This window comes from Pristiophorus japonicus, chromosome 2 (assembly GCF_044704955.1).
Source record: "Pristiophorus japonicus isolate sPriJap1 chromosome 2, sPriJap1.hap1, whole genome shotgun sequence".
In the NCBI taxonomy this organism is placed as follows: Eukaryota; Metazoa; Chordata; class Chondrichthyes; family Pristiophoridae; genus Pristiophorus; species Pristiophorus japonicus.
The window spans coordinates 371,350,065-371,422,153 of record NC_091978.1 but is presented as its reverse complement, the minus strand read 5'-3'; the positions used below and the strand labels follow the sequence as shown (position 1 = coordinate 371,422,153).

Below are 72,089 nucleotides of genomic sequence, written 5' to 3'. Positions count from 1 at the left end.
GTGGCAAGGGTTAACCAGGACAACTGGAGACCAGCTGGCAATCTATACTTTATCTCCCTCAAAATCGCTTGGTCTGCCCCAGTTATTCACAATGACCTGGATGAGGGAACCAAATGTACTATATCCAACTTTGCCGATGATACAAAGCTTGGTGGGAATGTAAGTTGTGAGGAGGATGCAAAGAGGCTTCAAGGGGATATAGACAGGCTAAGTGAGTGGGCAAGAACATGGTAAATGGAATATAATGTGGAGAAATGTGAAGTTATCCACTTTGGTGGGGACAATAGAAAAGCAGAGTATTTTTTAAATGGTGAGTGATTGGGAAATGTTGGTGTTCAGAGGGACCTGGGTGACCTTGTACACAAATCACTGAAAGTTAACATGCAGGTACAGCAAGTGATTAAAGCAAATGGTATGTTGGCCTTTATTACAAGAGGATTTGAGTATTAGAGTGAAGATGTATTACTGCGATTATATCGGGCCCTGGTGAGACCACACCTGGAGTATTGTGTACAGTGTTGGTCTCCTTACCTAAGGAAGGATATACTTACCATAGAGGGAGTGCAACGAAGGTTCACCAGACTGATTCCTGGGATGGGGGGATTGTCCTATGAGGAGAGATTGAGCATACTAGGCCGATATTCTCTAGAGTTTAGAAGAATGAGAGGTGATCTCATTGAAACATACAAAACTCTTACAGGGCTTGACAGGGTAGATGCAGGGAGGGTGTTTCCCCCGGGCTGGGGAGTCTAGAACCAGGGGTCACAGTCTCAGGATAAGAGGTCGGCCATTTAGGACTGAGATGAGGAGGAATTTCTTCACTCAGAGGGTGGTGAATCTTTGGAATTCTCTGCCCCAGAGGGCTGTGGAGGCTCAGTCGTTGACTATATTCAAGGCTGAGATCGATAGAGTTTTGGATATTAAGGGAATCGAGGGATATGGGGATCGGGTGGGAAAGTGGAGTTGAGGTCGAAGATCAGCCATGATCTTATTGAATGGCGGAGCAGGTTCGAGGAGCCGAATGGCCAACTCCTGCTCCCAATTCTTGTTATATTTATCATTCTCCATTTTACAATGTTCCTCCATCCTTATTTCTCGTGAAGTATTTCCCCAAGCCCTCCACTACTGAATTTTAATGGCTGAGTCAGTAACTATTTTTGCCGCCAAGTGTTGCTGCGGGAATTGAGCACACAGTCTACTTTTGTGAGGTTTATTGAGTTCTGACATCAATCAGTGAGCCAGCAAGTGCCAGCGCAATGCTTACACTTTCCAGTGGTTCGAATCGGCCATTGTTGATGGTCACTAAGGCCCGTAGCCTAGCAACTGAGTAATTGTGGAGTAACTATGTTATCCATTCCAGTAAGAACTGAAGGGAATATAGCTGCTTTCAGGAAGGCAAGCACCGTCTGATTTTACAGCAAGCGTTTAGGTTTCTGAGCAGAACGGTCATCGTTTAGCAGCCCATCTTCCCAAGGACATCGTTACTTTATATTGCATCGAGTGTACGACCCAGGAACAGGCCATTGGGCCCCACCGCTCCGTGCCGGGATTTATACCCCACCGCTCCGTGCCGGGGTTTATGCCCCACCGCTCCGTGCCGGGGTTTATGCCCCACCGCTCCGTGCCGGGGTTTATGCCCCACCGCTCCGTGCCGGGGTTTATGCCCCACCGCTCCGTGCCGGGGTTTATGCCCCACCGCTCCGTGCCGGGGTTTATGCCCCACCGCTCCGTGCCGGGGTTTATGCCCCACCGCTCCGTGCCGGGGTTTATGCCCCACCGCTCCGTGCCGGGGTTTATGCCCCACCGCTCCGTGCCAGGGTTTATGCTCCACACCAGCCCCCTCCCACCCCTCTCCATCTCACCCCATCACCATAACCCTCTATTCCTTTCTCCCTCGTGTGTTTATCCAGCTTCCCCTTAAATAGATCGATACTATTCACCTCAACCCCTCCCTGTGGCAGCGAGTTCCACATTCTCACCGCTCTCTGGGTCAAGAAGTTTCTCCTGAATTCCCCATTGGATTTATTAGTGACTGTCTGATATTTATGTCCACAAGTGGAAACATCATCTCTGTTTTGGATTACCCCACAAGCAGAAAGATTTTCTCTCTTTTCCCCATCAATCTCTTAATCTACTAGACCTCTATAAGGTCACCTCTTTCCTAGAGTGAAGAGCTCCAATTCTGTTCAATCATTCCTGATGGTTATAACCTCTCAGTTCTGGTGTCATCCTAGTAAATCTTGTTTGTACCTTCTCCAGTGCATCTATATCCTTATTATAATCTGGAGACCAGAACTGTGCACAGTGCTCCAAGTGTTCCACAAAAAAATCTGCAATGGGACATAGACGGGCTTAAGGGAGTGGGCAAAAATTTGGCTGATAACTTTTATTTATATAGCGCCTTTAACGTAGTAAAACATCCCAAGGCACTTCATAACAATTTTACAACACATTAGATATTGACCATCGAGGGAAACGGAGAAAAAATGTGAGGAGGACGTGTAAAAAGAGATTTAAGACTCTGGTCCGAAGCGGCAGCTAAAAAACTTTAAAAAAAAAAAAAGATTCAAATGACATTGTAAATAATACAATAAGGAGTATACAATAGTAAAATCAGTATAATAAAGATTAATTATCATTAAACAAAATTAAATAATATATACCATAATTATAAATTAGGTTTAAAATGAGAAAATCAGCAATTGAAGTAGATTAAATCAGTTATTAGCTTTCTTTAAGATTCATTCCCTGTCCAGTGATTCAATTAATATGGAAGAACCAATCAACATCCTCCATCCTTGTGATGTCATGTTACTTTTTATTTCTCATTTTGTCCCCTTGACAGGACCTGTAATAGCTCCAGGCTCGAGCTGCCTCCGCTATCGGGGAGACGATGTTTAAAACTCCCTCCAGCTGCACCAGGCTCGAGCTGTCTCCGTTGACGGGAAGGTGCTTTTGGAGTACAATGTGGGAAAATGTGAGATTATCCACTTTGGCAGAAAAAATAGAAAAGCAATTTATAATTTAAATGGAGAAAATTTTCAAAGAGTTGCAGTACAGAGGGACCTGGGGTCCTCACACCTTAAACACAAAAAGTGAGTATGCAGGTACAGCAAGTGATCAGGAAGGCAAATGGAATGTTGGCCTTTATTGCAAGGGGGATGGAGTATAAAAGCAGAGAAGTCCTGCTACAACTGTACAGGGTATTGGTGAGGCCACACCTGGAGTACTGCGTACAGTTTTGGTCTCTGTATTTAAGGAAGGATATACTTGCATTGGAGGCTGTTCAGAGAAGGTTCACTCGGTTGATTCCAGAGATGAGGGGGTTGACTTATGAAGGTAGGTTGGGCCTCTACTCATTGGAGTTCAGAAGAATGAGAGGTGATCTTATCGAAACGTATACGATAATGAGGGGGCTCGACAAGGTGGATACAGAGAGGATATTTCCACTCAGAGAAAACTAAAACTAGGGGACATAGTCTCAGAATAAGGGGCCGCCCATTTAAACCTGAGATGAGGAATTTTTTCTGAGTTTAAATCTGTGGAATTCTCTGCCCCAGAGAGCTGTGGAGGCTGGGTCATTGAATATATTTAAGGCAGATTTTTGAGCGATTTAAGGGAATAAGGGGTTATGGGGATCGGATGGGGAAGTGGACCTGAGTCCATGATCAGATCAGCCATGATCGTATTGAATGGCAGAGCAGGCTAGAGGGGCTGAATGGCTGATTCCTGCTCCTATTTCTTGTGTAATGTAAGTATTGTCTCACCAAGGTTCTATTTTTTTTTAAAGTAATGAAGTGCATTTTCAGAATGCAGAGATTATTTACTGAGCCATTCAATAGAACAAGGGTGAACAGAAAAGGTTGTTACAAAATTGGATTGTGAACATTGGAAGATAATTATTATCCAATATGTGAGGGGAAAGCAATGTTGTCGACTAGGTCTGCCCAACATGCCATCCCAAAACCACATTGAGATCTGTTAATGCAGCCTTGCAAGCCCAGGCAGTTGAGTCTGATTTGTCGTTGTGCTCAAAGTTTGAATTTAGTAAGCTGGAAACATGCAGAGGTTTGTTCGCGTTGTCGCTTCGTTACAGATAACTTCAGCTGGGTGTCAGCCGGGGCTCAGGGGGCAGCTCTCGCCTCTGGGTCAGGAGGTCGTGGGTTCAAGCCCCACTCCAGGGACCCGAGCACAAAATCTAGGCTGACACTCCCAGTGCAGTGCTGTCGGGGGGGGGGCGCTGTGTCGGGGGGGGGGGGGGGGGGGGGGCTGTGTCGGGGGGGGGGGGGGGGGGGCTGTGTCGGAGGGAGGGGGGGGCGCTGTGTCGGAGGTCCTGTATTTCGGATGAGATTTTAAACTGAGGCCCTGTCTTCCCGCTCAAGTGGACAGAAAGATCCCACGTCACTATTTGAAGAGCAGGGGAGTGATTGCCGGCGTCCTGACCAGTATTTATCCCTCGACCCACACACAGCAGATTAACTGCTGATGCTGTTTGGGGGAGCTTGCTGCGTTCCCTGTATTGCAAAAGTAACTACATTTCAAAAAGTACTTCCTTGGCTGTAAAACCCTTTGGGACGTCTTGAGGTCATGAAAGTCGCTGTAGAAATGCAAGTATTTTTTTTCCTTTTGGCTCAAATGTAGCACTTTTACCTCCAAGTCGGGAAATTGTGAATTTCAAGCTCCACTTCAGGATTTGCACACAATCTCGGCTGGCATTTCATTGCAGTATCTAGAGAGAGACTGGTGAATTGTCAGAGTATGGCCGACTCCTGCTCCTAATTCTTATGTTCGTATCTTCAGATCTTATCGGTGTTGTCTTTCACATGAGTTGTTACACTGATGTTCTGTCTGCCTGTTCAGGTGGATGTAAAAGATCCCGTGACTTTATTAGAAGAGGAGCAGGAATTCTCACTCAAGCATCAGTAAGAACGTAAGAAATAGGAGCAGGAGTCGGCCATACGGCCCCTCGAGCCTGCTCCGCCATTCAATAAGATCATGGCTGATCTGATCATGGACTCAGCTCCACTTCCCTGCCCGCTCCCCATAACCCTCGACTCCCTTATCGCTCAAGAATCTGTCTATCTCCACCTTAAATATATTCAATGACCCAGCCTCCACAGCTCTCTGGGGCAGAGAATTCCACAGATTTACAACCCTCTGAGAGAAGAAATCCCTCCTCATCTCAGTTTTAAATGGGCAGCTCCCTCGCCTCTGAGTCAGAACGTTGTGGGTTCAAGTCCCGCTCCAGATTTGAGCACAAAAGTCCAGGCTGAGGGAGCGCCGCACTGTCGGAGGGGCAGTACTGAGGGAGTGCCGCACTGTCGGAGGGGCAGTGCTGAGGGAGTGCTGCATGTCGGAGGTGTCGTCTTTCAGATGAGACATTAAACCGAGGCCCCGTCTGCTCTGAGGTAGACGTAAAAGATCTCAACGCCTCTCTCCTGTAAGACGCTCCTTAAAACCTACCTCTTTTTTTTTGGTCACTTTTCCTAATATCTCCTAATGTGGCTCGGTGTCACATTTTGATTGATGATCGCTCCTGTGAAGCACCTTTACTCCTGTGAAGGATGATTTACTACGTTAAAGGCGCTATATAAATGCAAGTTGTCGATGTCTGTGGGAGATGTGTGCAGCTGGGTGTAGAAATGAATCCGTCGGGAAGAAGATTGGATAAATAGTCAGCATTTTTAAGATGTAATTACCACACAGCAAGAATTGGTATAATGATTTTAACTGATCGGGTTTGAGTCCCTTGCTGTTGTACCATTCCACAACTGTAGGTGGTGTGGTGTGCTTCTGACCTGCTGCGAGATTTAAATATTTTTAAATTACATTAAAGACGAAAGCACTGATTGTAACCTGGAGCAGGCAGGAGTGGCGCTGTTTGTGCGCTGGGAAGGATTGGGTTGCCAACCCCTCCAGGATTGACCTGGAGTCTCCAGGAATTAAAAACAAATCTCCAGGACACTGCGGGAAGCAAAACCCCGGGGAGGGGGGGCGGGCGGGGGGGGGGGAAATCAGCGGGGTGTTTTTAAAAAAAAAAAAAAAAAATTGCTTTTTGTAAAATTCTTTGAACATTTTGTTAATGATTTATAAAAATATTGGCGATGGAGGGGCCAAGGCTCTTTTGATTGCCTTGTGTGGTCGGAGGTTTGAGGTCCTGCGATGAAACCCTCCCGGAATATGTCCTCCCAGAGTTGGCGACCGCTCGGGGAGCGGGATTTGGGGGTCGGGAGGTCGCCGGTGAGAAGGTAAGTCACGGGGAGGGACCCGCGATTGGGAAAGGGTGGGGGGGGGGGAGAAACGGGAGCCCCTGAGGACCCAGAGGAGCGCACTGAGTCACTACCTCATCTAACTCTGCAATCCTTGTTCTGAAATAATAAAACAACTTGTATTTATATCGCGCCTTTAACATAGTAAAACATCCCAAGGTGCTTCACAGGAGACCTCTCTATTCCCAGCTCGGGCCTGGTCTGCCCTCTCGGGTGCACATAAAGATCCCACAGCCACTATTTTGAAGCAGAGCAGGGGAGTTATCCCCGGTGTCCTGGGGCCAATATTTATCCCTCAACTAACATCACTAAAACAGATTATCTGGTCATTATCACACTGCTGTGTGTGGGAGCTTGCTGTGCGCAAATTGTCTGCTGCGTTTCCCACATTACAACAGTGACTACACTCCAAAAGTACTTCATTGGCTGTAAAGCGCTTTGGGACATCCTGAAGTGAAAGGCGCTATAGAAATGCAAGTCTTTTCTTTTAATTGTGACTGGCGAGTGTTGAAACTTCTGTCAGATGTTGATGGTTTCCATTGAAAATTTTAAATAATGATCTACTCTGTGTGTTGTAACGCCAGGTAGACAACATCAGCAACAGTGAAGTACTGCCGATGCGGGAAATCTGAAATATATAAAGAGAAAATGCTGTAAATGCTTAGCATCTGGGGAGAGGAAGAGAAGAGTGATATTTCAGGTCGATGACCTTTCATCAGAGCTGGGATAAAAGATGTTTCTATTGGTAGAAGTCAGAAGTTGCATTTACCTGATTAGAAAATAGAAAAAGATCGACTTGCATCTCTGTAGCGTCTTTCACGTCCACCGGACATTCCAAAGCGCTTTGCAGCCAATGAAATACTTTTGGAGTGTAGTCACTTGTAATGTGGGAAACGCAGCAGCCAGTTTGCGCACAGCAAGCTCCCACACACAGCGATGTGATTATGGCCCAGATAATCTGTTTTTGTTATGTTGATTGAGGAATAGATATTGACCAGAACACCGGGGAGAACTCCCCTGCTCTTGAAATAGTTCCATGGGATCTTTTACGTCCACCTGAGAGGGCAGATGGCCCCTCGGTTTAATGGCTCATCCAACAGAAGACGACAGTGCGGCGCTCCCTCAGCACTGCCCCTCCGACAGTGCGGCGCTCCCTCAGCCCTGCCCCTCCGACAGTGCGGCGCTCCCTCAGCCCTGCCCCTCCGACAGTGCGGCGCTCCCTCAGCCCTGCCCCTCCGACAGTGCGGCGCTCCCTCAGCCCTGCCCCTCCGACAGTGCGGCGCTCCCTCAGCCCTGCCCCTCCGACAGTGCGGCGCTCCCTCAGCCCTGCCCCTCCGACAGTGCGGCGCTCCCTCAGCCCTGCCCCTCCGACAGTGCGGCGCTCCCTCAGCCCTGCCCCTCCGACAGTGCGGCGCTCCCTCAGCCCTGCCCCTCCGACAGTGCGGCGCTCCCTCAGCCCTGCCCCTCCGACAGTGCGGCGCTCCCTCAGCACTCAGTGGGAGTGTCAGCCTGGATTTTTGTGCTGAATTCCGTGGAGTGGAAGGTGGCGGACTTTATAACTCTACCAAATTTTTTTTTTGGAGGGGGTGGGGTGGAGTTTTGCAAACATTTGCAAAGCATGCACTTCACTTTGTGTTTTGTGTGTGATTTTGAAGTGCAGTAGCTCGCAGACCTGCAGTAGCTGACAGTCAGTGGTGCACTGGCGGGTCTCGTTCTCACCTGCCCAGGGTCTCCAGTCTTCGCTGGAAGAAATTTCCAGCATCTGCATGCAGTATCTTTCTATATTGTTTTGTTCAGTTCTGCTGTCCAGCGCAAACTCGGTCAACGTTTTTGGCAAACTTTTTTGTTTTTCTTTTATCTTGATTGTTTTATTTGAAAGAAACAGCCAGTGGCTGGGGGGGATAGGACTATCAGTGTCTGGATCTGCGAGCTGAGCCTGGTGAAACATGTTGTGCAGAGACCTGTTGCTGTTGGTTACCACACACACACACACACACACAGACTCCTCTGTCCTGGTGCTGAAGGAGTCCTGGTATCTACTGCCTGGTCTTTCTCTCCTCGCATTGGGAAGGGGCGCCCAGGCGTTGAGGAGCACTCGACCACCAGCAAAGGTTCAGCACAATCCCAGACTCGGAGAGGGTCTGACTGACACCCCACAAGCTCAGGAGTAGTCCTCTCAGGCGGGCAGAGGGGAGCAGAGCTGGAATTGCGAAGGGCTTGAATCACTGGGAGTTCCACCAGCCCACCCTGGCCGCTGCCGTGGATGCGCTGGGCAGATGGAGGAGTCGAGATTCGCCCGACTTGTGAAGGTACAGTGAGCAACTTCAGGAACAATAACCCAGACACTCCTCGCACTCAAACAGGAGACTGAGGCTTGGGGAGGGTTGAAACTCCAGGCTGGCCAACATCCCTCAACTGCTGAGAGGCACTCGGGGATGTTGCTGGGAACAGTCTGACCTGGAGTTCGGGATACACCCCGTCTTAAGGTGCTGCCTATTTAGGTCATGAGCCGCAGGGGCATTAATATATTCAAGAAACATGTTTGTAGCGTTTTCTGTCCAAATTTATTGAAACAATTTTTTTTACCTGCTTTCAAAACTTTCAAAACTTTGCATGTTTCTGCAACGTTGCAGTTTTAAACTGGTTCCCAAACTTAGTGATGCGTCCATTGTGTCATTGAGTTAAACAGATCAAGACTCGCGGATTCTCGAGCCAAGTTTAAGCCCAGGGAGGATGCAGAGTTAAGATTTAGTCAGTGTGCACAGAGAGGGGAGAACTCGGGTCACTGACTGTCCAGGGAGGAAGTTAATGAAGCTGGAATTGTATGGAAAAAGTTAGCGGGAGAATTGGACAGAGGGTCTAGAGCCAGGGGTCACAGTCCCAGGATAAGGGGTTGGCCATTTAGGACTGAGATGAGGAGGAATTTCTTCACTCAGAGGGTGGTGAATCTTTGGAATTCTCTGCCCCAGAGGGCTGTGGAGCTCAGTCTTTGAGTATGTTCAAGGCTGAGATCGATAGATTTTTGGATATTTAGGGAATCGAGGGATATGGGGACAGTGAGGAAAGTGGAGTTGAGGTCGAAGATCAGCCGTGATCTCATTGAATGGCGGAGCAGGCTCGAGGGGCCGAATGGCCGACTCCTAATTGTCTTTAATCAAGGCTTTCAAATGGGTTTTGATCGAGTAAATGAGAACGTGTTCCAGGGGCAGGAGGGTCGGTAACCCGAGGGACACAGATGGACGATAATCGGCGATGGAACCAGAGGGGGAGATGGGGAGAATGTGTTTACACAGCGAGTTGTTGTGATCGGGAACGCGCTGCCTGAAAGGGCGGTGGGAGCAGATTCAATAGTAACTTTCAAATTGGATAAATACTTGGAAAGGAGACATGTGCCGGTCTGTGGGGAAAGAGCGAGGGGGAGTGGGACTGATTGGATCGCTCTGTCACAGAGCCGGCATAGGATCGATGGGACATGTGATTTTGTAATTTGGGGGAATGAGCTATTGCGATACTTTGATTTTTGGCACCGGCCAGAGGGACTGCAGTAGGTTTTGCAGACTGTACTTTCTTATATTCCCAAATGGTAACGTTACACTAGTACACACACTCACTTACTGCACGGGTGACCATTGATAAGAACTTGCATTCATATAGCAACTTTCACCACCTCAGGATGTCCCAAAATGCTTTACAACCACTGAATTATTCTGAATTGCAGTCAGTGTTGTAATGTAGGCAAACACATCACAGCAAGATCCCACAACCAGCAAGTTAGACCAATGACGAGTTAATCGGGTTTTGCTAGTGGCGGTTGAGGGATAAACGTCCGTTAGGATAACAGAAGAACTCTCTTATGCCTTTTCAAATAGTTGCCAATGGATCCCTTAAGATCCACCTGCAGAGGCAGATGGGGGGCCTTGCTTTAATGTCTTGTCCAAGAGGCGGCGCTCCCTCAGGAATGCAGTGCTCCGGCAGGAAGCTGGATTGGAAGCTCAGATTAGGAGCACGTGATGGAGTGGAGTTGAACCATGAGCAGCTGGCTCGGAGGCAAGAGTGCTTCCACTCTGAGCCAAACTGACACTTCAAGCGAAGGATATTCTCACATCGTTCGTCCTGACTGATGTTGAAAATGCACAAGTGTGATGGGAAAGTGTGTCAGGCATTTCAATGTCAAGAAATTGTCCTTGATTGCAGATGCCCCACAGAGTATACAGAGGCAGTTCAAGCACAAGAAAAATTGCAATGAATCTCTCCAATGTAATAGACACAGGCACCTGCCACAAGACACGAGAACTGGACAGCCATAAATGCTAAATAGACCAAATGTATGTTAGGAACATAGGGACAGGAGGAGGCCATTCAGCCCCTTGAGCCTGCTCCGCCATTCAATGAGATCACAGTGGATCTATATGCCAACTCCGTTTACCCACCTCTTGAAAACTACGATTGACCCCCAGTATGCACAGTGTTTTAGGGCTAAGATTTCCACTACCCTTAGTGTGACAGTGTTTCCCGATTTCACTCCTCTGGCCTAGCTCCAACTTTAAGATTGTGTTCCGTGCCCTGGATTCCCGCACCAGAGGAATTGCTTTCTCTGTATCTACCCTGATCATATTGAATGGTGGTGCAGGCTCGAAGGGCCGAATGGCCTACTCCTGCACCTATTTTCTATGTTTACCCTGTTGTATCCTTTTATCCTTTAAAGTACCACCATTAGATCAACCATTTATCTCCATTCTCCGACCTCTCCTCCTCAGGCAGTCCCTCGGGGTCGAGGATGACTTGCTTCCACACTAATGAGTTCTCAGGTGACTGATGAGTCCAATGTGGGACCCACAGTCTCTGTCACAGGTGGGGCAGGTGGTGGTTGGAGGGACGGGTGGGTGGGTTGCCTGGGTTACCGTGCGCTCCTGTTTGCGCTTGGCTTCTGCGTGCTCCCAGTGAAGAGACTCAACGTGTTCGGCCCCTTACCGGATGCTTCTCCTCCACTTTGACTGCACTTGGGCCAGGGACCCAGGTGTCGGTGGGGATGTTACACTTTATCAAGGAGGCTTTGAGGGTGTCCTTGAAGCGTTTCTTCTGCCCACCTGGGGCTCACTTGCCGTGTCAGAGCTCCGAGTAGAGTGCTTGCTTTGGGAGTCTCGTGTCTGACCTCTAGTTACCGACCCACTTGGCAGAGGAAACCGTTTATCCCTATTTGCTTGAGCAAAACCCCTCATAATTGTGAACACCTCTATTAGGTCTCCCCTTAGGCAAAGACCAGATTAGGAATGGGAAGCCTTGAAAGGAAACTGGTAAAGTGTGGGGAAAGGGAGAAGTTTAAAGCCAGTATAGGCAAGAAAGATACAGCACGGAAGGAGGCCATTGGGCCCATTGTGCCTGTGCCGGCTCTGTGACAGAGCGATCCAATCAATCCCACTCCCCCCGCTCTTTCCCTACAGCCCGGCAAATTAGACTCTTCAACTACATGTCCAATTGCCCTTGGAAAGTCCCTATAGCATCTGATTCCAACGCCCTTGCAGACAGAGTGTTTCAGATCCGCCAAAAACCCTCTGTGTGGGCAAAAGAAACCTCATCCTCCCACCTCCGACTATTCTGGCTCTTTTGCCAATTATTTTAAACCTGTGGCCTCTGGTTATTGTAGGAAACAGTTTCTCCAGATATACTCTATCAAAACCCCTCATGATTTTGAACACCTCGATCAACTCTCCCCTCAACCTTCTCTGCTCCAAGGAGAACAACCCCAGCTTCTCCAGTCTATTCCCGTCACTGAAGTCCCTCATCCTTGGAACCATTCTCGTAAATCTCCCCTGCCCCCTCTCCCAGGTCTTGACATCCTTCCTAAAGTATGGTGCCCAGAATTGGCCACAATACTCCAGCTGAGGCCGAACCAGTGATTTATAAAGGTCTAACATAACTTTGTTTTATTTGCACTCTCTGGCCCTAGTTACAAAGCCAAGTATCCCATATGCTTTCTTAACCGCCGTATCAACGTGCCCTGCCGCCTTCAGAGATTTGAGAATATTTACCCCCGGGTCCCTCTGCTTTTGCAGTTCCTCAAAATAGGACCATTCAGATTATTTCGAGGAGAGTTTTAGCGGGATTGAAGGAGCTGTTTGAGTTGAGGCCACTACCCGTTTCGAGTTATTCCGCCCCCCCCCCCCCCCCCCCCCCGCTCCGTGGTCTGATTCAAGCCCACCTGAAGAGTAAACTTGGAATTTGAGCTGTATGAGGAGCTCTGATTTCACGACAGCTTCAAGCATTATCAGCCTGAGCATAGTGCAAGGACTAAACAAGCAGAGATTTCTTCAGCCTCGGTGGGAGTGTTTTGCCAGTTCGCTGCTTGGCAAGTTGATTTGTAAGTGTCACGGGTTGGTAGAGCTGTTGCATTGTGAGGGGCTTAGCCAGTCATGTGATGTTCACAAGACTCAATAAAACCCCAGCCAGTTGGGTTCGGGGGATCCACGATGGGGCAGGTGGTTGTGAGCTTGGTGGATGAACTGGTAATGTGTCGTGTGATTGTTAAACCTTTGCTAATAAACCAACTAGTTCTTAATAGCAAAGAACCCATGAAGCAAATACATTACAATAGGGTACTCATCTCATCTCATAGGTGGTCCCTCGAAACGAGGATGACTTGCTTCCACGCCAAAAAAGGACGAGTTCACAGATGCTTCGAATGAAGGACCTGAACTACATCCTGAAGGGTGGAAGATGCCTGTGAGTGGATTTTTTTAACGTGGGGTGACCGTTGCACACCAGCCACCACACGGGCTTGACAGAGTGAGGTCTTGGTCCAGGGGCAAGGGTTAACCAGGACGACTGGAGACCAGCTCTGCTGCACGGACCTAGTGCGCTCACATATCACAGTGTGGGCTGGGCTCGTGCTGCCCCTGGCCCCGAACTCTCGCCTCTCCTGGGCCCTGATCACGTCCCTCCACAGTCTCTCATCGCTCCTGCTGTACCTGCCCACGCTCCAATCACCGACCTGGACCTTGATGACGTCACTCTTCGCTGCCGTCGCCCTCGCGCTGTACCTTGCCATGGTACACCGACACACTGCCCCCGGGGCCGCTCGCCACTCCTTTTATGGCCCCGACCTGTCACTGATGATCTCTCGCAGGTTGGGCCTCCACGCTAGTAGGGTACTAAGCGGATATCAGCCCTGGAAAAATCTTCATACCTGGGGAGGAGAGGTTTGGCTTAAATTAACTCTAATTGGCCTGGGTTTTTATCTGGCTTTTGCCTCTCCCAGGAGATCGCATGGCTCCGGTTGGGGTGGAGTGTAGAATGTTTTCAGTGTAAGGGGTGTCGCAGTTGTGTGGGGCGGACTGGTTGGGCTGGGTGCTCTTTACCTTTCCGTCATTGTTCATTGTTCATAGGTTTATGTGTAACCTTCAGGGCTGCTGACCGAGGGCCGTGTGGACACAATGGGCTGGAATGGCCTCCTTCTGCGCTGTAGATTGCTATGTTAATACGTTTCTTCTAATCTCTTCCTGTCTGCCAATTTGTAACAGATTAGAATAGTTTACGATAAGAATGAATTACCTGTTGCTTGCTGCAGGTTCAGCAGCTCGAGCTCGCAGATCCCAATTATAGCATCAAACATGTCTGAACCCTCATCGTTATCATTAGGAGATAATATTGGGTCGTGATGTTGAGCGGTTAATGTATTTGCTTCATGGGTTCTTTGCTTAAGAATTCATAGCAACACATTGCTATTAAGAACTACTTGGTTTATTAGCTAAGGTTTAACAATCACACGACACATTACCAGTTCATCCACCAGGCTCACAACTACATACCTCATTCTTCTAAGTTCCAGGGAATACGGTCCCATTCTGCTCAATCTCTCCTCATAGAACAATTCCCTCATCCTCAGAATCAATCTAGTGAACCTTTGTTGCACTCCAATCTCCTTTTGTCTATCATCCATTCCGTCATTTAGCCTCTCCTGTCTACATCTCCTTCCCACATTACAACAGTGACTACACTTCAAAAAGTACTTCATTGACCGTAAAGAGCTCGCTCTTGCTTTCTCTCTTTCTCTCCCTCAGTACTGCCCCTCCGACAGTGCGCTGCTCCCTCAGTACTGCCCCTCCGACAGTGCGCTGCTCCCTCAGTACTGCCCCGTCGACAGTGCGGCGCTCCCTCAGTACTGCCCCGCCGACAGTGCGGCGCTCCCTCAGTACTGCCCCTCCGACAGTGCGGCGCTCCCTCAGTACTGCCCCTCTGACAGTGCGGTGCTCCCTCAGGGATGTAAGAGTCAGACACCCCCCGAGTGGGAAAATACTGGACTGCGATGGACTGACTGGAAGCAATGTCTGCAAGTGGTTAATTGTTAATGTGGGAGCTTGTCATTATTTCTCCCATTTAGTTATAAACGATTTATCTGCTCTTCCTCCATGTTGGATATCCCACTGGCAACGCACATGTCAGCCTCGGTTTGATGTTGCTGCCATTCCCGCTGACAGGAGTTTGGATTCCGAGAGCTTTGTGAGAGTTATTCGCGGCTCGTTGTGCAGCACCAAAGCTGAGGCCTCACTGTCAGCAATAAAACCATCGTTTGTACTGACCCGTCAGAAAGGTGCTGGGACGTGTGACTGGGCATTGAGTTTCAAGGTGTCAATGTCTGTCATTTCATCAAACCACTTGTGATAATAACTCGGGTTTTCATTCTGAGCGACCTTGGTGATCCACTGACTGACTGGAATATGTTTCACATCAGACAATTTTGTTAATCGTTCCTGGGATGTGAGCGTCGCTGGCAAGGCCGGCATTTATTGCCCATCCCTAATTGCCCCTTGAGAAGGTGGTGGTGAGCCGCCGTTTCAGGGGGCAGTTAAGAGTCAACCGTATTGCTGTGGGTCTGGAGTCACATATCGGCCAGACCGGGTAAGGGCAGCAGATTTCCTTCCCCGAAGGACACACACACATCAATCAATCAATCAATCATAGGCAGTTCCTCGGAATCCTAAAGTGAGGTCTTTGCGAGAACAGTCCAATGCGAGAGCCACGGACCCTGTTACAGGTGGGACAGACGTTCGTCGGGGGAAGGAGGGGTGATTTACCACACACTCCTTCCGCTGCCTGCGCCTGACCTCTTCACGCTCGTAGCATTGAGACTCGAGGTGCTCAGCGCACTCCCGGATGCACTTCCTCCACTTCGGGCGGTCTTTGGCCAGGGACTGCCAGGTGTCGGTGGGGATGTCGCACTTCAACAGGGAGGCTTTGAGGGTGTCCTTGTAACGTTTCCTCTGCCCACCTTTGGCTCGTTTGCCGTGAATCACATGCTCCATATAGAGCAATTACTTAGGGAGTCTCGTGTCTGCCATGCGAACTGATCGAGTGTGGTCAGTGCTTCGATGCTGGGGATATTAGCGTGAATGAGGTCGCTGATGTTGGTGTGTCTGTCCTCCCAGGGGATTATAGGAAACATGAGAACATATTAGGAACCCGTCGCCTTCCATGTTAATGTGTGTGTGCTTACAGCTCACAGGTGGATGCTGACAGGTATGGAGAAGTATGAACACCTAGGCTTGGTGGGAGAAGGCAGCTATGGGATGGTGATAAAATGCAGGAACAAAGAGAATAGAAGGATTGTTGCCATCAAAAAGTTCCTGGAGGGCGATGATGACAAAATGGTGAAAAAAATTGCCATGAGGGAAATAAAATTATTAAAGGTAAGCTGTTCCATTCTTCTTTTATATTTCTTTATAAAAAGAAAGATTTGGATTTCTATAGTGCCTTTCACAACCACCGGACGTCCCAAAGCGCTTTACAGTCAATGAAGTACTTTGAGTGTAGTCACTGTTGTAATGTGGGAAACGTGGCAGCCAATTTGTGCACAGCAAGCTCCCACACACAGCAATGTGATAATGACTAGATAATTTGTTTTAGTGATGTTGATTGTGGGATAAATATTGGCCCCAGGACACCGGGGAGAACTCCCCTGCTCTTCTTTGAAATAATGGCCGTGGGATCTTTTACTTCCACCTGAGAGAGTACTGCCCCTCCGACAGTGCACCGCTCCCTCAGCACTGCATTGGAGTGTCAGCCTAGAATTATGTGCTCAAGTCCCTGGTGTGGGACTTGAACCCACAACCTTCTGACTCAGAGGTGAGGGTGCTGCCCACTGAGCCACAGCTGAGATCTAATTATTCCTGGGATGTGGGCGTCGCTGGCAAGGCCGGCATTTATTGCCCATCCCGAATTGTTCTCGAGAAACCTTCTTGAATCGTTGCAGTCCATGTGGTGAAGGAACGATTTGAAGAAAAGCAGCGAGTTAGTTATTCCAGTTTCTTCGCCAAGATTTTTCCCTAGGCCAGCAGATTTACTGGCTACGAATTCATTTACTGTTTATGGGCCATTCCTGTGTGCAAGTTGCCTGTTGCTTTTGCCCAGATGCAGCGGTTCAGGAAAGCGGCTCACCAGCTTCTCGAGGGCAATTAGGGATGTGCAATAAATGCCGGCCTTGCCAGTGACACTTACATCCCGGAACAAATAAAAAATAAATACTCACTGCACTTCAAAATTAGATGGAAATTATTGAAGATACGATAATGCACGACAGAAATGCAAAACTCTTATTATTTTGGCTCGGATTTTGCGGCTGCTAATGCCGTCGAAACTCAGCGTTTGCTGCCGTTACCCCTCTGAAACTGACCGCAACGTCAGGATTTAGCGCATGCGCAGAGAAAGGTGGGAATCCTGAAGTTGGGGTTAGTCACTGACTGCACTGTGACCTACTCCCACCTCCCCCCATTGCCGGCAATCAGTGAAACGGACAAAAACCTCCACTTTCTGACAGTAATATCACTGTTAAACCCCCCATTAAATGTTAAGTCTTGTTGGATTAGATGTAACTGGCGTATTGACTGCTAAATACCCGTTATAGCCCTAAAAAAAAACTAATTTTTACATTTGTGGAATGTCAAATTATGATAAAATTTCCAGACTTTAAAAACAATATAAAAGTTTGATCATGACATTTCAGCTTCTACCTTAACCCATGTGTGTGCCCCATCTTTATTTTGATCTCTGTACCATTTTTTAAAAGTGAGTTGGTGATCAGTACTTTTTATTTCCTGGTTTGCTGTCCCTAAGAATTTTCCAGTGTGATTGGCTGCTTCGACAGCTTGATGACATCGCGCTGCATCGCCCTGGAAATCCCCTTTTCACAGCACCACAGCCAATTACATGTCGGGAAACCGTAAGGTTTCTGCCACAGAGGCCGCGAGATCCCCGCAGGCAGTGTCCTGTGAGGTCAGTGGTGAGCGTCATCACATTACTGTTGACTGCAAGTTTGGGTCATTATCTTTGTAACACCAAATGTTAATCTAATTACAGGTGAGATGATGGTCTAATTGAAGCAAAGTTTGCTGAACCTGTCATGTGATCCAGACTCAGAGCTGGAATATCAGATAAGAACAAGAAAATTAGGAGCAGGAGTCGGCCATTCGGCCCCTTGAGCCTGCTCCGCCATTTAATAGGATCATGGCTGATCTTCGACCTCAACTCCACTTTCCCACACTATCCCCATATCCCTTACTATCTAGAAATCTACCGATCTCAGCCTTGAATATACTCAAAGACTGAGTCTCCACAGCCCTCTGGGGCAGAGAATTCCAAAGATTCACCACCCTCTGAGTGAAGAAATTCCTCCTCATCTCAGTCCTAAATGGCCGAGCCCTTATCCTGAGACTGTGACCCCTGGTTCTAGACTCCCCAGCCCGGGGGAAACATCCTCCCTGCATCTACCCTGTCAATCCCCCTCAGAATCTGGTATGTTTCAATGAGATCACCTCTCATTCTTCTAAACTCTAGAGAATATCGGCCTAGTCTACTCAATCTCTCATGGGACCATCCCCCCATCCCAGGAATCAATCTGGTGAACCCTCGTTGCACTCCCTCCTTACTTTAGGTAAGGAGACTAAAACTGTATTCAATACTCCAGGTGCGGTCTCGACAGATGTTAAATCCTCTTCTGCAATATTAACTTGATATAATCTGTGCATTCACAGAAGGAAGTGGCCCTTTTACTTACTGCTCTGGCCTGTGTCCACTGTGCATGGTTATGACGGGCAGGCAGATTATAATAATGACCGATATAAAGGATTATTTATCTCACCGTGCGATGTCTATTTTTTGGAATATAAATGATCATTCAGAACACGGTACGGAGATGACCACAGGTGGACAACAGTTACTTGAGGTGAACTTGAGGTCATTCAAAACTCAGCTGCCCCGTGTCCTAACTCGCACCGTGTCCCACTCACCCATCACCCCCTGTGCTCGCTGCCCCGTGTCCTAACTCACACCGAGTCCCGCTCACCCATCACCCCCTGTGCTCGCTGACCAGCAACGTCTCGACTTAAAAATTCTCTGTCCTTGTTTTCAAATCCCTCCATGGCCCTTGTCCCCTCCCTATCTCTGTAATCACCTCCAGCCTCACAACCCTCCCCGAGATCTCTGCGTTCCTCCAATACTGGCCTCTTGAACATCCCTGATTATAATTGCTCCACCATCGGTGGCCGTGTCTTCAACTGCCTAGGCCCCAAGTTCTGGAACTCCCTCCATAAACCTCTCCGCCTCTCTTTCCTCCTTTTAAGACACTCCTTAAAACCGAGCCCAGCTTTTGGTCACCTGTCCCTAATATCTCCTTATGTGGCTCGGTGTCAAATGTTGTTCAGTTTGGGTCTCCTAATCTGAGGAAGGACGTTCTTGCTATTGAGGGAGTGCAGCGAAAGTTCACCAGGCTGATTCCCGGGATGGCAGGACTGACATATGAGGAGAGACTGGATCGACTGGGCTGTAGTCACTGGAGTTTAGAAGGATGAGAGGGGATCGCATAGAAACATATAAAATTCTGATGGGACTGGACAGGTTAGAGGCAGAAAGAATGTTCCCGATGTTGGGGAAGTTTAGAACCAGGGGACACAGTCTAAGGATAAGGGGTAAGCCATTTAGGACTGAGATGAGGAGAAACTTCTTCACTCAGAGAGTTGTTAACCTGTGGAATTCCCTGCCGCAGAGAGTTGTTGATGCCAGTTCATTGGATATATTCAAGAGGGAGTTAGATATGGCCCTTACAGCTAAAGGGATCAAGGGGTATGGAGAGAAAGCAGGAAAGGGGTACTGAGGGAATGATCAGCCATGATCTTATTGAATGGTGGTGCAGGCTCGAAGGCCCGAATGGCCTACTCCTGCACCTATTGTCTATGTTTCTATGATGATCGTTCCTTGGGACATTTTACTACGTTAAAGCCGGGTATAAATGCAAGTTGTCATTGGTAATGAAGGTATTTGTCATTCATTTGCACGGCAGTGATATTTAAGTGATTACTTTCTGAGCTGAGTGCATAAGTGAGACAAAACTCCCGATGCATTTGGTGGGAAGTGTTGGTTGAAAAGGTTATGTACGTTTGTAAGAGAGTAACTGTTACATCCCTTTACCTGAGTATTGGAAAACACAGCCTATTGTTCTATAATTACTGCTGGCATTCAGCCTGTCGGTATCACTGACAGGCAACGACATAACACGCAAAGATGATACGGAACATTATACCGCGGTGCTGTGTTCTGATGTCAGTTGAGCCACGAGTTTGATTTGGCAAGTATTCATTTATCGATCCAGTTCCACAACAACGCTCGTCTCTGGTCCTCAGTGGCGGCTGATGCTGTGTTTACTTCCTGTAGACCCAGCTGCTAAACCGGCCATAGTCAGTTGATGAACATCAGCTTTTTCTCTCACTCTGACACCTCTGTCCTCGGACTCCTACACTGTTCCAACGAAGTTCAACGCAAACTCGAGGAACAGCACCCCATCTTTCGATCAGGCACTTTACAGCCTTCTGGACTCAACAATCCAGTTCAACAATGTCAGACCTTAACCTCTGCCCAGATTTTATTCCTTTTCCTCCATTTTATTTTTACAAGCCCCCTTTCCGGCCTTTTTATTCTTATTTTTCTCTCTGTTTCCCACGGCAGCCGGTAATGATTCCGCCATTCACGCCCTCTCTAGACTCATCTTTAGTTTCCTAACTTGTGCCATTACCATCTCAATTCGGCCCACCATCCCTTTTGTCTCTAATCTCTCCTGCCTCCCACCCTATCACAGACCTTCCCTTTTGTTCTTTCCCCCCTCCCCCTTTCACTGCCCCTGGCACTTGTTTAAGAATCTGTTACATTTCAAACTTTTTCCAGTTCTGACCAAGGGTCATCGACCCGAAACGTTAACTCTGTTTCTCTCTCCACAGACGCTGCCCGACCCGCTGAGATGTCCAGCAATTTCTGTTTTTATTTCAGATTCCAGCATCTGCAGTATTTTGCTTTTGTGTGAGTCTTTTCTTAACGTCATGGAATTTGCAGCAGGTTTAAGATGGCGACCCGTCAGCGATCGCCCTTTGAAACGGATTGCAACCTCAATGTTTAGCGCGTGCGCATCTTAACGTGGAAATCCTGCCGTCATTCACTGCTCCGACACTGGCTGCATGTGCCCCGCCTTCCCCCACCACCTCCCCGCGCCCCTCTCCCCCGTCGTCTCCCCCCGTCCTCCCCGCGCCCCTCCCTCACCCCCCATCTCCCCCCGTTCTCCCCACCTCCCCGCGCCCCTCCCTCACCCCCACCCCCCCCGTCCTCACCCCCCATCTCCCCGCGCCCCTCCCTCACCCCCCATCTCCCCCCGACCTCCCCTCCTCCCCGCCCGCCTCTTTCCTTTCCCCCCCCCCCCACAACGCCCTCCCACCTCTCTCCCCACCATCGTCTCAATTCGGCCCAGGAGGGGCCTGGATAGAGTGGATAGGAAGGACCTGTTTGCCTTGGCAGAGTGGTTAACAACCAAGGGGCATAGATTTAAAGTAATTGGGGGGAGGTTTACGGGGGATTTGAGGGGAAATGTCTTCACCCAGAGGGTGGTGGGGGTCTGGAACTCACTGCCTGAAAGGGTGGTAGAGGCAGAAGCCCTCACCTCATTTTAAAAACTACCTGGATGTGTACTTGAAGTGTCGTAACCTACAGGGCTACGGACCCAGAGCTGGAAAGTGGGATGAGGCTGGGTAGCTCTTTGTCAGCCGGTGCGGACACGATGGGCCGAATGGCCTCCTTCCGTGCTGCAAATTTCTGTGATTCTATAAGCACCGAGCGATATAGATTCACCTGACACGGGGGAAATGTCACATTGGCTTATTTTCCTACCTGGGTATTCACTTTGCTGCGTGTTTTCCAGGGTGACCGTTGTCACGTTTGCAACCAGAGAGTTTCCTGGGACTTCACTAAGCATTTACAAGCTGTGCAGAAATGTGAAGTGCAGGCAAATACAGTAGGTATACTGCAGCGCGCGCCCTCTGTTGCCCACACTCTGGGATTCCACCAGTTACTGCACATGTGATTAACTGCAGCCTGCTGGGCCAGGCCGCTCAGCGGGCCGGGGAGCGGAAGGAGCAGTGTGGCGGTGTACCAGTCCAGGGAGCAGCCCGTGCTGGAGCAGGAGAGCAACGGCAGTGAAGAGGGACATCACCAAGGGTGCAGGTCGGTGATTGGAGCGTGGGCAGGTACAGCAGGAGCGGCGAGGGCCCAGGGGCAGCACGGGCCCAGCCCACACTGCGATATGTGAGCGCACTAGGTCCGTGCAGCAGAGCAGGTCTCCAGTCGTCCTGATTAACCTTTGCCACTGGACCAAGACCTCGCTCTGTCAAGCCCGTGTGGTGGCTGGTGTGCAACGGTCACCCCACGTTAAAACAATCCACCCACAGGCATCTTCCACCCTTCAGGATGTAGAGACATGATGTGGCTGAGTTACACAAACCGTGCATCTAATGTTACACTGCACTAACTGCCTGCTGTAAAGACAATAGCTTAATGTTTTATGGAGCGATGATGTAGGCAGATAGATAAATTGTGCTCTGTGTCGATCTCCCCATGACAGTGAGGACGACCTATTTTCCCGGCACTATACGTAAAACGAAATAAAGAAAGACTTGCATTGAGATAGCGCCTGATCTCAGTCCTATGACTTAACTCCAAACCTGGGTGACATTTGTAATCAGAAAAACTAGAGGTCATCAATATCAGACAGTCACCAAGAAATCCAATGGGGAATTCAGGAGAAACTTCCTTACCCAGAAAGTGGTGAGAATGTGGAACTCGCTGCCACAGGGAGGGGTTGAGGCGAATAGTATCGATGCATTTAAGGGGAGGCTGGATAAACACATGAGGGAGAAGGGAATAGAGGGATATGCTGATAGATTTAAATGAGGAAAGACAGGCGGAGGCTCGAGTGGAGCATAAACGCCGGCATGGACTGGTTGGGCCTTATATCCTGTGCAAGAAAGTTGCCGGTCTGTGGGGAAAGAGCGGGGGGAGTGGGACTGATTGGATCGCTCTGTCACAGAGCCGGCACAGGCTCGATGGGCCCAATGGCCTCCTCCTGTGCTGCATGTGACTCTAAAAATTGCTCATTTGTAAAATAAAAATATTAATTGTTGGGTAGCTAGATATGAATTTGCCTTTAATTCCGTTAATGATTATTATGGTCCAGCTGAATACACTCCGCCAGTTATGCGGTAATACTAATCAATGTGCTGGTTAATATGTTGTTGAAGTTATTTTAATCTCGATGTTTAAAGCATTCTTGGGTAACTGGACAAGCCTAAACAGGTTTTGGAATGCAGTCGGCCTGTTGCTTGGGTTGCGTATCTGTTTTTCACTAACCTAATAAAATAAGGAGTTGGAGGTCTGCTTGAGTTTATTTTATTAGTTTGAATGGTACAGATGAGTGCTTTAATTAAGCGTTTTTTTTAAAGATGGATTTATTGTACATAGACTTTAATAGCACAGGAACAGGCCATTGGGCCCCACTGCTCCGTGCCAGGGTTTATGTCCCACCGCTCCGTGCCGGGGTTTATGTCCCACCGCTCCGTGCCGGGGTTTATGTCCCACCGCTCCGTGCCGGGGTTTATGTCCCACTGCTCCGTGCCGGGGTTTATGCTCCACACCAGCCCCCTCCCACCCCTCTCCATCTCACCCCATCACCATATCCTTCTATTCCTTTCTCCCCCATGTGTTTATCCAGCTTCCCCTTAAATACATCGATACTATTCGCCTCAACACCTCCCTGTGGCAGTGAGTTCCACATGTACACTGACAACACCCAGCGCTCCCTCACCACCACCGGTCTCTAAATTGTCAGACTGCTTGTCCGACATCCAGTACAGGATGAGCAGAAATGTTCTCCAATTGAATATTGGGAAGACAGAAGCCATTGTTTTCGGTCCCAGCCACGGACTCCATCCCTCTCCCCAACTCCTGCCTGAGGCTGAACCAGACTGTTCACAACCTTGGTGTCGTATTTGATCCTGAAATGAGCTTCCGACCACATATCCGCAGCAAAAACATGCCTTAATATTCAGAACTTCACAATCTTACAGCAGAGAAAGAGGCCATTCAGCCCGTTATGCCTAAGCCGATTTAAAAAAAAAAAATTAGTTCCTGGGATGTGGGCGTCGCTGGCAAGGCCGGCGTTTATTGCCCGTCCCTAATTGCCCCTTGAGAAGGTGGTGGTGAGCCGCCTTCTTGAACCGCTGCAGTCCGTGTGGTGAAGGTGCTCCCACAGTGCTGTTAGGGAGGGAGTTCCAGGATTGTGACCCAGCGACGATGAAGGAACGGCCGATATATTTCCAAGTCAGGATGGTGTGTGACTGGGAGGGGAACGTGGAGGTGGTGGTGTTCCCATGCGCCTGCTGCCCTTGTCCTTCTAGGTGGTAGAGGTCGCGGGTTTGGGAGGTGCTGCCGAAGAAGCCTTGGCGAGTTGCTGCAGTGCATCTTGTAGATGGTACACACTGCAGCCAGGGGGCGCCGGTGGTGGAGGGAGTGAGTGTTTAATATTTATGTTTATGTTCACTTCGACATGGCAAAAGTTTGAAATAAGTAATTCTTTCAAAATATCCTTTATACCTCTTGTTAATATTTTGTATTTATTCTTTGGATGTAGGTATAACAGGCAAGGCAGTAGTTATTGTCTATCCTTGAGGTATACAAGTATACTTTTACTTGTTAAAAACTGACTAGTCAGGTGTCAGCTGTTTCTCACTGGGTAGCACACTTGCCTCTGAGTCAGAAGGTTGTGGGTTCATAAACCTAGGCTGACACTCCAGTGCAGTACTGAGGGAGCCCTGCACAGTTAGAGGGGCAGTACTGAGTGAGCGCCGCACTGTCGGAGGGACAGTACTGAGGGAGTGCCGCACTGTTGGAGGGGCACTGCTGAGGGAGTGCCGCACTGTTGGAGGGGCAGTACTGAGGGAGCGCTGCACTGTGGGAGGGGCACGACTGAGGGATTGCTGCAGTGTCGGAGGGGCTGTCTTTCGGATGAGACATTAAACCGAGGTCCTGTCTGCGCTCTCAGGTGGATGTAAAAGATCCCATGGCACTATTTCAAAGAAGAGCAGGGGAGTTATCCCCGGTGTCCTGGGCCAATATTGAACAAAAACAGATTATCCGGTCATTATCACATTGCTGTTTGTGGGAGCTTGCTGTGCCTAAATTGGCTGCCACGTTTCTTACATTACAACAGTGACTACACTTGAAAACAAGTACCCTGTACTTCATTGGCTGTGAAGCGCTTTGAGACGTCCGGTGGTCGTGAAAGGCGCTATGGAAATGCAATTCTTTCTTTCTCTTCGCTGGCTCGGCATTGCGTGCAGCTATGAGAGAATCTCGAAGGTTGCCTGGAGATCTGCAAACTCCTCGGGAGAGACCGTTTCCACTTCTTGTTTCAACAGCAACTGCGGCACGAGAACCTGGTCAACCTGCTGGAGGTGTGCAAGAAGAAGAAACGGTGGTACCTGGTCTTTGAGTTCGTGGACCACACGCTACTCGATGACTTGGAGCAGTTCCCAAACGGGTTGGAGAGCGGCAGAGTTCGAAAGTACCTGATCCAGATCCTGCGAGGAATGGCCTTCTGTCACAGCCACAACGTGAGTGAGGCCCTCCTTGAATCAGCATGTCGTAGAAGCAGGTCCACAGATCCCTGAGGGTAGCGGGACAGGTAGATAAGGTGGTTAAGAAGGCATATGGGGTAGTTGCCTTTATTAGCCGGGGCATAGAATACCAGAGCAGGGAGGTTATGCTTGAACTGTATAAAACACTAGTTAGGCCACAGCTGGAGTACTGTGTGCAGTTCTGGTCACCACATTACAGGAAAGATGTGATTGCACTGGAGAGGGTGCAGAGAAGATTTACGAGGATGTTGGGACTGGAGAATTTTAGGTATGAGGACAGATTGGATCGGCTGGAGTTTTTGGAACAGAGGAGGCTGAGGGGAGACCTGATAGAGGTGTGTAAAATTATGAGGGGCCTGGATAGAGTGGATAGGGAGGGCCTTTGATTAGCATTTGGAACACGCATGGCCCATAGGGCAGTGGATACAGATGCAACAGTAGCCTTCAAAAGGTAATGGGATAAATACTTGATAAAGAAAACAGTTGAGGGATGTGGGGAGAAAGCGGGGGAGTGTGTCTGACTGCATTGCTCCTCGAAGACTCTGGGCCGAATAGCCTCGTTTTGTGCTGTACCATTCTATGTTTCAGTGATTCTATGAGAAAGCAGCTCCCTGTCAGTAGGGAGGGGTAAGAATATTTAGTAAAATAACAAGGTTTGTTTAATCTGCCGTGTATTTCCATGCAGATCATTCACCGTGACATCAAGCCGGAGAACATTCTGGTGTCCCAGTGCGGGGTGGTGAAGCTGTGTGACTTTGGCTTTGCGCGGACACTCGCTGCCCCGGGGGAGATTTACACTGACTATGTCGCCACTCGGTGGTACCGAGCGCCAGAACTCTTGGTCGGAGACACCAAGTACGGGAAGTATGTACCTGTGATATATTCACCGAGCACAAGCACACACCGCTTCCAACATGGCAGGCAGCTCTCTCTCGGAAGTCTCTGCAAACTGCCTGGTTCTGTTTATTATTAACTATGCAGTTGCAGTACACAACACGTCCACATCCACAGTGTGGAGCTGCAAACATTACAAGCTTACAGACATTACACTTCTCCCTCCTTAATGAAGAAACCATCATAGATAACTTTCATGTTTCTACATAACACAGGATATAAACTTATTTTTTTTCCATATTTACAAATTTAACTTTACCACGTGTTTTCTGTTTCGAAGCGGATACCTTCGCTCTCGAACAGAACCTTCCAAACACGGTGTCGAATCTAAACTCATTTGATGCTCATCCTGAGGAACGTTTCCCTCCACGGAATTTCCTTGATTTTCATTTGAACTCGCTCTAACTTCAGGCTCTTTGTTTTCCTGACTCGGACTCAGACTTTCATTCTGATTCTCTCCTGGATTTGTTTCTAGTACATTGGATTTAGGATTTGCTACTGGTGTATCAAAACTATCTGATGAGTCAGAAATAATTGAATCATTCCCACCTTCATCTCCTTCCATGTTTGTAGGTAAAATATGATCAATATGAACAACCCTAACCTGTCCATTATCAAACATCTTTACCAAATATGAGAGGACCACATATCTTCACCACTCTTCCTGGTAACCACTTTAACCATTTATGGTGATGGTTCTTCACTCTCACCTTCTGGTTTAATTTCACACTTCTCTCTTTTACTCTACCTCTATCATGATTCTCTTTCTGTCTTAATTGTGTCTCTTCTACGGACTGTGCCAAATTTGACTTTAACAACGAGAATCTGGTTCGTGGCTGTCGTTTGAGAAACAACTCTACTGGTGTTCCAGCAGTAGTTGTATAAGGAGTATTTCGACATGTAATCAAAAAATTAACCAATTTGTGATCCAATGACAACTGTCGTTTCCTTGGATTTGGATCTAACATTTGTTTTATGAGGGCACGTTTTAACAATTTGCACAGTGCGCTCTGCTGCACCATTCGAAGCAGGATGGTATGGTGGAACCTTGGTATGTTTCACACCATTTTGCTCGTGAATTGTGCAAATTCTTCTGAACGAAATTGTGATCCATTATCCGAAACAATTTCTTCAGGGAGGCCAAATGAAGAAAATAATTTTTGTAAAATGTCCAATGTTTTACTTGTTATTTTCCACATTGGAAATACCTCAACCCACTTCGAATGACTATCAATCACAATGAACAATTGTTGTCCTTCTAACTCAGCAAAATCAATATGTAGCCTTTGCCACAGCCTGGGGTGCCATGTCCATGGCTGTAATGGTACTGGTGGTGGTTGCTTGCTTACCGATTGACATGTCGTACACTGCCTCACGATGTACTCTATATCTTTAACAAGACCTGGCCACCATAAATAACTGTGTGCAAAACTCTTGGTCAAGCACATTCCCAGGTGCTGGTCATGGAGGTCTCCTAATAATTTGGACCTGAATTTATTTGCTATAACCACTCTTGCACCCCACATGATACAATCTTTATCGACTGATAATTAATTCCTACGAATGAAGGAAGAATGGATTTGTATCTTTGTCTGTTACCTGGTTTGGCCATCCATTTGCAATATACTCATACACCTTTGACATCGCTGGGTCACGTTTGGTTGCTCTACCAATCTCTTCAGCTGTGACTGGCAGTTCATCAATGTATGAAAAATAAAACACTTCTTCCCTATCGGGTGTAACTTGTGATGGGGAAGGCAATCTAGACATTGCATCAGCATTACTGTGATCAGCTGATCGTCTGTATTCAATATCATATGTATATGCTGACAAAATCAAAGCCCATCTCTGCATTCGGGCTGCAGCTAATGTTGGAACTGGGGACTTTGGATGGGGGATTGCTGTTAGGGGCTTATGGTCCGTAACGATGGTAAACTTACGACCATACAAGTATTTGTGAAACTTCTTGATCCCAAAAATTAATGCCAAAGCTTCCCTTTCAATTTGCGCATAATTACTCTCACTGGCACTGAGAGTGCGTGAAGCAAAAGCAATTGGTCTCTCCTCCCCACTACTTAATACATGAGAGATTACTGCCCCAACTCCATACGGAGAGGCATCGCATGCTAGCTTAATCTCCTTAGATACGTCATAGTGAACTAACATGGTGCTCTCTACCAATTTGCTTTTACACTCCTTGAATGCTGTATCGCATTCTTTTGACCACTTCCAATGGACCTGTTTTTTCAAAAGTTCATTCAGTGGATGTAATACTGTAGCCAAATTTGGTAGGAACTTCCTATAATAGTTCAAAAGACCCAAGAATGAACAAAGTTCAGTGACATTCCTGGGAGTGAGTGCATTTCTGATCGCATCCAATTTTTCCATGGTTGGATGTAAACCATCTTTGTCTACTCTGTACCCTAAGTACTCCACTGAGTTTTTAAATAACTCACACTTACGAGCAGACACTCGTACTCTGTGCTTCTCTAGCCATTTGAAGACTTCATTCAATATGTTATTATGAATTTGCCTATTTGGTGCTGAAATTAGTATGTCATCCAAGTAACATACTACCCCTTCAATACCTGCAAAATCTGGTTCATCACCCCTTGGAATATGGCAGGGGCGGAAGACACTCCAAACGGTAGCCTATTAAATTGATATAGGCCTAGATGAGTATTTATAATCAAACATGACTTGTACTCCTCATCTAGTTCAAGCTGTAAGTAGGCATTTGTAAGGTCCAGTTTTGATAAGATCTGATCACCTGTCAGTGTTGTGAACAAATCTTCTATATTCGGCAATGTATTGGGGACATTACCCTCTAGAACCTGGTTTACGGTTACTTTATAATCACTACACAATCTTACCTTACCATCAGACTTAGGTGCAACAACAATAGGTGTAGCCCAATTACATCAATCTATCTTACAAACAATGTTCTCAGTCTCTAGTCTTTTGAGTTCTTGCTCAACTTTCTCCTTGAGTGCATATGGTACGGAACGTGGCTTGTAGTAAACCGATCTAGCGTCCTTCTGTACCCTGACACTCGCCTTGAAGCCTTGGATCGGACTGCCCGTTTCACAGGACACCTTCGGGTACTTCTTGATAACCTCATCTGTTGATGAAAATCTCGCTTCCACACAGAAAATCTTACTCCAATCCAGCTTCAGTGAGCTCAACCAATTTCTTCCTAGTAAGGCAGACTTGTCTCCTTTCACTACTATTAGAGGCAAGTTCTGAAATTGATCTTTATATTTCACCGGTACGGTGATACGACCTACCACAGGAATTTTCTCTCCCGAGTAGCCTCACAGCTCTATCTTGGATTTCTCCAGTTGAAAATCACGCAATTTGTCGAGGTACAGAGTAGGAATCGCAGGATAGCTCAGATGAATACGTGGCTTGAGCAATGGTGCAGCAGGGAGGGATTCAAATTCCTGGGGCATTGGAACCGGTTCTGGGGGAGGTGGGACCAGTACAATCCGGACGGTCTGCACCTGGGCAGAATCGGAACCAATGTCCTCGGGGGAGTGTTTGCTAGTGCTGTTGGGGAGGAGTTAAACTAATATGGCAGGGGGATGGGAACCAATGCAGGGAGATAGAGGGAAACAAAAAGGAGGCAAAAACAAAAGACAGAAAGGAGATGAGGAAAAGTGGAGGGCAGAGAAACCCAAGGCAAAGAACAAAAAGGGCCATTGTACAGCAAAATTCTAAAAGGACAGAGGGTGTTAAAAAAACAAGCCTAAAGGCTTTGTGTCTTAATGCAAGGAGTATCCGCAATAAGGTGGATGAATTAACTGTGCAAATAGATGTTAACAAATATGATGTGATTCGGATTACGGAGACGTGGCTCCAGGATGAGCAGGGCTGGGAACTCAACATCCAGGGGTATTCAACATTCAGGAAGGATAGAATAAAAGGAAAAGGAGGTGGGGTAGCATTGCTGGTTAAGGAGGAGATTAAGGCAATAGTTAGGAAGGACATTAGCTTGGATGATGTGGAATCTATATGGGTAGAGCTGCAGAACACCAAAGGGCAAAAAACGTTAGTGGGAGTTGTGTACAGACCTCCAAACAGTAGTAGTGATGTTGGGGAGGGCATCAAACAGGAAATTAGGGGTGCGTGCAATAAAGGTGCAGCAGTTATAATGGGTGACTTTAATATGCACATAGATTGGGCTAACCAAACTGGAAGCAATACGGTGGAGGAGGATTTTCTGGAGTGCATAAGGGATGGTTTTTTAGACCAATATGTCGAGGAACCAACTAGGGGGGAGGCCATCTTAGACTGGGTGTTATGTAATGAGAAAGGATTAATTAGCAATCTCGTTGTGCGAGGCCCCTTGGGGAAGAGTGACCATAATATGGTGGAATTCTGCATTAGGATGGAGAATGAAACAGTTAATTCAGAGACCATGGTCCAGAACTTAAAGAAGGCTAACTTTGAAGGTATGAGGCGTGAATTGGCTGAGATGGATTGGCGAATGATACTTAAGGGGTTGACTGTGGATGGGCAATGGCAGACATTTAGAGACCGCATGGATGAACTACAACAATTGTACATTCCTGTCTGGCATAGAAATAAAAAAGGGAAGGTGGCTCAACCGTGGCTATCAAGGGAAATCAGGGATAGTATTAAAGCCAAGGAAGTGGCATACAAATTGGCCAGAAATAGCAGCGAACCTGGGGACTGGGAGAAATTTAGAACTCAGCAGAGGAGGACAAAGGGTTTGATTAGGGCAGGGAAAATGGAGTATGAGAAGAAGCTTGCAGGGAACATTAAGACGGATTGCAAAAGTTTCTATAGATATGTAAAGAGAAAAAGGTTAGTAAAGACAAATGTAGGTCCCCTGCAGTCCGAATCAGGGGAAGTCATAACGGGGAACAAAGAAATGGCGGACCAATTGAACAAGTACTTTGGTTCGGTATTCACGAAGGAGGACACGAACAACCTTCCGCTTATAAAAGGGGTCGGGGGGTCTAGTAAGGAGGAGGAACTGAGGGAAATCCTTATTAGCCGGGAAATTGTGTTGGGGAAATTGATGGGATTGAAGGCCGATAAATCCCCAGGGCCTGATGGACTGCATCCCAGAGTACTTAAGGAGGTGGCCTTGGAAATAGTGGATGCGTTGACAGTCATTTTCCAACATTCCATTGACTCTGGATCAGTTCCTATGGAGTGGAGGGTAGCCAATGTAACCCCACTTTTTAAAAAAGGAGGGAGAGAGAAAACAGGGAATTATAGACCGGTCAGCCTGACATCGGTAGTGGGTAAAATGATGGAATCAATTATTAAGGATGTCATAGCAGTGCATTTGGAAAGAGGTGACATGATAGGTCCAAGTCAGCATGGATTTGTGAAAGGGAAATCATGCTTGACAAATCTTCTGGAATTTTTTGAGGATTTTTCCAGTAGAGTGGATAAGGGAGAACCAGTTGATGTGGTATATTTGGACTTTCAGAAGGCGTTCGACAAGGTCCCACACAAGAGATTGATGTGCAAAGTTAGAGCACATGGGATTGGGGGTAGTGTACTGACATGGATTGAGAACTGGTTGTCAGACAGGAAGCAAAGAGTAGGAGTAAATGGGTACTTTTCAGAATGGCAGGCAGTGACTAGTGGGGTACCGCAAGGTTCTGTGCTGGGGCCCCAGCTGTTTACACTGTACATTAATGATTTAGATGAGGGGATTAAATGTAGTATCTCCAAATTTGCGGATGACACTAAGTTGGGTGACAGTGTGAGCTGCGAGGAGGATGCTGTGAGGCTGCAGAGCGACTTGGATAGGTTAGGTGAGTGGGCAAATGCATGGCAGATGAAGTATAATGTGGATAAATGTGAGGTTATCCACTTTGGTGGTAAAAACAGAGAGACAGACTATTATCTGAATGGTGACAGATTAGGAAAAGGGGAGGTGCAAAGAGACCTGGGTGTCATGGTACATCAGTCATTGAAGGTTGGCATGCAGGTGCAGCAGGCGGTTAAGAAAGCAAATGGCATGTTGGCCTTCATAGCAAGGGGATTTGAGTACAGGGGCAGGGAGGTGTTGCTACAGTTGTACAGGGCATTGGTGAGGCCACACCTGGAGTATTGTGTACAGTTTTGGTCTCCTAACCTGAGGAAGGACATTCTTGCTATTGAGGGAGTGCAGCGAAGGTTCACCAGACTGATTCCCGGGATGGCGGGACTGACCTATCAAGAAAGACTGGATCAACTGGGCTTGTATTCACTGGAGTTCAGAAGAATGAGAGGGGACCTCATAGAAACATATAAAATTCTGACGGGGTTAGACAGGTTAGATGCAGGAAGAATGTTCCCAATGTTGGGGAAGTCCAGAACCAGGGGTCACAGTCTAAGGATAAGGGGTAAGCCATTTAGGACCGAGATGCGGAGGAACTTCTTCACCCAGAGAGTGGTGAACCTGTGGAATTCTCTACCACAGAAAGTTGTTGAGGCCAATTCACTAAATATATTCAAAAAGGAGTTAGATGAGGTCCTTACTGCTAGGTGGATCAAGGGGTATGGCGAGAAAGCAGGAATGGGGTACTGAAGTTGAATGTTCAGCCATGAACTCATTGAATGGCGGTGCAGGCTAGAAGGGCCGAATGGCCTACTCCTGCACCTATTTTCTATGTTTCTATGACTCTGGTACTACACTCACTGATGCACCCGTGTCAATTTCCATTGGTATCTTGAATCCGGCAACATCTATGTGGATTTTGATGCTTTCCGAATCGCTGTCCGTTAACCTCGTGCTCCTGATGACGTGTAACTCTAACATCTCCTCGTCCTGTTGTTGTTCTTCCATGCTATGTAGTCTCTTTGGATTTCTACTCATAACTTTGAACGCTGGACTCATAGCTTTGGAAGCTGGTTTACCCTTCAGTCAGCATGCCTTTGCAAGATGCCCAGTCTTCCTGCAGAAGAAACACTCTGCCTTCACGTGTGGACAATTTTGAGCAATGTGTTGTCCCAGGCACCTAGAGCATGACTTCGACGCTCTGTTAGAATTTCCAGTTTCTGAGACTTTGGGCCCCCACCGCCTTTTACTTTGAACCTGCAGGTGATTTACCTCGGTTGACTGACGACCGTAATCATTATTTAATTCTCGGGAATATTGTTCGGCCATGCCCATCGACCTCGCTGTCTGACAAGCAATCTCAAAAGTCAAGTCATCCGTCGTCAATAACTTCCTTCTGATCACATCATTTTTCACCCCACAAACAAAACGATCCCGTAATGCTCGGTTTTGAAAGTTTCCAAAATTACAGTGCATCGATAGCTTTTTTAATGCTACGATGTAATCACTGATACTTCCATCAGCCTTTTGATTCCGAATCCTGAAACGATAGCTTTCAGCAATTTCTAACGGTTTGGGGTTATATTGCTGCTCCAGCTTCGTTAAAATCTCTTTAAGCATTGTGTCCTTTGGCTCGTCAGGCACAAGCAGATTTACAAGGGTTTCGCATAATGCCGGACCTGCCTCCGATAAGAAGATCGCTTTCTTACGTTCCAACACAGCCCGGTTCTGGACTGCATTGTCTGGAACTTCGATTATGTTATTTGCAGTGAAATACATTTCTAGCCGATCCACATACGCTTTAAAACGTTCCCGGTCGTGTCTGTATTCCCCCAAATGTCCAATTACACCTGTCATTTTAATCCCTAGCTGTTCACACCGTGTGCTGTATTTTACCTCGGATTTTGTAGCTTTTTTCCAAAGACAGAAACTTCCAAAGTCTCTCTGTCGGCTGGCTGAATCCTTCCCCAACAAAATTTAAGCTTTAAATCATCCGAAAAATCCCATCTCATCGCCAAATGTGATATATTCACAGAACATAGCACACACAGCTTCCAACATGGCAGGCAGCTCTCTCGGATGCCTCCGGAAATCTGCCTGGTTCTGTTTAATTATTAACTCTGCAGTTGCAGTACACAATACATCCACATCCACAGTGTGGCGCTCCAAACATTACAAGCTTACAGACATTACAGTACCTCACACAGGCTCACTCTCCGAGCGATGGGACCATTCTCCAACACCAACCCCTCCACACAACATTCGCTCTTTCTGTCTCTTCCTTCCTTCCCTCCTTTCTCTCTTTCTATTTGCCTCTCTCTCTTTCTCTTTCTTTCTGTCTTTCGATCTTTCTCTCTCTCTCTTTCTCTCTCCCTTTCTCCCTTTCTCTCTTTCTTTCTGTCTCTCTCTTTTTGTCCCTCTCTCTCTCTTTCTGTCTGTCTGTCTCTCTCTGTCTCTCGCTCTATCTGTCTCTATGACTCTGTCTTTCTGTCTGTCTCTCTTTCTCTTTCTTTCTCTCACCCTGTCTCTCTGTCTCTGTCTTTCTCCTGCTCAGTATTAAACTCAAAGGACTGCACTTGGAGGGAGTGAGTGGTGTGGCAAATGAACAAACGACCCGGAGGAGGCCACGGCCCCTCGAGTCTATTACACCACTCAGTGAGATCAAGTCTGAGCTGTACCTCAAATCCATTTACCTGCCTCTGCTCATTATCTCTTACCGAACAAAAATCTGTCGATCTCAGTCTTGAAAGCTCCAATTGACCCCCAACATCCACGGCCTTTTGGGGGAGAGAGTTCCAGATTTACACTGCCCTTTGTGTGAAGAAACGCTTCTCTTCTGAACGACCTGGCTCTAATTTTAAGATTGTGCTGCCTTGTTCTGGACTCCCCCCACCACAGGACAAAGTTTCTCTGAATTTATTTTATCAATTCCTTCGATCACATTTAAATAACTCAATTAGATCACCCCTCAAATAAACACACTGGCCCCGTCACGCCTCGCACACTGATCCTAGGTACTATCCTCGATCTATTGGCTGTAAGGTTTCTACATCTCAAACTAGTGGGTTCTGAAGTCCCTCATCCCTGGGACCATTCTGGTCAATCTCCTCCGCCCCCCACTCCGGCCTTGACATCCTCCCGAAAGTGCGGTGCCCAGAATTGCACGCACTACTCCAGCTGGGGCAGAACCAGTGATTTATAAATTTATAACTTCCTTGCTTTTGTACTCGATGCCTCTATTAATAAAGACCAGGATTACAATATTTCTTTGTTAACAGTTGTAATGTATTTGCTTCATGAGTTCTTTGCTTAAGAATCCATAGCAACACATTGCTATTAAGAACTAGTTGGTTTATTAGTAAAGGTTTAACAATCACACTACACATCACCAGTTCATCCACCAGGCTCACAACCACCTGCCCCATCGTGGATCCCCTGAACCCAACTGGCCGGGGTTTTATTGAGTCTTATGAATATCACGTGACTGGCTAAGCCCCTCCCAACTCAACAGCTCTACAAACCCGTGAGCACCCTCGCAGGTGCATACATTACAACAGTCTTCTCAACCTGCCCTGCCACCTTCAAAGACGTGTGTACATACACCCCCAGGTCTCTCTCTCCCTGCATCCCCTTTAAAAATGGCACCATTTAGTCTATGTTGACTCCTCATCCTGCCTTCCAAAATCTATCACCTCACATGTGTTTAGAAAAGATATTCTGTTCTCCAAATGAGGCCAGTAATGATGATCTGTGTTTATTGTCGTCTCCTGCAGATCGGTGGATGTATGGGCTGTTGGTTGCCTGGTGATGGAGATGCTGACAGGGGAACCACTTTTCCCTGGAGATTCCGATATTGATCAACTGTATCACATAATCAAGTGTTTCGGTGAGTACAGCAGTTTGACTCTCACGGACGGTTCGTGGGGGAGGGCTTTGACTAAGCCCAAAACACCGCTACCCCCGTGTCCTAACTCGCACCAAGTCCCACTCACCCATCACCCCCTGTGCTCACTGCCCTATGTCCTAACTCGCACCAAGTCCCACTCACCCATCACCCCCTGTGCTCACTGCCCTATGTCCTAACTCGCACCAAGTCCCACTCACCCATCACCCCCTGTGCTCACTGCCCCGTGTCCTAACTCGCACCAAGTCCCGCTCACCCATCACCCCCTGTTCTCACTGCCCCATGTCCTAACTCGCACCAAGTCCCGCTCACCCATCACCCCCTGTTCTCACTGCCCCATGTCCTAACTCGCACCGAGTCCCGCTCACCCATCACCCCCTGTGCTCACTGCCCCGTGTCCTAACTCGCACCGAGTCCCGCTCACCCATCACCCACTGTTCTCACTGCCCCGTGTCCTAACTCGCACCAGGCCCCACTCACCCATCACCCCCTGTGCTCACTGACCTACATTGGCTCCCGGTTAAGCAACGCCTCGATTTCAAAATTCTCAACATTGTTTTCAAATCCCTCCATGGCCCTCGCCCCTCCATATCTCTGTAATCTCCTCCAGCCCCACAACCCCCGAGATGTCTGCGCTCCTCTAATTCTGCCCTCTTGAGCAACCCTGATTATAATTGCTCCACCATTGATGGCCGTGCCTTCAGCTGCCTGGGCCCCAAGCTCTGGAACTCCCTCCCTAAACCTCTCTACCTCTCTCTCCTACTTCAAGATGCTCCTTAAAACCTCCCTCTTTGACCTGTCACCTGCGCTAATTTCTCCTTACGTGCCACTGTGTCAAATTTTTAGCTCATAATACTCCTGTGAAGCGCCTTGGGATGTTTCACAGGGTTAAAGGTGCTATATAAATGCAAGTTGTTGTTGTTTGGTTTATATTGAAGGCAATGTTCCCTCTAATTCTGTTTTTTTTGGGACGCGGGGCCCCTTTAACGGGCTGTGTGGCCCATTCACAATTCCGCGCATGCGCAGTTTTCCCCTTTAGGATGCAGTCAGCCGGGAGTGCGGGACCTCCAGACTGTGGCCCGGCCCAGCCCGGGAATGTTGGTGGGACACTACCCTTATGATGCAATTTATAGTTTCCCCCATTCACTTTCTTCTGATTGTGACATTTAACATTCAAAAAAAATTGTTCACACGATGTGGGCGTCACTGGCAAGGCCGGCATTTATTGCCCATCCCTAATTGCCCCTTGAGAAGGTGGTGGTGAGCCGCCTTCTTGAACCGCTGCAGTCCGTGTGGTGAAGGTGCTCCCACAGTGCTGTTAGGGAGGGAGTTCCAGGATTGTGACCCAGCGACGATGGAGGAACGGCCGATATATTTCCAAGTCAGGATGGTGTGTGACTTGAAAAAGAATGACTTGCTTTTCTATAGCGCCTTTCACGACCACCGGAAGTCTCAAAGTACATGTTTGATGTGTAGTCACTGTTGTAATGTAGGAAACGTGGCAGCCAATTTGCGCACAGCAAGCTCCCATACACAGCAATGTGATAATGACCCAGATAATTTTTTTTTGCTGTGTTGATTGAGGGATAAATATTGGCCCCAGGACACCGGGGATAACTCCCCTGCTCCTCTTCGAAATACTACCATGGGATCTTTTACGTCCACCTGAGAGAGCAGACAGGGCCTCGGTTTAACGTCTCATCCGAAAGACGGCAAGGGGAGATGGGAGAGAGCGATACAGCCAGTTGAAGCCATGCGTGGATCGTTGTGGCCAATACTTTGCGTGTGGTCTTTGGAGAGAGAGTGTCGAGAGGCTCGTGTGTCCCTGACACGTATGGCAGAAGGCTGGCTCTTGTTCTAGCCTGGGTATTTTTGATTTATGTACCCCCTCCCCCCCCACCCCTCATGCACGGTTCATCCCGTCAACAGCGAAGATGTGGCTCAACCAGGGTGGATAATTGTTGGATGGCAAGGGTATGTACAGTAGACACCTCAAGTCGCTGGAGAAATACCACCAGCGATGTCTCCGCAAGATCCTGCAAATCCCCCTGGGAGGACAGACGCACCAACGTTAGTGTCCTCGACCAGGCCAACATCCCCAGCATCGAAGCACTGACCACACTCGACCAGCTCCGCTGGGCAGGGCCACATTGTCGGCATGCCCCCAGACACGAGACTCCCAAAGCAAGCGCTCTACTCGGAACTCCTTCACGGCAACCGAGTCAAAGGTGGGCAGAGGAAACGTTACAGAGGAAACCTCCCTGATAAAGTGCAACATCCCCACCGACACCTGGGAGTCCCTGGCCAAAGACCGCCCTAAGTGGAGGAAGTGCATCCGGGAGGGCGCTGAGCACCTCGAGTCTCATCGCCGAGAGCATGCAGAAACCAAGCGCAGGCAGCGGAAGGAGCGTGCGGCAAACCAGTCCCACCCTCCCCTTCCCTCAACCACTGTCTGTCCCACCTGTGACAGAGACTGTGGTTCCCGTATTGGACTGTTCAGTCACCGAAGGACCCATTCTAAGAGTGGAAGCAAGTCTTCCTCGATTCCGGGGGACTGCCTCTGATGGTGATGATGATGTTGGCATGACCGCGGAGAATGCGTCTGAAGTTGGCAGCTGTGCATGGAGTGTGAACAATGAGTGAATGTGGGAGAATGGTTGTCGGACTGTATTAAAATTGCATTCGCTCTTTTATCAGCGGGTGTTGCTATGGACGCCGTCAGACAGGATGTTTATGAACCCGTGCCCCCCCATCCCACCTCATACTTGGCACAACCGATGGTCTCCGGAGCTCGTGTGCAGAGCAGTATAACCCGTCTGAAATGTTACATCCCATCTGTGACAACTTTGTAAGCAAGATCCAAGTACGAGACTTTCCGTTTACAAGTGCGTTCACGATTAAACCCAATACTTTCATCGTCGGCTTTACATTTCCCAAGTGTTTGCGACATTAACATTCCCAACACACTTGATTAATTTTGGTTCCGAACAACAACTGGGGCTGACCTTTCACAGTGAGTGGGGAGATCGCAGCATGCCGTCAATAATTGATGCACTTGGCGATTTGTTTTTCCAAAGCGAGGATGATGTTTCGTATCTCTGCTATTCCTGCGTCCCATCGCACAAATTCATTAAACGCTCACCGATCCCTGGAACCAGTATCCGTGCCGATAACGGCATCTGCCTGCGTTCTGTCATCATTAGCATAACGCTCCAGCTAATCTTCCGTAATGATGACCATTGTTTCTCCTCATTAAAACAAACAAAAACTTGCCTTTACACCTTTATGGAGCCCTTTCACAACCTCAGGGTGTCCCCAAAGCACTTCACAACCAATGAAGTACTTTTGGAGCATGGTCCCTGTTGTAATGTGCGGCAGCCAATTTGTGCACAGCAAGCTCCCACACACCGTGATGTGGTAATGACCAAATCATCTGTTTTCGGATGAAACGTTAAACCAAGGACCCATCTGCTCTCTCAGGTGGACATAAAAGATCCCATGGCCACTATTTGAAGAGCAGGGGAGTTATCCCCGATGTCCTGGGGCCAATATGTATATGTGGACCAAAAAACCCATAGATGTCATTATTTCATTGCTGTGTGTGGGAGCTTGCTGCGCACAAATTGGCTGATGTTCTTATATTACAACAGTGATTGCACTTTTGGATGGCCTGAGGATGTAAAAGGCGCTATATAAATACAAGTTCTTTCATAAATACAACAATCATCTTGAAGTGTCTTTTAATGAACTGCCACGGAAGTCGACATTTGAGGGTACATTCACCAACTTTGATCAAGGAGTGCTCAAAAGCAAGTGTGAGGGGGGATCGGGTTTACAGTGTTGCAGCCCTCCCTCCTGTCAGCCGTGGCTCAATGGGCAGCACGTTCGCCTCTGAGTCAGAAGGTTGTGGGTTCAAGTCCTACTCCAGGCACTTGAGCACATAAATCCAGGAGCGCTGCACTGTCGGAGGGGCAGTACTGAGGGAGTGCCGCACTGTCGGAGGGGCAGTACCGAGGGAGTGCCGCACTGTCGGAGGGGCAGTACTGAGGGAGTGCTGCACTGTCGGAGGGGCAGTACTGAGGGAGTGCTGCACTGTCGGAGGGGCAGTACTGAGGGAGCGCCGCACTGTCGGAGGGGCAGTACTGAGGGAGTGCTGCACTGTCGGAGGGGCAGTACTGAGGGAGTGCTGCACTGTCGGAGGGGCAGTACTGAGGGAGTGCTGCACTGTCGGAGGGGCCGTCTTTCGGATGCGACGTTAAACCGAGGCCCCGTCTGCTCTCTCAGGTGGATGTAAAAGATCCCACGGCACTATTTCGAAGAAGAGCAGGGGAGTTCTCCCCGGTGTCCTGGGGCCAATATTTATCCCTCAATCAACATCACTAAAACAGATTATCTGGTCATTATCACATTGCTGTGTGTGGGAGCTTGCTGTGTGCAAATTGGCTGCTGTGATTCCCACATTACAACAGTGACTACACTTCAAAAAGTATTTCATTGGCTGTAAAGTGCTTTGGGACGTCCAGTGGTCATGAAAGGCGCTATATAAATGCAGGTCTTTTAAATTCTTTTTCCCTTGTGCGCGTGGGATTGGTGAATGTACCTTCTTGTGTAGAACGCCTCCGTTCAATAGATTTAGGGAGAGAATGCTTGGCCCACAGTCCTCCATCTGGCCTCCCGCTGTTGCTGGAGAATGATCTGCAACAGAGAGGGGCAACCTTCAGGAACACATGCACCCAGCCAACTTGGAAAGTCAGACACCGAGATCAGTACGCTGGAGTCCTGCCCATGGACATGAATAACCTCTGCCCCAAACTCCAATATGCGATCCATTCCTGTGAGCGTCTGTCTCGGGCACTAATTCCGACTATTTATACCTATGGTTCCTTCTGATTTGCAGTGTGTAACTTAATGAGCGATTCCTTCTGCGATACTTACAAGGTGTTTGTCTGTGAAGTACCTATGAATGACCCCACGAGGCAATGTGTTGTACTCAAACTATAGTGACCTTGGTCCTTTATTTGTAACTCCAGAGTGAGGCACAAGCATGGTGGGCAGCCTTTTATACTGGGCCCTGCACACCTATGCAGGTGACCCTCAGGTCTCCCACTGCAGTGCCCTCTGGTGGACAGCCTCTGTCACAGGGGCAGGAAACCCTGGTCTCCACCAGTTACACCCTCTAGTGGTGCCAGCATAGTATATACACAGTGTAAACCTTATTGATAGTACATCAGGTAACAAGTCTCCATCTTATGCAACTATACAGTGACTACACAGAGAGTATATCTATAGTCTGCATATATAACAGTGTTTTTCTGCCCCAGGCAATCTCACTCCGAGACACCAGGAGATTTTTTACAAGAATCCCTTATTTGCCGGATTGCATCTGCCTGGAATCAGAGAAACCGAACTTCTTCAAAACCGCTACCCCAAAATCCCCTTCCTGGTCTTAGACTTGGTAAAGGTACGTGACATTATTGGAGTGACGGGAACAGGAGGAAGCCGTTCAGCCCCTCGAGCCTGTTCCACCATTCTATTCCATCATGGCTGCTCACTGCCCTGTCTGCCCCCTCAGGTGGACGTAAAAGATCCCATGGCACTATTACGAAGGGGAGCGGGAGAGTTCTCCCCGGTGTTCTGGGGCTGATATTTATCCCTCAATCAACATCACAAAAAAAAACAGATGATCTGGTCATTTTCACATTGCTGTGTGTGGGAGCTTGCTGTGCGCAAATTGGCTGCCGCGTTTCCCACATTACAACAGTGACTACACTCCAAAAGTACTTCATTGGCTGTAAAGCGCTTTGAGATGTTCAGTGGTTGTGAAAGACGCTTTATAAATGTAAGTCTTTCTTTCTGAGGACTGGGAGAAATTTGGAATTCAGCAGAGGAGGACAAAGAGTTTAATTAGGAGTGCGAAAATAGAGTATGAGAGGAAGCTTACTGGGAACATAAAAACTGACTGCAAAAGCTTCTATAGATATGTGAAGAGAAAAAGATTAGTGAAGACAAACATAGGTCCCTTGTAGTCAGATTCAGGTGAATTTATAATGGGAAACAAAGAAATGGCAGACCAATTGAACAAATACTTTGGTTCTGTCTTCACGAAGGAAGACACAAATAACCTTCCGGAAATACTAGGGGACCGAGGGTCTAGCGAGAAGGAGGTACTGAAGGAAATCCTTATTAGGTGGGAAATTGTGTTCTGGAAATTGATGGGATTGAAAGCCGATGAATCCCCAGGGCCCGATAGTCTGCATCCCAGAGTACTGAAGGAAATGACCCTAGAAATAGTGGATGCATTGGTGGTCATTTTCCAACATTCTATAGATTCTAGATCAGTTCCTATAAGAACATAAGAATTAGGAACAGGAGTAGGCCATCAAGCCCCTCGAGCCTGCTCCGCCATTCAACAAGATCATGGCTGATCTGGCTGTGGACTCAGCTCCACTTACCCGCCCGCTCCCCGTAACCCTTAATTCCCTTATTGATTAAAAATCTATCTATCTGTGACTTGAATACATTCAATGAGCCAGCCTCAACTGCTTCCTTGGGCAGAGAATTCCACAGATTCACAACCCTCTGAGAGAAGAAATTCCTTCTCAACTCGGTTTTAAATTGGCTCCCCCGGAATTTTGAGGCTGTGCCCCCTAGTTCTAGTCTCCCCGACCAGTGGAAACAACCTCTCTGCCTCTATCTTGTCTATCCCTTTCATGATTTTAAAATGTTTCTATAAGATCATCCCTCATCCTTCTGAACTCCAACGAATAAAGACCCAGTCTACTCAATCTATCATCATAAGGTAACCCCCTCATCTCCGGAATCAGCCTCGTGAATCATCTCTGTACCCCCTCCAAAGCCAGTATATCCTTCCTTAAGTAAGGTGACCAAAACTGCACGCAGTACTCCAGATGCGGCCTCACCAATACCCTATACAGTTGCAGTAGGACCTCCCTGCTTTTGTACTACATCCCTCTCGCAATGAAGGCCAACATTCCATTCGCCTTCCTGATTACCTGCTACACCTGCAAACTAACTTTTTGGGATTCATGCACAAGGACCCCCAGGTCCCTCTGCACCGCAGCATGTTGTAATTTCTCCCCATTCAAATAATATTCCCTTTTACTGTTTTTTTTCCAAGGTGGATGACCTCACATTTTCCGACATTGTATTCCATCTGCCAAACCTTAGCCCATTCGCTTAACCTATCTAAATCTCTTTGCAGCATCTCTGTGTCCTCTACACAATCCGCTTTCCCACTAATCTTTGTGTCATCTGCAAATTTTGTTACACTACACTCTGTCCCCTCTTCCAGGTCATCTATGTATATTGTAAACAGTTGTGGTCCCAGCACCGATCCCTATGGCACACCACTAACCACCGATTTCCAACCCGAAAAGGACCCATTTATCCCAACGCTCTGCTTTCTGTTAGCCAGCCAATTCTCTATCCATGCTAATACATTTCCTCTGACTCCGCGTACCTTTATCTTCTGCAGTAACCTTTTGTGTGGCACCTTATCGAATGCCTTTTGGAAATCTAAATAGACCACATCCACCGGTACACCTCTATCCACCATGCTCGTTATATCTTCAAAGAATTCCAGTAAATTAGTTAAACATAATTTCCCCTTCATGAATCCATGTTGCGTCTGCTTGATTGCACTATTCCTATCTCGATGTCCCGCTATTTCTTCCTTAATGATAGCTTCAAGCATTTTCCCCACTACAGATGTTAAACTAACTGGCCTATAGTTACCTGCCTTTTGCCTGCCCCCTTTTTTAAACAGCAGCGTTACATTAGCTGCTTTCCAATCCGCTGGTACCTCCCCAGAGTCCAGAGAATTTTGGTAGATTATAACGAATGCATCTGCTATAATTTCCGCCATCTCTTTTAATACCCTGGATGCATTTCATCAGGACCAGGAACTTGTCTACCTCGAGTCCCATTAGCCTGTCCAGCACTACCCCCCTAGTGATAGTGATTGTCTCAAGGTCCTCCCTTCCCACATTCCCGTGACCAGCAATTTGTGGCATGGTTTTTGTGTCTTCCACTGTGAAGACCGAAGCAAAATAATTGTTTAAGGTCTCAGCTATTTCCACATTTCCCATTATTAAATCCCCCTTCTCATCTTCTAAAGGACCAACATTTACTTTAGTCACTCTCTTCCGTTTTATATATCGGTAAAAGCTTTTACTATCTATTTTTATGTTTTGCGCAAGTTTACTTTCATAATCTATCTTTCCTTTCTTTATTGCTTTCTTAGTCATTCTTTGCTGTCGTTTAAAATTTTCCCAATCTTCTAGTTTCCCACTAACCTTGGCCACCTTATACGCATTAGTTTTTAATTTGATACTCTCCTTTATTTCCTTGGTTATCCCTTCTCTTACCGCCCTTCTTTTTCACTGGAATATATTTTTGTTGAGTGCTATGAAAGAGCTCCTTAAAAGTCCTCCACTGTTTCTCAATTGTGCCACCGTTTAGTCTGTGTTTCCAGTCTACTTTAGCCAACACTGCCCTCATCCCACTGTAGTCCCCTTTGTTTAAGCATAGTACGCTCGTTTGAGACACTACTTCCTCACCCTCAATCTGTATTACAAATTGAACCATACTGTGATCACTCATTCCGAGAGGATCTTTTACTCTGAGATCGTTTATTATTCCTGCCTCATGACACAGGACCAGATCTAAGATAGCTTGCTCCCTTGTAGGTTCTGTAACATACTGTTCTAAAACAATCCCGTATGCATTCTATGAATTCCTCCTCCAGGCTACCCCGTGCGATTTGATTTGACCAATCGATTTTTAGGTTAAAATCGCCCATGATTATTGCCGTACCTTTTTCACATGCCTCTATTATTCCCTTGATTATTGCCCGCCCCACCGTGAAGTTATTATTTGGGGGCCTTTAAACTACGCCCACCAGTGACTTTTTCCCCTTACTATCTCTAATCTCCACCCACAATGATTCAACATTTTGTTCATTAGAGCCAATATCATCTCTCACAACTGCCCTGATATCATCCTTTATTGACAGTGCTACCCACCTCCTTTCCCTTCTTGTCTATCTTTCCGAATTGTCAGATACCCCTGTATGTTTAATTCCCAGTCTTGGCCACCCTGCAACCACATTTCTGTAATGGCCACCAAATCATACCCATTTGTAATGATTTGTGCCGTCAACTCATTTACTTTATTTTGAATGCTGTGTGCGTTTAGGTAGAGTGTTTTAATACTAGTTTTTAAACCATGATTTTTAGTTTTGACCCCTCCTGCAGCCCCTTAATATTCATACATATTGTCCCTTCCTATCACCTTGTGGTTTACTCTTACCCCAGTGCTACTCTGCTCTGTTGCCTCCTGCCTTTTGCGTTCTTTCTTGGGGTCCTGTTCATCTGAGCTCTCACCCACTCTAACTAGCTCAGAGCCCTCTCCTGGGTTCCGAATAATCCTTGCATTGAGGCACCGAGCTTTCAGGCTTGCCTTTTTATTACACTTTGACCCTTTAGAATTCTGCTGTACAGTGGCCCTTTTTGTTTTTTGCCTTGGGTTTCTCTGCCCTCCACTTTTACTCATCTCCTTTCTGTCTTTTGCTTCTGTCTCCATTTTGTTTCCCTCTGTCTCCCTGCATTGGTTCCCATCCCCCTGCCATATCAGTTGAACTCCTCCCCAATTGCACTAGCAAACACTCCCCCTCGGACATTGGTTCCGGTCCTGCCCAGGTGCAGACCGTCCGGTTTGTACTGGTCCCACCTCCCCCAGAACCGGTTCCAATGCCCCAGGAATTTGAATCCCTCCCTGCTGCACCACTGCTCAAGCCACGTATTCATCTGAGCTATCCTGCGATTCCTACTCTGACTAGCACGTGGCACTGGTAGCAATCCCGAGATTACTACTTTTGAGGTCCTACTTTTTAATTTAGCTCCTAGCTCCTTAAATTTGTCTCGTAGGACCTCATCCCTTTTTTTACCTATATGCACCACGACAACTGGCTGTTCACCCTCCCTTTTCAGAATGTCCTGCACCTGCTCCGAGACATCCTTGACCCTTGCACCAGGAAGGCAACATACCATCCTGGAGTCTCGGTTGCGGACACAGAAATGGACTGGAGGGTAGCTAATGTAACTCCACTTTTAAAAAAAAATGAGGGAGAGAGAAAACAGGGAATTATAGCCTGGTTAGCCTGACATCAGTCGTGGGGAAAACGTTGGAATCTATTGTTAAAGATGTAATAGCAGCGCATTTGGAAAGCAGTGACAGGATCAGTCCAAGTCAGCATGGATTCATGAAAGGGAAATCATGCTTGACAAATCTTTTTGAATTTTTTGAGGATGTAACTAGTAGAGTCGACAAGGGAGAACCAGTGTATGTGGTGTATTTGGACTTTCAAAAGGCTTTTGACAAGGTCCCACACAAGAGATTGGTGTGCAAAATTAAAGCACATGGTATTGGGGGTAATGTATTGACCGTGGATAGAGAACTAGTTGGCAGACAGGAAGCAAAGAGTAGGAATAAATGGGTCATTTTCAGAATGGCAGGCAGTGACTTGTGGGGTACTGCAAGGTTCAGTGCTGTGACCCCAGCTATTTACAATATACATTAATGATTTGGACGAAGGAATTGAATGTAATATCTCCAAGTTTGCAGATGGCACTAAGCTGGGTGGCAGTGTGAGCTGTGAGGAGGATGCTAAGAGACTGCAGGGTGACTTGGACAGGTTAGGTGAGTGAGCAAATGCATGGCAGATGCAGTATAATGTGGATAGATGTGAGGTTAACCACTTTGTTGGCAAAAACAGGAAGGCAGAATATTATCTGAATGGTGACAGATTAGGAAAAGGGGAGATGCAACGAGACCTGGGTGTCATGGTATATCAGTCATTGAAAGTTGGCATGCAGGTAAAGCAGGTGGTGAAGGCGGCAAATGGTATGTTGGCCTTCATAGTGAGAGGATTTGAGTATAGGAGCAGGGAGGTCTTACTGCAGTTGTACAAGGCATTGGTGAGGCCCCACCTGGAATATTGTGTACAGTTTTGGTCTCCTAATCTGAGGAAGGACATTCTTGCTATTGAGGGAGTGCAGCGAAGGTTCACCAGACTGATTCCCAGGATGGCAGGACTGACATATGAAGAAAGACTGGATCGACTAGGCTTATATTCACTGGAATTTAGAAGAATGAGAGGGGATCTCATAGAAACATATAAAATTCTGATGGGATTGGACAGATTAGATCCAAGAAGAATGTTCCCGATGTTGGGGAGGTCCAGAACCAGGGGTTTAAGGATAAGGAGTAAGCCATTTAGGACCGAGATGAGGAGAAACTTCTTCACTCAGAGAATTGTGAACCTGTGGAATTCTTTACCACAGAAAGTTATTGAGGCCAGTTCATTAGATATATTCAAAAGGGAGTTAGATGTGGCCCTTACGGCTAAAGGGATCAAGGGGTATGGAGAGAAAACAGGAATGGGGTACTGAGGGAATGATCAGCCATGATCTTATTGAATGGTGTTGCAGGCTCGAAGGGCCGAATGGCCTACTCCTGCACCTATTTTCTATGTTTCTATGTTTCATGGCTGATCTGTATTTTAACTCCGCCTACCCACCTTAGATCCGTAACCCCTAATACCCTCGCCAGCAAAAATATATCAACCTCAGTTTTGAAGCGAATCGATCCAAATGTGGCAGAAGAAGACCTACTGGACAAAATTGCCCCAAAATGGACCAGGTGCCCAGGCCACAATGTGTCTCCTCGCAACCTGACGTACATTAACTGTTGGTCCATGTCAAGCATTGAGACAGAGCTTCAGTGCCAGTTGTGGCTCGGTGGGCAACACTCTCAACTGTGTCAGGAGGTTGTGGGTTCAAGTCCCACTCCGCCGACTAGAACATAAAATCTAGGTTGACACTCCCAGTGCAGTACTGAGGGAGTGCCGCACTGTTGGAGGGGCAGTACTGAGGGAGTGTTGCACTGTTGGAGGGGCAGTACTGAGGGAGTGCTGCACTGTCGGAGGGGCAGTTCTGCGGGAGTGCCGCACTATCGGAGGGGCAGTTCTGCGGGAGTGCTGCACTGTCGGAGGGGCAGTACTGAGGGAGTGCTGCACTGTCGGAGGGGCAGTACTGAGGGAGTGTTGCACTGTTGGAGGGGCAGTACTGAGGGAGTGTCGGAGGGGCAGTTCTGCGGGAGTGCTGCACTGTCGGAGGGGCAGTACTGAGGGAGTGCTGCACTGTCGGAGGGGCAGTACTGAGGGAGTGTTGCACTGTTGGAGGGGCAGTACTGAGGGAGTGCTGCACTGTCGGAGGGGCAGTTCTGCGGGAGTGCTGCACTGTCGGAGGGGCAGTACTGAGGGAGTGCTGCACTGTCGGAGGGGCAGTACTGAGGGAGTGCTGCACTGTCGGAGCGGCAGTACTGAGGGATTCAGCACTTTTGGAGGTGCCATCTTTCTCCCACATTCTACTTGAGGTCATCCAAAACCCACTGCCCCGTGTCCTAACTCGCACCAAGTCCCACTTACCCATCACCCCCTGTACTCGCTGACCCGTATCCTAACTCACACCAAGTCCCGCTCACCCATCACCCCCTGTGCTCGCTGATCTCCATTGGCTCCCGGTTAAGCAATGTCTCAATTTCAAAATTCTCATCTTTATTTTCAAATCCCTCCATGGCCCTCGCCCCTCCCTATCTCTGTAATCTCCTCCAGCCCCACAACCCTCCGAGATGTCTGCGCTCCTCTAATTCTGCCCTCCTGAGCATCCCTGATTATAATCGCTCCACCATCGTTGGCCGTGCCTTCTGTTGCCTGGGCCCCAAGCTCTGGAACTCCCTCCCTAAACCTCTCCGCCTCTCTACCTCTCTCTCCTTCTTTAAAGACGCTCCTTAAAACCTCCCTCTTTGACCTGCGCTAATATCTCCTTCCGCGGCTCGGTGTCAAATTGAGTTCGATAATTGCTCCTGTGAAAGGCGAACTGTCATCGATACAGGTGGATTGTACATTTAACTTTGCTCTCGGCTGTGGCTATTTTCTTTCCAGAAATGTTTGCTGATCGACCCTGATAAACGGCCATCCTGTGCCGAGTTGCTGCAACAAGACTATTTCACAATTGACGGCTTTTCCGAAAGGTGAGGTGAAGCAAGAAGATTAAATATGGATCTTGAGCACGGGGCAGGAGCAGGGGGCGAAATCAAAGCGCACACTTCTCAATCATAGAAATTTACGGCACGGGTGGAGGCCATTCGGCCCATCGTGTCATCGAGTTATTATCGGTAACGCAGTCACTCGAGTGAACCTTTGCACTTGCACGCTCTTGTCGCGGAATCCCGTGCCGAGCTCCCAGGGCGGAATATCGCAAGCGTGCGGCCTACAGATTTTTTGAGCATTGTGATCAGCAGCCTAAGTTTGAATAAAAGCAGAGGAACAGGAGGAGGCCATTCAGCCCCTCGAGCCTGTTCCCCCATTCACTGGGATTCTGGCTGATCAGCATCTGCAACTCCATCGTCCCACCTTGGTTCCGTAATCCTCAATACCCTCACCCAACAAAAACCTGCCGCTCTCTGTTCTGACATTTCCAATTGACCCCCCCCTGCCCCCACCCCCGGCCCCAGCAGCGTTTTGGGGGAGAGAGTTCCAGATTCCCAGCACCCTTTGTGTGAAGAAGTGCTCCCTGACATCACCCTGAACGGCCGGGCTCTAATTTTAAGGTGACGTCCCCTTGTTCTGGACTCCCCCCACCAGAGGGAATAGTTTCTCTCGATCGACCCCATCAACTCCTTTAATCATCGTAAACACCTCGATTAGATCGCCCCTTAATCTTCCACACTCGAGGGAACACAGCCCAGTCTGTGCGACCTGCCCTCGGGGTTTAACCCTTTGGGCCCCGGTATTAGAAACATAGAAAATAGGTGCAGGAGCAGGCCATTCAACCCTTCGAGCCTGCACCACCATTCAATATGATCATGGCTGATCATGCAACTTCAGTACCCCACTCCTGCTTTCTCTCCATACCCCTTGATCCCTTTAGCCGTAAGGGCCACATCTAACTCCCTTTTGAATATATCTAATGAACTGGCCTCAACAACTTTCTGTGGTAGAGAATTCCACAGGTTCACAATTCTCTGGGTGAAGAAGTTTCTCCTCATCTCGGTCCTAAATGGCTTACCCCTTATCCTTGGACTGTGACCCCTGGTTCTGGACTTCCCCAACATTGGGAACATTCTTCCTGTGGCATCTCCACCTTTTAAGACGCTCCTTAAAACCGACCCCTTTGACCAAGCCTTTGGTCACCTGCGCTAATTTCTCCTTATGTGGCTCAGTGTCAAATTTTGTCTGATCATCGCTCCTGTGAAGTGCCTTGTGTTAGCACTTGAGTCAGAAGGTTCTGGGTTCCAATCCCACTCCAGAGACTTGAGCACAAATATCTAGGCTGACATTCCCAGTGCAGTATTGAGGGAGGGGCACTACTGAGGGAGTGCCGCACTGTCGGAGGAGCAGTACTGAGGGAGCGCTGCACTGTTGGAGGGGCCGTCTTTTGGATGAGACATTAAACCGAGGCCCTGTCTGCCCTCTCATGTAGACATAAAAGATCCCACGGCACTATTTCGAAGAAGAGCAGGGGAGTTATCCCCGGTGTCCTGGGGCCAATCTTTATCCCTCAATCAACAATCAAAAAACAGATTATTTGGTCATTATTGTATTGCTGTGTGTAGGAGCTTGCTGTGCGCAAATTGGCTGCCGTGTTTCCCTCATTACAACAGTGACTACACTTCAAAAAGTACTTCATTGACTGTAAAGCACTTTGAGATGTCCGGTGGTCGTGAAAGGCGCTATAGAAATGCAAGTCTTTCTTTTTCTTTCCTGGGACGTTTTACGCTGCTATATAAATGCAGGTCGTTGTTGTTTTGTACTCAATATCGAGTCATATAGTCACATGACCCCAGTAACAAAGAAAGAAAGTGAGAACGTTAGAAAGAAAGACAGACATGCATTTATATAGCGCCTTTCACGACCATCGGATGTCTCAAAGCGCTTTACAGCCAATGAAGTACTTTTTGAAGTGTAGTCACTGTTGTCATGTGGGAAACGCGGCAGGCAATTTGTGCACAGCATGAAGGGAATAGAAGGATATGGTGATGGGGTGAGATGGAGAGGGGTGGGAGGGGGCTGGTGTGGAGCATAAACCCCGGCACGGAGTGGTGGGACATAAACCCCGGCACGGAGCGGTGGGGCATAAACCCCGGCACGGAGCGGTGGGGCATAAACCCCGGCACGGAGCGGTGAGGCATAAACCCCGGCACGGAGCGGTGGGACATAAACCCCGGCACGGAGCGGTGGGGCATAAACCCCGGCACGGAGTGGTGGGACATAAACCCCGGCACGGAGCGGTGGGACATAAACCCCGGCACGGAGCGGTGGGACATAAACCCCGACACGGAGCGGTGGGACATAAACCCCGGCACGAGCGGTGGGGCATAAACCCCGGCACGGAGCGGTGGGACATAAACCCCGGCACGGAGTGGTGGGGCATAAACCCCGGCACGGAGCGGTGGGGCATAAACCCCGGCACGGAGCGGTGGGACATAAACCCCGGCACGGAGCGGTGGGACATAAACCCCGGCACGGAGCGGTGGGACATAAACCCCGGCACGGAGCGGTGGGGCCCAGTGGCCTTGTTTCTGTGCCGTAAAATTCGATGAAATTCTCCGAAGGACAGTTGGAAAGTAATTGGGTTTGGTCTTGTGTCTGTGACTAGATTTACCCGGGAGCTTGGAGTTCGAAGTCAGAGGGACTTGAAAGATAATCTTCCACTACCCAAGAGGTCGAAAATTGGCAAGAAGGATGTGGAGGAACAATCGGAAAACCAGAAAAAGTCTGTAACAAATTCACAGGTGAGTTGGGCCGAGGAATGGGACAGTTTTGGGGACTGAGTGATCACACAGAAAATCCTGTCACAAAGTTGGAGTGAACGAATTTCAAGTCTTCTACCTCAGAACATAAAAAACAGGAGCAGGAGTCGGCCATTCGGCCCCTCGAGCCTGTTACACAGGAGCAGGAGTCGGCCATTCGGCCCCTCGAGCCTGTTACACAGGAACAGGAGTCAGCCATTCGGCCCCTCGAGCCTGTTACACAGGAGCAGGAGTCGGCCATTCGGCCCCTCGAGCCTGTTACACAGGCGCAGGAGTCAGCCATTCGGCCCCTCGAGCCTGTTACACAGGAGCAGGAGTCGGCCATTCGGCCCCTCGAGCCTGTTACACAGGAGCAGGAGTCAGCCATTCGGCCCCTCGAGCCTGTTACACAGGAGCAGGAGTCGGCCATTCGGCCCCTCGAGCCTGTTACACAGGAGCAGGAGTCAGCCATTCGGCCCCTCGAGCCTGTTACACAGGAGCAGGAGTCAGCCATTCGGCCCCTCGAGCCTGTTACACAGGAGCAGGAGTCAGCCATTCGGCCCCTCGAGCCTGTTACACAGGAGCAGGAGTCGGCCATTCGGCCCCTCGAGCCTGTTACACAGGAGCAGGAGTCAGCCATTCGGCCCCTCGAGCCTGCTCCACCATTCAATGAGATCACGGCTGATCTTCGACCTCAACTCCACTTTCCCGCCCGATCCCCATATCCCTCGATTCCCTTAATATCCAAAAATCTATCGATCTCAGCCTTGAATATACTCAGAGACTGAGCCTCCACAGCCCTCTGGGGCAGAGAATTCCAGAGATTCACCACCCTCTGAGTGAAAGTTGTTGAGGCCAGTTCGTTACATATATTCAAAAGGGAGTTAGATATGGCCCTTACAGCTAAAGGGATCAAGGGGTATGGAGAGAAAGCAGGAATGGGGTACTGAGGTGCATGATCAGCCATAATCATATTGAATGGTGGTGCAGGCTCAAAGGGCCGAATGGCCTACTCCTGCACCTACTTTCTATGTTTCTATGAAGAAATTCCTCCTCATCTCAGTCCTAAATGGCCGACCCCTTATCCTGAGACTGTGACCCCTGGTTCTAGACTCCCCAGCCCGGGGGAAACACCCTCCCTGCATCTACCCTGTCAAGCCCTATAAGAATTTTGTATGTTTCAATGTGATCACCTCTCATTCTTCTAAACTCGAGAGAATATTGGCCTAGTCTGCTCAATCTCTCCTCATAGGACAATCCCCCCATCCCAGGACTCAGTCTGGTGAACCTTCGTTGCACTCCCTCTATGGCAAGTGTATCCTTCCTTAGGTAAGGAGACCGACACTGTGCACAATACTCCAGTGTTAACATTAAAATCGTTATCCATTTCGAGTAGAGCCTTTCATCTTGATTGAAGATTTGGACAGGTTAATCTTCCCCTATCCATCCACAAGAGAAGACCTTGAGGGAGAAAGGAATAGAAGGGTATAGTGATGGGGGGGAGACGAGGAGGTGTGGGAGGGGGCTGGTGTGGAGCATAAATATAAGATAATCACTTATAAATCCAATCAGGAATTCAGGAGAATCTTCTTTAAAGAAAGGATAGACTTGCATTTCTATAGCGCCTTTCACGACCATCGGACATCCCAAAGCGCTTTACAGCCAATGAAGTACGTTTTAAAAAGTGTAGTCACTGTTGTAATGTGGGAAACGCAGCAGCCAATTTGAGCACAGCAAGCTCCCACAAACAGCAATGTGATAATGACCCGATAATCTGTTTTTCAATCTGGTGTCAGCCTAGATATGAGCAGGGTTTAAAGTCTGCGTAAAATAGTGTTTCTAAATCGGTGTGCGATGGTAGTTCAGTAGCAGCGCGAGAAGCGTTCGCTATGAGTGGTTGCAGTAACACAGGGAAGGAGCAGGACAGAGGTACAGGGTCACTGGAAGAATAAAGGAGAAATGGGTGAGGATATAAGGCGATGGTGGAGCAAAAGAGTTGTTAACCATTCAGTCCCAGCCAAGACTGGGTGGTCTCGTTATTGTCTCGGCTCTCCCCCATGTCACCCCTTCTCTCCACTATCACTTCCTGCTTCATCCATTTCCCTTCAATCGGTCTGTTCTCAGTGATCTCCATTTATATTGTGCAATTGGGTGCCAGGGTCTTTACCCCTTGATCGAAGGATAGAAAGAGGCTGTATACCCTTAGTTATACGATATGGGTTAGGGTGATTCCCTCCATAGCCCTCGCCTCTCCATAGCTCTGTAACCTCCTGCAGCCCCTTCACTCCTCCCTATCTCTGTAACCTCCTCCAGCCTCACAAACTCACCCTATCTCTGTAACCTCCTCCAACCCCATAACCCTCCCTATCTCTGTAACCTCCTCCAACCCCATAACCCTCCCTATCTCTGTAACCTCCTCCAGCCCCTTCACCCCTCCCTATCTCTGTAACCTCCTCCAACCCCATAACCCTCCCTATCTCTGTAACCTCCTCCAGCCCCTCACCCCTCCTTATTTCTGTAACTTCCTCGAGCCCTACATCTCTCTGAGATCTCTGCGATCCTCTAATTCTGCCCTCTTGAGCATTCCTGATTATAATCGCTCCACCATCAGTGGCTGTTCCTTCTGTTGCCTAGGCCCCAAGCCCTGGAACTCCCTCCCTAAACCTCTCTACCTCTCTCCTCCTTTAAGATGCTCCATAAAACCGACCTCTTTGGCCAAGCTTTTGCTCACCTGCCCTAATATCTCCTTAAGTGGCTCAGTGCCAGATTTTGTCCGATTATGCTCTGGTTTTACTATGTTCAAGGAACTGTATCAATATAAGTTGTTGTTACTTTGCCTCTGATGCGTATTTTCAGAGAATCACAGAAATTTACAGCACAGGAGGAGGCCATTCGGCCCATCGTGTCCGTGCTGGCCGACAAAGAGCTCCCCAGCCTAATCCCACTTTCCAGCTCTGGGTCTGTAGCCCTGTAGGTTACGACATTTCAGGTGCACATCCAGGTACTTTTTAAATGTGGTGAGGGTTTCTGCCTCTACCACCCTTTCAGGCAGTGAGTTCCAGACCCCCATCACCCTCTGGGTGAAGAAAGTTCTCCTCAAATCCCCTCTAAACCTCCCCCCCAATTACTTTAAATCTGTGTCCCCTGGTTATTAACCCCTCTGCTGAGGGAAATAGGTCCTTCCTATCCACTCTATCCAGGCCCCTCATAATTTTATACAATCAGGTCTCCCCTCAGCCTTCTCTGTTCCAAAAAAAATAACCCCAGCCTATCCAATCTTTTCTCATCGCTAAAATTCTCCAGTCCAGGCAACATCCTCGTAAATCTCCTCTGTACCCTCTCCAGTGCAATCAAATCTTTCCTGTAATGTGGTGACCAGAACTGCACGCAGTACTCTAGCTGTGACCTAACTAGTGTTTTGCACAGTTCAAGCATAAACCTCCTTGCTCTTGTACTCTTGCGATAAGCGCAATGTCCCTCCCCAAGACAAGCGATGGCGAGGTCACGCACGGTCCGCTCAGCACCTGCCGCTGCTGGAAGAGATATCGTGTACGCCCAGCGCGCAGCAAATTTAAAGTTTCCACGCAGGATAAACAAATTAGATGGGACATTGATGATGTCATAATTACTGCCAAACAACCTCTCTGGTCCTGAAAAGTATCTTTTACAAGTGTGGCGTCTCAGTCCTTCAGTTTTTAATTATTGTTGGAGATTTAAAAACTTTAAACAATTTCAATATATATAATTTCTTTTTAACTTTTTCTTTCTATCTCTTTTTTATCTCTCTTAATCCCATCTTTCTTTCCCTCTCTATTTCACTTTCTGGACATAATTGGGCAATTACTTAAATATTTTAACTTATACTTCCTGGTTCAGACTCTGTGTGTCTTAGTAAAGATTCTTCAACTTGCATTGGAGGCAGTTCTGAGAAGGTTCACTCGGTTGATTCCTGCAATGAAGGGGTTGTCTTATGAAGAAAGGTTGAACAGGTTGGGCCTATACTCATTGGAGTTTAGAAGATTGAGAAATGATCTTATTGAAACATATAAGATATTGAGGGAGCTTGACAGGGTAGATGCAGAGAGGATGTTTCCCCTCGTGGGGGGAAGACTAGAACTAGGGGGCATTGTCTCAGAATAAGGGGTCGCCCATTTAAAACTGAGATGAGGAGGAATTTCTTCTCTCTGAGGGTGGTGAATCTTTGGAATTCTCTGCCCCAGAGAGCTGTGGAGGCTGGGTCATTGAATATATTTAAGGTGGAGATAGACAGATTTTTGAATGGTAAGGGAGTCAAGGGTTATGGGGAGAGGGCAGGGAACATGAGAACATAAGAACATAAGAAATAGGAGCAGGAGTAGGCCATACGACCCCTCGAGCCTACTCCACTATTCAATAAGATCTTGGCTATTCCGATCATGGACTCAGCTCCACTTCCCTGCCCGCTCCCCCTAACCCCTTATTCCCTTATCGGTTAAGAAACTGTCCATCTCTGCCTTAAATTTTTTCAATGACCCAGCTTCCATAGCTTTCTGAGGAAGTGGAGCTTGAGGCCAGGATCAGATCAGCCATGATCTTATTGAATGGCAGAACAGGCTCGAGGGGCCAAATGGCCGACTCCTGCTCCTATTTCTTATGTTGTTGTGTTCTTATGATTGGTTGAGGAGACACACTGTTGCTTGACCTGTTCACACAGGCCCCAGATGCCCTGTCGTGGGCACCGCGCTGTTTTGTACTTCCAATCCCAGCAAGTTCCAGTGTAAAAGCTCACATAGGGCCTGCGGGCCAGTGTGCATGTGGTGGGCAGCGAGCGCTGTTCGTTTACCACTGACCGCGGAATCTGGGCCAGCGTTAACTTAACATTCTCCCAGAGAATGCCGCACTGCCACTGGTTATTTGCTCTGGTGGATGGAGAGAGCGATAAAGGTGCGCGGGAGAACTGAAGGATGTTTTTGTTGCCTTCTTGCCAAGCAGGATGAAGAGGCGGAGGGGAGAAACAAGGAGAGCAAAGCGGACGGAAAACTGCCGAGAGCCAAAGCCGCAAAAGTTGGGTCTGAGAAAGCTGCCCGGCTGGAGAGAGCGTTGGACGAATTGCGTGACAACGTTGCCGACAGCGGGACGTTCAGGGCCTTAGGATCAAGTAAGGTCACGTCTCAGGGACTGGTGAAAGAACAGAACGCCGGCCTGGATTGTCCAAGGTCACCAGCAGGCTCCGTCATTCCTCGTATTGCTCAGAACCCTTCCACCCTCCACACCAGCACCCTCGGCGTGAACTTGGGTTCTGGCATCGGAGTCTTGGAACAAGCCAACTTCTGGTAGGTCCAACCGTCTTGATGTAACGACGGAACGCCGGTAACCAACTTCTCTTTTTTCAGCCCCAGTTAAATATGAATACAGAGGATTCCATTGGATATACGGCCCAGAAACAGGCCATTGGGCCCAACCAGGTCCATGCCGGCGTTTGTGCTCCACTCGAGCCTCCTCCCGTCTTTCCTCATCTAAATCTATCAGCATAACCCTCTATTCCCTTCCCCTATATGCTTATCCAGCTTCCCCTTAAATACATCGATACTATTCGCCTCAACCCCTCCCTGTGGCAGTGAGTTCCACATACTCACCGCTCTCTGGGTAAAGAAGTTTCTCCTGAATTCCCCATTGTATTTCTTGGTGACCATCTTCTTGAGGATGCTAAGAGGCTGCAGGGTGACTTGGACAGGTGAGTGGGCAAATGCATGGCAGATGCAGTATAATGTGGATAAATGTGAGGTTATCCACTTTGGGGGCAAAAACACGAAGGCAGAATATTATCTGAATGGCAGCAGATTAGGAAAAGGGGAGGTGTAGCGAGACCTGGGTGTCATGGTACATCAGTCATTGAAAGTTGGCATGCAGATACATCAGGCGGTGAAGGCGGCAAATGGCATGTTGGCCTTCATAGCTAGGGGATTTGAGTATAGGAGCAGGGAGGTCTTACTGCAGTGGTACAGAGCCTTGGTGAGGCCTCACCTGGAATATTGTGTTCAGTTTTGATCTCCTAATCTGAGGAAAGACGTTCTTGCTATTGAGGGAGTGCAGCGAAGGTTCACCAGACTGATTCGCGGGATGGCTGGGCTGTCATATGAGGAGAGACTGGATTAACTAGGCCTTTATTCACTGGAGTTTAGAAGGATGAGAGGGGATCTCATAGAAACGTATAAGATTCTGACGGGACTGGACAGGTTAGATGCAGGAAGAATGTTCCCGATGTTGGGGAGTCCAGAACCAGGATAAGAGTAAGGGGTAGGCCATTTAGGACTGAGATGAGGAGAAACTTCTTCACTCAGAGAGTTGTGAACCTGTGGAATTCCTGCCGCAGAGAGTTGTTGATGCCAGTTCATTGGATATATTCAAGAGGGCGTTAGATATGGCCCTTAAGGCTAAGGGGATCAAGGGGTATGGAGAGAAAGCAGGAAAGGGGTACTGAGGGAATGATCAGCCATGATCTTATTGAATGGCGGTGCAGGCTCGAAGGGCCGAATGGCCGACTCCTGCACCTATTTTCTATGTTTCTATATTGATGGCCTCTAGTTTTGCGACAGAGCTATTTGCACTCGAAAAATGCTCTGGCTCTCCATTATCACATGATCTGATTGCTGATTGGTCCCCTTGGAGGATAAGTCACACCCAGAAGTTTCTCTGGAATGTGTAATTGGAACCGCCCAGCCCAAGTTCTGAGTGTCTTTACAAAGTGTAATTCGAGCCATTCTGACTTCAGACCCCAGACCGGATAGAGCTCCCCAACCCAGCCCAAGTTCCTGACCTTACAAAAGAACATAACAAACAGGAGCAGGAGTAGGCCATACGGCCCTTCGAACCTGCTCCGCCATTCAATAAGATCATGGCTGATCTGATCATGGACTCAGCTCCACTTCCCTGCCCGCTCCCCATAACCCTTCACTCCCTTATCGCTCAAAAATCTGTCTATCTCCATCTTAAATATATTCAATGACCCAGCCTCCACAGCTCCCTGGGGCAGAGAATTCCACAGATTTACAACCCTCAGAGAAGAAATTCCTCCTCATCTCAATTTTCTGAGACTATGCCCCCTAGTTCGAGATTCCCCCACGAGAGGAAACATCCTCTCTGCATCTACTCTGTCAAGTCCCCTCAGTATTTTATATGTTTCACTAAGATCACCTCTCATTCTTCTGAACTCCAATGTGTATAGACCCAACCTGCTCCACCTTAAAATTGAGATGAGGAGGAATTTCTTTGAGGGTTGTAAATCTGTGGAATTCTCTGCCCCAGAGAGCTGTGGGGGCTGGGTCATTGAATATATTTAAGGCGGAGATAGACAGATTTTTAAACTATAGGGGAGTCGAGGGATATGGGGAACAGACAGGAGAGTGGAGTTGAGGTCAATGACCAGCCATGATCTCATTGAATGGCGGAGCAGGCTCGAGGGGCCGTATGGCTGACTCCTGCTCCTAATTCTTATAGAATCACAGAAGTTTACAGCACGGAAGGAGGCCATTCGGCCCATCGTGTCTGTGCCGGCTGACAAAGAGCTATCCAGCCTAATCCCACTTTCCAGCTCTTGGTCCGTAGCCCTGTAGGTTACGGCACTTCAGGTGCACATCCAAGTACTTTTTAAATGTGGTGAGGGTTTCTGCCTCTACCACCCTTTCAGGCACTGAGTTCCAGACCCCCACCACCCTCTGGGTGAAGACATTTCCCCTCAAATCCTCTCTAAACCTCATCCCAATTACTTTAAATCTATGCCCCCTGGTTGTTGACCCCTCTGCCAAGGGAAACAGGTCCGTCCTATCCACTCTATCCAGGCCCCTCATAATTTTACATGCCCCAATCAGGTCTCTCCTCAGCCTCCTCTGTTCCAAAGAAAACAGACTCAGCATCTCCAATCTTTTCTCATAGCCGAAATTCTCCAGTCCCAGCAACATCCTCGTAAATCTCCTCTATCCACTCCAGTGCAATCACATCTTTGCTGTAATGTGGTGACCAGAACTGCACGCAGTACTCCAGCTGTGGTCTACCCAGTGTTTTTTCAGTTCAAGCATAACCTCCCTGCTCTAGTATTCCATGCCTCGGCTTATGTTCTTATGTCACTGGTTTAACCTAATGGAACGCCGAGAGCCAATCATCCAATTAAAATCCAGCCACTGTGTCACATGATGCCACAAATTAGGATGTCACAATCAACAAGAAAATCTCCTGCCAAATTTGCGGAGACGATCCCACAGTGCTCACCCATCGCATGTGTTAGGGTAAAGCACACAGGGCCCCTGCTTTAATGGACTGACTCCATTATGTGAAGAAAATAGAAATAATAAATATCCCAACACCAATCCATTGGACATTTCACCCTTCTACCCAAACCCCATTCCTGTATCCCAGTCGGCACAGGTGCAATGGGCCGATGGTCTCCTCCTGCGCTCCACCGTTCTATGATTCTATTCATGTATTTAACTGGACCAGTCACATAAATAATGTGGCCACAAGAGCGGGTCAGAGGCTGGGTATTCTGCGGCGAGTGTCTCACCTCCTGACTCCCCAAAGCCTTTCCACCATCTACAAGACACAAGTCAGGAGTGTGATGGAACACTCTCCACTTGCCTGGATGAGTGCAGCTCCAACAACACTCGAGAAGCTCGACACCATCCAGGACAAAGCAGCCGCTTGATCGACACCCCATCCACCACCTTCAACACTCACTCCCTCCACCACCGGCGCCCCCTGGCTGCAGTGTGTACCATCTACAAGATGCACTGCAGCAACTCGCCAAGGCTTCTTCGGCAGCACCTCCCAAACCCGCGACCTCTACCACCTAGAAGGACAAGGGCAGCAGGCCCATGGGAACACCACCACCTCCACGTTCCCCTCCCAGTCACACACCATCCTGACTTGGAAATATATCGGCCGTTCCTTCATCGTCGCTGGGTCAAAATCCTGGAACTCCCTCCCTAACAGCACTGTGGGAGCACCTTCACCACACGGACTGCAGCGGTTCAAGAAGGCGGCTCACCACCACCTTCTCAAGGGGCAGTTAGGGATGGGCAATAAATGCCGGCCTTGCCAGCGAGGCCCACGTCCTGAAGGCCTGCTGCGCTCTACCCGAACACTTGGCGATACGGCTGACGTCCCCTGGCCGGTGAAGGGGCTGGCAGACAGCGATCTCACTGGTGGAACCCGAATAAGAACCAGATCTTTCCTCCCCTGATTTTTATTTTTACCCCCTCAGGGTCCAGAACAAGGTGAAGAAACATATCAACCCGCTGAGGAAACGGAGCCAGCCCCCGACAGCCAGCCTCCTCGACTTGTGTTTGAACGGGCAGGTAGGTCCGGGCCCTGACCGATGGGCGATTCACACACCGCGCGTATCACCGCGGCAACACGGGACCCACTGACCCAATTGACCCAGGACCCACTGTCCCACTGACCCAGGACCCACTGACCCAACTGTCCCACTGTCCCACTGTCCCACTGTCCCATTGTCCCAGGACCCACTGTCCCATTGTCCCAGGACCCACTGTCCCAGGACCCACCGGGTGTCGGCCATTTAGGACTGAGATGAGGAGGAATTTCTTCACTCAGGGTGGTGAATCTTTGGAATTCTCTGCCCCAGAGGGCTGTGGAGGCTCAGTCTTTCAGTATATTCAAGGCTGAGATCGATAGATTTTTGGATATTAAGGCAATCGAGGGATATAGGGATCGGGCGGGAAAGTGGAGTTGAGGTCAAAGATCAGCCATGATCTTATTGAATGGCGGAGCAGGCTCGAGGGGCCAAATGGCCGACTCCTGCTCCTAATTCGTATGTTCCCTTAACTCCTCCACTGTTCCTAGTCTCATGCCATGAAGAAAATATTCCGATTAGAGCTCTGTGCTGGGATCACTAATTCCGGCCAATTTTTCAGTGTGTATGGACTGGCAGAGAGTGAGCCTTATCGTGGCTCACATCGAGAACCTGGTTCCAAATGTGGCCCGGTTTATAATCTGTGGACTTTGGCGCCACTTTCTGGCAAGACCCAGTACTGCAAGTGCCGCACCACAAAACCTCCACCATTGCGCAGAGAGAGATATCAGCGCCTGGTTTAGCTGACCGGTAATCCTGAGTACCGGTTCCGGTGAGTGGCATTAGTGTTTAAGTGTGACTGCCTCAACAACAACTTGTATTTATAAAGCGCCTTCAACGTTGTAAAATGTCCCAAGGTGTTTTACAGGAGAGTTAAAAAAACAAAATTTGACTCCGAGCCACATGAGGAGAAATTAGGGCAGGAAAGAGGTAGATTTTAAGGAGCGTCTTAAAGGAGGAAAGCGAGGTAGACAGGCGGAGAGGTTTAGGGAGGGAGCTCCAGAGCTTGGGGCCCAGGCAACAGAAGGCACGGCCACCGATGGTGGAGCGATTATAATCAGGGATGCTCAGGGGGGCAGAATTAGAGGAGCGCAGAGATCTCGGGGGGGGTTGTGGGGCTGGAGGAGATTACAGAGATAGGGAGGGGCGAGGCCATGGAGGGGTTGGAACATGAGGATGAGAATTTTAAAATTGAGGGTTGTGAATTGTTGGAATTCTCTGCCCCAGAGGGCTGTGGAGGCTGGGTCATTGAATATATTTAAGGTGGAGATAGACAGATTTTTGAGTGATAAGGGATTGAAGGGTTATGGGGAGCGGGCAGGGAAGCGGAGCTGAGTCCATGATCAGATCAGCCGTGATCTTATTGAATGGCGGAGCAGGCTCGAGGGGCCGAATGGCCGACTCCTGCTCCTATTTCTTATGTTCTTATGAGGAGTTGCCGGACCGGGAGACAGTGTGGGTCAGTGGGCACGGGGGGTGTCATCGCCACTAACTTTGACAATCGAGTGAGGTGGTGTCCACGCTGGGGACTGTCAAAGTGCTTACACACACCCGTCACTTAACACCCTGCAAATGTGGCTCTCTGTACATTCACTCGGACATGGTGTCGCTGAGTCAAATGCAAACGTACAGGATTCCCCAACATCATCATCATAGTCAGTCCCTCGCAATCGAGGAAGACTTGTTTCCACTCTTAACATGAGTCCTTACACAGGAGCCACAGTTCCTGTCACAGGTGGGACAGACAGTGGTTGAGGGAAGGGGAGGGTGGGACTGGTTTGCCGCATGCTCCTTCCGCTGCCTGCGCTTGGTTTCTGCATGCTCTCGGCGACGAGACTCGAGGTGCTCAGCGCCCTCCCGGATGCACTTCCTCTACTTCGAGCGGTCTTTGGCCAGGGACTCCCAGGTGTCGGTGGGGATGTTGCACTTTATCAGGGAGGCTTTGAGGGTGTCCCTGTAACGTTTCCTCTGCCCACCTTTGGCTCGTTTGCCGTGAAGGAGTTCCGAGTCGAGCGCTTGCTTTGGGAGTCTCGTGTCTGGGGACATGCGGACGATGTGGCCCTGCCCAGCGGAGCTGGTCGAGTGTGGTCAGTGCTTCAATGCTGGGGATGTTGGGCTGGTCGAGGACACTAAATCTCGTTTTAGTTTGTTCAGCTATTTTACTGCTTTGGTGCATTATTGCTGCTGCTGCTGTCCTTAAGGGAATGAGAGGACATTTCTCTGAAGAATTTCGGCTGTTTTGCGAGAGGATGAGTCCTTTGGGACTGTCACAATCTCCCAACTGCGAGGCATCGAGATTTCCCTGCTGTTTCTCCGATGCTCTGCACTTGCAGTACCTCATCCAGCCTGCGAGTGGCGACCAAGCTCCAAAATTAACGGGAAAGAGGCAAATTTGTAAACCTCACAACGCACAGCAGGAGGCCATTGGGCCCATCGAGCCTGTGCCGGCTCTGTGACAGAGCGATCCAATCAGTCCCACTCCCCCCCGCTCTTTCCCCACAGCCCGGAAAATTTATCCCCTTCCAGTATTTACCCAATTCCCGGTTTGAAAGTCACTATTGAATCTGCTCCCACCGCCCTTTCAGGCAGCGTGTTCCCGATCACAACAACTCGCTGCATAAACACATTCTCCTTGTCTCCCCCTCTGGTTCTTCTGCCTCACCTTAAATCTGTGTCCCCCTGGTTACCGACCCTCCCGCCAATGGGAACAATTCCTCTCGATCGACTCTGTGCAGACCCCTTGTGATTTTGAGCGCAGGTGCGGAGCAGCGTGTATACACGTTGATGTCTGTAGCCTAACCGCGACAGTCGCTACACCTCCAGCTGATTCGCTGTCCGTGCCGCGCCTGGACATGTTTCCGGCAGACCTGATTGAAACGTTATATAAACGCCAGACTACCTGTCTGTCTATTCTTCATTCACTTAGCTTCAGTACGAGAAAGCTGAGCGCTCCACCCAGCGGGAGAGAGTGGCGATCGCTGGCAAAAATAAATGGGAGGCTTTCAAAGCTGAACGGGCGGAGGTGCATCTCCCGGAACTGAGCAGCTGCAACCATCTCCCAGAGCTGAAAGCAGAAGGTAACGGAGCGGAGCGTGATATCTTCACACATCACCACACATGCACACACCAAACAAGATGGCCACTAACAGGAAACTGTGATCACATGATCTCACCTCATGACCTTTTATTGTTATTACATCTGTTGTCCACTAGGTGGGGCTCTATTGCAGGACTGGCGTTGACTCCGCTGTGATTGGCCCTCAGTCTCTGTGTCATAATCTCGCTGTCTTCAAAATCAGGAATGACGTACAATGAAACGGGTCATTGGGCCCCACCGCTCCGTGCCGGGGTTTATGCCCCACCGCTCCGTGCCGGGGTTTATGCCCCACCGCTCCGTGCCGGGGTTTATGCCCCACCGCTCCGTGCCGGGGTTTATGTCCCACCGCTCCGTGCCGGGGTTTATGCCCCACACCAGCCCCCTCCCACCCCTCTCCATTTCACCCCATCACCATATCCTTCTATTCCTTTCTCCCTCATGTGTTTATCCAGCTTCCCCTTAAATACATCGATACTATTCACCTCAACCCCTCCCTGTGGCAGCGAGTTCCACATTCTCACCGCTCTCTGGGTAAAGAAGTTTCTCCTGAATTCCCCATTGGGTTTATTAGTGACTGTCTGATATTGATGGCCCCCAGTATTGATGGTCCCTCAGATAATTCATTTTAGTGATGTTGGTTGAGGGATAAATATTGACCCAGGACACCAGGGATAACTCCCCTGCTCTTCTTCCAAATAGTGCCGTGGGATCTTTTACATCCACCTGAGAGGGCAGACGGGGCCTCGGTTTAACGTCTCATCTGAAAGACGGCGCTCCCTCAGTACTGCCCCTCCGACAGTGCGGTGCTCCCTCAGTACTGCCCCTCCGACAGTGCTGCACTCCCTCAGTACTGCCCCTCCGACAGTGCGGCGCTCCCTCAGTACTGTCCCTCCGACAGTGCGGTGCTCCCTCAGTACTGCCCCTCCGACAGTGCTGCACTCCCTCAGTACTGCCCCTCCGACAGTGCGGTGCTCCCTCAGTACTGCCCCTCCGACAGTGCTGCACTCCCTCAGTACTGTCCCTCCGACAGTGCGGTGCTCCCTCAGTACTGCCCCTCCGACACTGTGGCGCTCCCTCAGTACCGCCCCTCCGACAGTGCGGCGCTCCCTCAGTACTGCCCCTCCGACAGTGCGGCGCTCCCTCAGTACTGCCCCTCTGACAGTGCGGCGCTCCCTCAGTACTGCCACTCCGACAGTGCAGTGCTCCCCCAGTATTGCACTGGGCCACAGCGGACACTGTTAGCCAGAATGGGGTTAACTTTAACACACAGCAAGGAGTCTACACTTTGAGAGGAGCAGAGCTCGTTGGTGAGGTGCGGAGGAGCGGAACCGAAGTGTGAGCCTGACTGACTGACCTGATTGAAGTTCCAGACAGATTTCCTGTTTTCTAATTCCCGTTAGATGTGAGTGTTGGATTTATGCAGAGTCGGACTGTCGAATCATTCTTGCTACTTTCTCGTTTACTGAAAGCTACAGTGAGGTTATTGGTGTTGGATACATGTCATGTGCTGTGAATTCTGACACTGCGTGATTTCATCTTTCCCAGCCAAGCATTCAAAGATCAGGAAGGAGAGCAGGAAAATCACCCAATCCAAAATGCCCTCCCTCGCGACCGTCTCACAGGTAAGCGTACACACCCACACCACACCACACCACACCACACCACACCACACCACACCACACCACACCACACCACACCACACCACACCACACCACACACCCCGTTGGCCAGGGACGTTTATCAGGGAGGCTTTGAGGGTGTCCTTGTAACGTTTCCTCTGCCCACCTTTGGCTCATTTGCCGTGTAGGAGTTCCGAGTAGAGCGCTTGCTTTGGGAGTCTCGTGTCTGGGGCATGCGGACAATGTGGCCCTGCCCAGCGGAGCTGGTCGAGTGTGGTCAGTGCTTCGATGCTGGGGATGTTGGCCTGGTCGCGGACACTAACGTTGGTGTGTCTGTCCCCCCAGGATTTGCAGGATCTTGCGGAGACAATGTTGGTGGTACTTCTCCAGTGTTTTGAGGAGCCTGCTGTATATGGTCCACATCTCTGAGCCATACAGGAGGGCGGGTATCACTACTGCTCTGTCGACCATGAGCTTGGTGCCAGATTTGAGGGTCTGGTCTTCAAACACTCTCTACCTCAGGCGACCGAAGGCTACACTGGCGCACTGGAGGCGGTGTTGGACCTCGTCATCGACGTCTGCCCTTGTTGACAGTAGGCTACTGAGGTCTGGAAAATGGACCACGTTGTCCAAGGCCTCGTTGTGGATTTTGATAACCGGGGGGCAGTGCTGTGTGTCGGGGTCAGATTGGTGGACGACCTTTATCTTACTAATGTTTAGTGTAAGGCCCATGCTCTCGTACGCCTCAGTGAAGGTGTTGACGATGGCTTGGAGTTAAGCCTCTGAATGTGCGCAGACGCAAGTGTCGTCCGCGTACTGTAGTTCGATGACCGAGGATGAGACGACCTTGGATCTGACCTGGAGGTGACAGAGTTTGAACAGTTTCCCTGTTTGTCCTGCAATTTATCTCCACTCCAGTGAGGAGCTTGTTGAGGGTGAGGTGGAGCATTGCAGCGAGGAAGATCGAGAAGAGGGTTGGGGCAATGACGCAGCCCTGCTTGACCCTGGTCCGGACGTGGATTGGGTCTGTGATGTATCCGTTGGTCAGGATCACGGCCTGCATGTCATCATGGAGCAGGCGGAGGATGTTGACAAATTTTTGAGGGCAGCCGAAACTGAGGAGGACGCTCCATAGACCCTCACGGTTGACAGTGTCAAAGGCCTTCTTTGTGAGGTCAAAGAAGGCCCTGTACAGGGATTGGTTGTTCCCTGCATTTCTCTTGTATCTTCCACGTGGTGAAGATCATGTCCATTGCGCCCCTTAGTGGGCGGAATCCGCATTGCGACTCTGGGAGGAGCTCTTCAGCCACAGGGAGAAGGCGATTGAGGAGGATTCTTGAGATGACTTTCCCTGAGGCCGACAGCAGGGCGATTCCTCTGTAGTTACCGCAGTCGGACTTGTCACCTTTCTTCTTGATGGTCACGGTTACAGCGTCTCTGAGATCTCCCAGCATGATCTCCTCCTTCCAGATCAGAGAGATGAGGTCATGGATCTGCGCCAGTAATGCTTCTCCGCCATGTTTTAGTGTTTCGGTGGGGATTCCATCTGCTCCTGTGCCCTTGTTGTTCTTCAGTTGTCGGCTGGCCTTTTCAACCTCGTGCCGGGCTGGGGTTGTGCTGAGATGTTGGTGGGTGGCATGCTGCGGGATGGAGTCGAGGACACTTACGTCGAAGACAGAGTTTCAGTTGAGGAGATTCTCGAGGTGCCCCTTCCAGCGAGCACTGAAGGAATGCAAAATTCACAAGAAACCCCCCCCCCCTGTGTTTGGGCTCATTCAAAAGGAAATTTAATTTGGGACTATCTACCGAAAAGTTTGAAACTCTAAAGCGCTTATGGAAGAAACTGCGAACTTTAATAGAATTTTGGATTTTAAAAGACAAACTCAAGGCTGTGGGCGAACCTACGGAACTAGCAAGAGACAGTGTAATTAAGTGAAGCTACCTGGGTGTGAGGACTAAGTTAATCTGTCTGGAAGAACGAGTATTGGAAAATCCTTCCCCCACAAGAGACATTAACATCACAAAATCACCCAGAGGTGGCTCCCCATCAACATGGGTCTGGACAACCATTTCAGCATGTACATCACAAAGAGGCCCAATCCAGCCTGTATGCGAAAGACTAAGCACAAAAGGACATTGCAATTACCAAACTAATATTTCATCAGGAAACAGTTTTCGAACATCAACCCACCCAAGACATATCAACTTTCAACGAACCCGACAAAATATTACAAAGAAGAACCAAGCCCGCCAAAATTATACAAAGGATTTTGAAGAGATTTGGTGGCAAGATTAGAACACTGAAATCGTATAACTGACCCCTGTTTTAACACAGGTTGGGTGGTTGCTAGGTAGCTACAAGGCTGCTACCACCTCAGATGACACTGACTGACAGACTAATACCACACTACGCTGTGTCATCAAGACAAGGAGAGAAACCAATGCGACAGTTGTAAACTAACTTCTGCAGCCTCGAAGTCCTGAAGTCCTGAAGGAAGAACATCACCATCGCAGCAGCGACCAACCACAGTCAAGGTGGTATCAAGGGAAAAACAACCGCGATCTACCGTTAACTATCAAAAGGGTTGGTAAGCATAGTCCCTGCCTGCCCTGGAGTCTAACCGAGTTAGAATTGGGGATTGGGAGGTGGGAGGTATCATTTTACTGCAACCCCCTCTGAATGTGTAGTGTTTGGTACTTTATTAGAGTGATTATAGGTTTGACCTTGTACCTTTCCTTGTATTGTTCTTTATTCGAGTGATTGTAAGTTTGGCCGTGTATTTTCTTACGAGAGTAATAAGCCTGTATTACTTTGACTGTAATAAAACCAAAGTTTCTTTGCATCAAACCAGCGTCCTCTGCACTTTTGTCACCCCCCCCCCACATAAATCCAGAGTACAGAACCCAAGGGAGGGGGAGCGATTCGAACCGCTCAAGTTGGTCAGAAGGGAACCTGACCCCCTCATGGAGAACAACTCCCTTACAGCATGGACTGCCTCACTGTCCTTGATGAGCACCTCTCCGTTCTTGGCCAGTAGCGGGGTAGGACCTGGTGTGCTTGGGCCGTAGGTAGAATTGACTGTGCTGAAGAATCCTCGCACATTGTGTTTGTCGGCTAGCTACTGGATCTCCTGTGCTTTCTCCACCCACCATCCTTTCTTTAGGTCATGGGTTTTCTGTTGGACCTCGGCCTGCTTTCTTGCCCTCGAGTTGTGTTGCTGCTCCCAGTCCAAGAATGCCTTGCGCTTGTGGCTTATCAGCTCCTGGATCTCCTGGTCATTCTCGTCGAACCAGTCTTGGTGTTTCCTGGTCGAGTGACCGAGTGTCTCCTCACAGGTGCTGATTATGGAGGCCTTGAGGGCAGACCAGGCTCTGTGGACTCTCTGCGTCTCTGCGTCTCTGCGTCTCTGTGTCTCTGTGTTACTGGGTCGGCAGGTTGGTAGCAAGGCGCTGGCTGAATAGGGTTTTCTTAGAGGGATCTTTGAGTGCTCCGCCGTTGATTTTCCTGTGGCATTGTTTCTGTTGCCATCGCTGTTTTGGGGCAATGAAGCAACGTCTCAATTTCAAAATTCTCATCCTTGTTTACAAATGCCTCCATGGCCCTCGCCCCTCCCTATCCCTGTAATCTCCTTCAGCCCCACAGCCCCACAACTCCCCGAGATCTCTGCGCTCCTCTAATTCTGCCCTCTTGAGCATCCCTAATTATAATCGCTCCACCATTGGTGGCTGTGCCTTCTGCTGCCTGGGCCCCAAGCTCTGGAACTCCCTTAAACCTCTCCGCCTCTCTACCTCTCTTTCCTCCTTCAAGACGCTCCTTAAAACCGATCTCTGGTCACATGTGCTAATTTCTACTTATGCAGCTCGCTGTCAAATTTATCTATTTTGTCTTCATCATCATCATCATAGGCCGTCCCTTGGAATCGAGGAAGACTTGCTTCCACTCTTAGAATGAGTCCTTAGGTGACTGAACATTCCAATACGGGAACCACAGTCTCTGTCACAGGTGGGACAGACAGTGGTTGAGGGAAGGGGAGGGTGGGACTGGTTTGCCGCACGCTCCTTCCGCTGCCTGCGCTTGGTTTCTGCATGCTCTCGGCGATGAGACTCGAGGTGCTCAGCGCCCTCCCGGATGCACTTCCTCCACTTAGTCTTTTTGTCTTATAACACTGCTATGAAGTGCTTTGAGGTGTTTAATTACGTTAAAGACGTGTTATAAATACAAGTTGTTGTTGTAGTAGTGGAATTATTCAAAGAACAACTGACGCATTCTCACTCATTTTTTGTTTTCGTTACAGAACTCGCTAAGTTCCTTGCAGGACGGTGCGGACAGTAATTTCCCCCGAGTTAAACCCTTCCCTTAGGAGCCGGGGAGTGGAGAGTGGAGAGTGTGGCGCTGCTGCTGCAGTGCCTCTGGATACACACGGGGATCGCAGCGGCCTCACTCCGAGGCATCAAACCAGCGCTGTCGGGCTCCTCAACGCCTGCTCCGAAGTGAACCACAGCAGCCCGGGGCTGGGGCCAGGCGATGAGTGTCAGCGTGTGTCACCACCTCCCAAACCCACGACCTCTACCACCTAGAAGGACAAGGGCAGCAGGCGCATGGGAACACCACCACCTCCACGTTCCCCTCCCAGTCACACACCATCCTGACTGGGAAATATATCGGCCGTTCCTTCATCGTCGCTGGGTCACAATCCTGGAACTCCCTCCCTAACAGCACTGTGGGAGCACCTTCACCACACGGACTGCAGCGGTTCAAGAAGGCGGCTCACCACCACCTTCTCAAGGGGCAATTAGGGATGGGCAATAAATGCCGGCAATGCCAGCGATGGTCACATCCCACAAACTAATTGAACAAATATCTACCCTAGCAACTCCTTTCTACCTAGATCACCCACTAACCTTCCACACTCGAGTGAACACAAGCCCAGCCTGTGCAACCTGTCCTCGGGATTTATCATTCTGGTGAACGTAATTGTAAGATAGAATGGTAACTTTGGCAGTGGTCAGTAAAGAGCATCCAACATCAGCTGGACAGAACAATGAGGAATTAAGGAGTTTAAGGGAAACTTTTTAAATCTTGCGCCTGATTCTTGGACCTGTTTTGTTGGATGTGGTTGGTGTTTTAGTGCTGAGGGGGCCGGACAGGTGATGGAGGCCTAGTGTCTGCCAGGCCTGCCCATGTAGCAGAGGTATTAGAGTCGTGGCCTCTCCCTCTCTTTGGGTGAACACGTGGCGTCTGCTTGGCACAGTGGGTTTAGTTGGACTCTTTCACAACCCTGGGCGAGGGAAGAAAGCTCTTAAAAAAAAACTCTATCTTCAGAGAGAGAGAGAGAGAGAGAGAGAGAAACCGAACCCGGGACCGGACCGGGAGACTGAGGACCGAGAATGGGAACGGACCGGGAGACTGGGGTCCGAGAATGGGGCCGGACCGGGAGAATGGGGCTGGACCGGGAGACTGGGGACCGAGAATGGGAACGGACTGGGAGACTGGGGACCGAGAATGGGACCGGACTGGGAGACCGGGGACCGAGAATGGGAACGGACCGGGAGACTGGGGTCCGAGAATGGGAACGGACCGGGAGACTGGGGTCCGAGAATGGGGCCGGACCGGGAGAATGGGGCTGGACCAGGAGACTGGGGACCGAGAATGGGGCTGGACCGGGAGACTGGGGACCGAGAATGGGGCCGGACCGGGAGACTGGGGACCGGGAGACTGGGGACCGAGAATGGGAAGGGACCGGGAGACTGGGGACCGAGAATGGGACCGGACCGGGAGACTGGGGACCGAGAATGGGAACGGACCGGGAGACTGGGGACCGAGAATGGGAACGGACCGGGAGACTGGGGACCAAGAATGGGGCTGAACCGGGAGACTGGGGACCGAGAATGGGAACGGACCGGGAGACTGGGGTCCGAGAATGGGATCGGATCGGGAGACTGGGGACCGAGAATGGGAACGGACCGGGAGACTGGGGTCCGAGAATGGGGCCGGACCGGGAGAATGGGGACCGAGAATGGGATCGGACTGGGAGACTGGGGACCGAGAATGGGACCGGACCGGGAGACTGGGGACCGAGAATGGGAACGGACCGGGAGACTGGGGTCCGAGAATGAGAATGGGAACGGACCGGGAGACTGGGGTCCGAGAATGGGGCCGGACCGGGAGACTGGGGACCGAGAATGGGACAGGACCGGGAGACTGGGGACCGAGAATGGGACAGGACCGGGAGACTGGGGTCCGAGAATGGGACCGGGAGACTGGGGACCGAGAATGGGACCGGAC

The 72,089-nt window shown here is 49.0% G+C and overlaps 1 protein-coding gene across 1 annotated transcript; it reads left to right on the top strand.

The window, feature by feature from the left end:
• Positions 1 to 15,767: 15,767 nt before the first annotated feature.
• Positions 15,768 to 70,381, top strand: LOC139231983 (cyclin-dependent kinase-like 2). The gene is made up of 13 exons (XM_070862545.1): positions 15,768 to 15,952; positions 25,046 to 25,240; positions 25,950 to 26,128; positions 35,738 to 35,850; positions 41,190 to 41,329; positions 48,893 to 48,981; positions 51,609 to 51,744; positions 56,713 to 57,053; positions 60,977 to 61,070; positions 64,014 to 64,164; positions 65,730 to 65,806; positions 66,600 to 66,667; positions 70,165 to 70,381. Exons 1-13 carry the CDS (start codon positions 15,773 to 15,775, stop codon positions 70,379 to 70,381), a joined length of 1,980 nt encoding a protein of 659 aa, XP_070718646.1. The 5' UTR covers positions 15,768 to 15,772.
• Positions 70,382 to 72,089: the final 1,708 nt, after the last annotated feature.

Bases quoted from the DNA above. Each gene is read 5' to 3' on its own strand.
- LOC139231983 (XM_070862545.1), top strand. From the start codon at position 15,773: ATGCTGACAGGTATGGAGAAGTATGAACACCTAGGCTTGGTGGGAGAA. The intron at 35,851-41,189 runs GTGAGTACAGCA...TTTCTGCCCCAG, and splicing joins TCACATAATCAAGTGTTTCG to GCAATCTCACTCCGAGACAC. The intron at 51,745-56,712 runs GTGAGTTGGGCC...CTTGCCAAGCAG, and splicing joins AGTCTGTAACAAATTCACAG to GATGAAGAGGCGGAGGGGAG.